Genomic DNA, 72089 nt, shown 5'->3' on the forward strand with positions numbered 1-72089 from the left:
AACTGGCATGATACACATAATAGGTTATACGTTGTAGTCTGTGCAGTTTAGGTGGTAAGAGTCAGACACACTTAGTGATCAGACATTCCTAATAGTTCTCAAGTAAGACAAGAATAACAATAAGACAACAAGGTGAGGCAAAAGTAAGGATAACAAATAAATTAAAACACGTACAACTGGATTGACAAAGATTGGAGATCAAGGTTTTAAACTGCAACAGAGGGGAGAATCTCAAACTGTTGGACTTCATTCCATGAGATAGAGGGGCAAAATGCAGTTCTTTGTTGCTTTGCCACTGGCGCTTGTGGCACCCTCCTGTTATTATCCACAAAACCACGATACTTGGTGAGTGTACTTTTCCTTAACACATTGTGTGCCGGCCGGATATGACGAATTATCGCTTGTATGCCAGCACTTTAATCAATGGGAGGACGAGCACATTTGCGAGCGATTAAAGTAAACTATATCTTAAATTATGGCTATGGGTCGAATACACCCGTCGCTTATCAATGACTTGCTTGCAGTCAACATGTACGAAACGGACTGTTTTTTCATCAGTACATTTCCATTTTATACCGTTTTGAATAGCCATTTTCTGGAATACACAAAACACTTTGTCATTTTCCGGCTGATTTATGAATCTTTTTCAAATAAACGCTAGATTATCGAGAGTATTTGTGTTCTTATGCACGATACAAAAGCGGGCTGAAAAATTATTTATTCGTGCCGCGCTCAGCGCCTAACGCCACACACACACACACGTTGTGAACGCTGTGAAAAAAACCTCTGATTAACCCAAAACTGGTAAACTAGATTCCTTACCTCAGATCAGATGTTCTGCAAAAAGATGAATCCAATTCCTGATCGCCATTCCAAATATCGATCGCGTTTATTGATCCAACATTATACTCCGAAACACATAATCCACGCTGCTTCCAGTCCCCTCAATGAATGCAATAGTATCAGGTTGCATGCCCCAGAAGTAAAATGTGGACCGGAGTTTTTTTTTCTGATGCACAGTCCCATCGACTCCAATCCAATGATGTGCAATACCATCCGGGAGACGATAGGGGGCGGTATTTGCCCTTTTTGAGCTCCGAGCCATTCCCAATGATAACGTCAGGCTGGATGGATACAAAATGTATGGATATCGCTAATAAAAGAAATAACGATTAAATAACGAGAAAACTCGTTATTGGCACACAACGCATGGCGAGTTAGGACGAGATCTCTCGTTGTTGGCACTTAAAGTGTTAAGGAATGGTCGGCTGGACAGAGCAAGTCGCAACCCTACAGACACTGGTGTCCTTTTAAAAGCGACTAGGTTAAATAGGTGATGTGCAGTCACAGCTGTGACGTTACCACGGCAACCCAGCGTGGAACGAGCTGAAGAACAGAAGTGTGATTGGAAGGTGTGATGTCATCAACTGCTGCCCTTCACTAAAGCCACGGGGGACGTACGTTTGGATAGTTGGCACTTCCAGGTTCATAATGTGACACATTCCATCACTGGGAGTAGGCAACTTGCAACGGCTTATTTAGCATAATAAAGGATGTTTTTATTTGAATTTTTATTCTTTTTAATCTTTCATAATTTATGTTTCATTGATGAATTCAGAATATAAATATAGTTGTTAACAATTTACATGGCCTTCTTCCAGTGTTTTTTATTTTTTTTGAACTTTCTTTTATTTTGTGTCATAATGAACATCACATTGCAATAATCATACAGTATAATATACTTGATTCACATATTCAATGACATTTGTTACTCAGGCTCTTCCCTCTTATTCAATTTGTTTTCAAAGTATTCAGCATAATCAAAATAAGCTGTATAATCCGAGTACGCCTCTTAAACAACCCAGTGGGGAGGGATTTTTACATTTTTTTTTTTGATTTTTTGTAGGATAAGAAACGAAAAAATAAATAGAAAAATAAATTTAGCAAAAGAAAAAAAAAAGAAAAAAGAACAACAAAAAAAGAAAAAAAGAGAGAGAGGGCGTCAGACTCATGCTAGTGTATCTCCAGGTACAAGGTTACATGTGACCATCTCTGCATAAACATATCTTTTTTCAGTTGCAATTGTGCAGTCATTTCTTCCATTGTATACATCTGTCTCAGTCTCTTGGTCCATTGTTTGATTGACGGTGGTTGATTTTGTAGCCATGCCATAGTTATCATTTTCCTTGCTATTAACAGTATCACTCTCAAGATGTATAACGTATCTCCATAGTATGTGCCTTTCGGTATACATCCCAAGATATAGTACGATGGATTCAGAGGTAAGTCAAGATCTAGAATGGTTTTAATCTCATTTTTGATATTCACCCAAAATGTCTGTACCCTTGGACAGTCCCAGAAAATATGTGTATGATCTCCGATCAATCCACATCCTCTCCAACATAGTGGTGAGGACCCACCAGCAAATCCGGAGAGAACTTGAGGAGTCCTAAAGTACCTGACCTTGACCTTCCAGTCAAACTCCTTCCACATTGGACTATTTGTGATTTTATGATTGCTTGAATGGCTGTCCTCCCATTCTTCATTTTCTATGATCACATTAGCTTCCAACTCCCATTTTTCTTTAATATAGGTGGTGTCTCCTGGATCGTCTAGTTGTAACATGTTGTAAATATTGGATATCTGCTTTCTTTCCATCAAGTTTTTTTCTATTGTGTTAATAAAGTACCGCTCCACATTTGTTGGTGGTCTCTTAATTGCTTCCCACTCACTGTGAGTCATTACATAGTGTCTTATTTGAAAGTATCTAAACATGTCTTTCGAAGGTAGATCAAAACATTGCTGTAGCTGTGCAAACGATTTAAAACAGTCTCCTTCCATTAATTGATTGATAGTAACCAGGCCCAAATCCGCCCATTTTTTAAAACCCCCATCCTCCATAGCTGGTCGGAATTCTGTATTGTCTGCTATTGGCATGGCCCTAGATATTGATCGTGGACCTCCCCCCTTTTTCCTTACACTTTCCCATACCTTTAATGTATTTGTAATCCATTTGTTACCAATCTTAATTTTTTTCCAGTATGCTTTCCCCAGGAATATTATGGATCTGAGAGGGGTCTTTGGAATTGAGTTTTGCTCAATCTGTACCCATCCTGAATCTAGGTCCTTTTGTATCCAATGCACAAGTATGCGTAATTGAGCTGCCCAGTAGTAGTTTCTTAGGTTTGGTAGACCAAGACCACCCTTGTTCTTTGGCAAACATAGTGTTTTAAGCCTTACTCTAGGTTTTTTCCTCTGCCAGATAAATTTGGATAGGAGTTTATCTAACATTTTAAAGGTAGTGGCAGGTATTGGTATAGGTAGAGACTGGAAAAGAAAAATAAGTCTAGGTAGCACATTCATTCGAATTGATTCTATTCTTCCCACTAGGGAGAGAGGTAAAATGTCCCATCTGGCCATGTCTGATTTGATTTGTACAATCAACTTTTCGTAGTTTGCTTGATATAACTGATTGCTGCTGGGAGTCAAAATGATTCCTAAATACCTGAATCCGTCTCTAGCCCAATGGAAGGGTGCTATACTATTCAGATGTGTTGGCCATGTTCCCACTATCATCATGGCTTCTGATTTGGTCTCATTTATCTTATAACCCGACAGTTCGCCGTAATTTCTTAAATCCATCATTATGTTTGGAATTGATTCTAACGGGTTTTTGATATAAAGTAAAATGTCATCAGCAAATAGCTTCTTCCAGTGTTTTAACCTGTATAACTTTTCAACTGTACCGTTGAAAAGTACAGTGTTGAGTGTTTATTCTTCTCATATTTTAACATTTAGGGTTAATCATATTGTTTACACAGATTATTCTTTCTCATATTTTTATATTCGGATCAAATCTTATTGCCTATATTTATGTCTTTCTACTATTACTGTAACTGAGGGGTACAATTCCCTGACTGTATTGTTAAGTATGGTATTATTAAACCACTACCTCTTGTACTTTAACTTCTGGCCATCCAGTACATGATATAGATATGATGAACACTTTCCCACCTGATGAAACGAAGTCCACACAAATGTACAAATCGAATATTTAATATAGCAAAAGGTATATACAACGTTCACTTGTTTACACTTATGATTTGAAATGCACTTGTATGGCAAATGAGTATTCGTAGGTAAATCAATATTGAATGTCCAATCTCTGGTTACGCAGGGAGTAAGTGTACAACCCGGTTCTTTAGGGAACTATAGCGATGGTACTTAAATGATTATAGCTGGATACACTAAGGGGGGGGGGGGGTCCCGCTGGTTGTAAGACAGTAGGAGGGGGGGGTTAGAGAAGCCGCTGGCGGTATCCCATCTGGCCGACGATTTCTTGGGAGAATTCAAAGTCTTGAACACGGTGCCCACAGAACCTCGGTCCGCAGATGAATACAGCTGGACCCTCTGGTGGACGGTAGCTGCCGGTCCACAACGGAGAGACGTGAGGCGACCTCACTGGTGTAGAGCGCCGTCTCACCTGGACTCCTCTCCGGGGGGTAGTTCCAACACTCGGCAGTGTTGGCCGTTATCCATGGAATAATCAAAGCACCCAAAGCATAATCCAAGCCGTGGAAGGCTCGCCGTCGTCCGGGTAGAGTAATCCAATGTACAGGTCCAGTCGCCCTGGCCCGGAGCTCCTCGGATGCAAGCACCACTAGTGGTCTGCCCAGCCTGGTTAAGACTCCAGATAACGTCAGGAACGATGGGGGTACTGATAACTTTATAACTCTAACCGAACGATGCACCATACATAAATAGACTATTATTAGCTTAATAGAATACGTCCAACTCGACGGTATAGTGCCAAACTATGACAATTCAACTATTAATCCACACGATATCTCAATGCCTATTCTGAGGCCAAGTAGGCCTTACTGCACCACACGTGCGTCGTGGGTGAGGCTTCGCGTCTGTTACTCGGTTGGAGGGTAAAGAACTAATGGACTAAAAGAAAGTTCTACTTTACTTGCGCCATATATATATGCGCTGTGAACAAATAGTACCATTCGTATTTCGCCAGACGTATTCCTACGCGGAACCGGGCTTGCCACGACATGTTGGTCGGCACGATTGAACTTGAACCTAGGGGTATGGCTGCTGGCGCCAGGTTCTCGTCCAATGGTAGAATGAAACTATTATGGGCTGTTTAGTAGACTAAAGGGATATTCAGTGCATATTGTACAAGGAATATACAGGGGATATCAAACGATATACAAATACTATTAAATATATATATATAAATAAATATATATATTCGGTTTAATCTGATCCTTCACAACAATTACCCTGCCCATGCCTGTACCCCCCCCCCCCCCATGCTGCTATGACACCCGAATTTCCCCAAGGATATCAATAAAGGAATATCTTGTCTTATCTTATCTTAAGAACATGACAACACGTGATAATTATCAATTAAATTAAACGTTTATTTTGTACATTATCTAACGTTAACACGAACCTAAACTAACTTTACAACTAACCTAAAGTTAGTTTAGGTTCGTGTTAACGTTAGATAATGTACAAAATAAACGTTTTCCGCTGCTATAAACGTCGCACTTTTATTTTGAAAACCCCCAGAAAGGAAGTCATTATATTTTCTTTAGTGACCATCCGGTTCTGTGTTAGCTCCGGTTAGCTACGTGCAGTAGTTAGTATTATATTATCAATACCAGCCATTGGATTACTGTTTTCTAAATTGGGGAGGCTTTTAATCGTCAAGGTAAGAGGATTTTAAGTCATGGTATCCATAAACTTCAATCGGTTCGGGGGCGGCTAGGTGGTGTAGTGGGCAAGGCACTCGCCACCAATGTGGAGACGCTGGGTTCGCGTGTTCGAATCCAGCTCTCCACATTGTTTTCAGTTTAGCTGGTCGTCTGCAGTAATACACATTGGCCGTATTACGGGGAGGGAAACTGAAGGGTGGGGATCGAGCGTTGTGAACAAGCGACTCCTACAAGTCGGTTGGTGCGCCTGCGCAGTAGAATCAGGAAGTGTCGGGGGCAGCGTGAGCCTCCCACGCATTACTCCTCGACACTGAGAGATCGAGCTGCGCAGGTGAAAAGATGCGACTGCTGTTACCTCAAGTACCGGAGGGGACTTGTGCTATGTATGACTTAGTCCACATTGCAGCCGGCTTGTGGGAGGCAAGAAACAGCGTTCGTGACAGGGGAGGGTTGAATTGGATGATACGAAATTGGGATGGGAGAAAATATAGAAAAATGGGAGAAAAAGTGGATCAAAAAAAAAAAAACTTCAATCGGTTCGGATCCTTTGAATGAATGAGAATGTCCACAAACACAGCTTCACGTAGAAATCACTAACTGCGCGCAGAGACGAGTGCTTAGGCAAAAAATTGTTCTGAGTATATTTGCTTAGAAAACGTAATTGTCTAATTCAATTATTTTGTATTTCTCCATGTGGTAAATACACAGGTCACAACATGTTTATATGAACGTTTTGGAGTTGTATTTGGAGTGTATTTGGTGACTGTAGGACACTGTAAGGGAACGTCAGGCTATTGCACCCCCCCACTTCCAGGGATGAAGCTAAGCTACGCTAACGGAGCGACTGTTCCCAAAGCTAAATGCACGCACAGAGACAAAAAAGGTATGTATCTTCTTGTCTAACTCCAGGGAAGATGTTAAATAAGCTAATTTCCCAAAATGTTGGAGTTTTCCTTTAAGAATATGACTGATCTAGGATCAGTTGTCAGGTCACATGACAATGCAAACTTCACTATAGCTGAAGCCTTTTTTTTTATTTAATTATAATTTTTTTTTTACATTAGTAGTCCCAGATTAGCACTCCTAATTTAATATATAATGCAGGATTTAACTCGGAAGTCTTTATTCGGCATGCAACGACATGCAGTAATGGGCGGCACACACACACAGGAACTGTTTTTTTAGGGTCGCCGATGCGATTGACAATGATGGAAATTCATTCAGATAAAATACTTGTCGTTGACTGATTTGCTAAATATTCCAGAATTCAGGTTCCCGACCTGCTGTCAGCCTGTGTGCAACGTTTCATCCACCTCAGCCTTGTAGTTGGCTAGATTTTCTGCGGACAGAAAGACAGATACGCACGGACGCACGCACACACACACACACGCATGGTGGAGATAACAAAAATAACATAAAACAATTAAATAAAAACAACAATAATCACCATACAACATAGTGTAAGGCACAATACTCTTTATAGTGTAAGGCACAAGACATTATTACAATATCATCAATTTCACTCCACCAATGTGGACAGAGCTCCAGAATCTGACTACACACACACACACACAACCTAATGATTTATTTATTTATATTTTCATTTCTTATACAGATGCGGGAAGAGGGAGGTGTGGGTTGTGGGGGGGGGGGCGTTAGGAGAGAGAGGTGGCAGGGCGACATGTTTTTGAACAGGTTGGCGATGATCACAGAGTCTTGGGGGCCAATGTTTATGACTTATTCATAGTTCCTTCTGGCCCCTTACGGCCCCTGGGAATACCACAGACAGATGCAAGAGGAAAGGAGCAAAGGGTGTGTGTGTGTGGGAGGGGGGGAGGTGAGGGAAAGAGAGACAGAGACAATGCATTATGACAGCAGTAGAGGAAACCATTGTGTCATAGGACAGAGCAATGTGGGAATGGAGGGATGAGCTTTGCATAGAAAGAAAGAAAGAAAGAAAGAAAGAAAGAAAGAAAGAAAGAAAGAAAGAAAGAAAGAAAGAAAGAAAGAAAGAAAGAATGCCAAGAAGTAAGAGTAGAGATACCAGATGTTGGTCAAAATAGTAATAGAATAGAATAGTAGGCTTGCACACATAGAAATACCCTGATAGAATAGTGTCCTTGTAAAAGAGTAAATAAATAAATAAATAAATACCTGATATAATAGTACTCTGATAGAAGTAGAAATACCTGCACTATAACAGTAGAACCGTACGCATTCGAACCGTACACCGTTCGGCACGACCTCCACGGTTCGGTTCAGGGGATGCGCAAAAAAAATGCGGGAGAGGTGACGCGCTGGCTGCTGGTCAGTTTGTGGAAATGGCAAGCGCAATATAAATCAATCTTCATTACGACTTTAAAAACATAGCCATTAACATTACATAGGCCTACACACATCTTGCGGCCTACACACATCTTGCCATAACGTTAGCACGGTTTGTACAACACAACGCATGTTTAACTGGTAGCCTGCCAGCTCTAATACAGCCAATGAAATGTTACCGTAGCTACTAGCTAGCAGAGGAGAAAATGGGAGTCTGAGAGGCGGGGTGTTGAAAGACAATGATAGGCGTTTATTCAACATCCAAGAAGGCTAACATACAACTGTGTTTACTAACTCCAACCGGGACTATTGCCGCTTTTCCACTGCATGTTATCAACTCGATTCAACTCGAGAAGGTCCGAAGGTACCACACGCTAAATTGTCCGTGAGGACCCCCCAACCCATAGACAGTTCCAACTCACCACAGTTTCACAATAATTACTGTGTTGCAGTGGCGGCCCCCTCAGGCCCTGCCCTGGTTATATGAGAGAAGAACAAGAACAATTATTTTTTAGTTTTTTGTTTTATAGCCCTATAAATAATATAAACATGTTTAAAATGAATAATATTTACTCATTTTAAGTATGTTTGTGTTTCCAATGCACAATATAACGTTACTATATAAAATAAAAAATACTTGTTTTCCTGAACAGGAAGTGACTAACTTTTTTTTTTTTTTCGGCCCGGGCTAGACGCGATAGCGCTCTGAGTGCGCGTCACTGTGTGATCGCTGTATCCGTCTCAGCCAATCAGTGCGTAACGCGTTGTGCGTTGAAATATGATGTTTATGATGGAAGCCGGGCGCGATTTGAAGCGGTCTAAGCAGCAGCGTCTATTATTTTTTTCCGTAGCAGCATTTTTTTCCTTAGCCGCATTTCGCGGAGACGCTCTCTGATTGGCCGACGCGGCGATGCCAGTTTTTTCCTTAGCCACAGTTTGCAACATGTTCGAGGCTGTGTGTTGTGAACTTGTGATTCAGTCTGGAGTCTGGACAGTGGGCAGTGAGTGGAATGGATATACATCGACAACAGTCTGGGGGACAGTCAGTGGACATACACTTTATTAAGCCCTCCGGCTGGACCACGTTTCAATTAAACAAAGTGAGTTAATTCTCTCTCTCTCTCTCTCTTAGCCAACTCAGCTAACTTTAGCTGCTGTTAGCCACTCAGCTAATGCTTAACTAACGCTCGCTCTCTCTCTCTCTCCCTCTCTCTCTCTCTCTCTCTCTCTCTCGCTCTCTCTCTCTCTCGCTCTCTCTCTCTCTCTCTCTCTCTAATTTCGCCACGGGTAGAGCATAACCACTCAGACAATGAATGGTAACTTGTTTAAAATGTCAATATATACATATGTGTTTCTTATTGAATCGATCTGAGAGAGAGAGGGAGAGAGAGGGAGAGAGAGAGAGAGGGAGAGAGAGAGAGCGAGAGAGAGAGAGAGCTGTGCGTGTTTGTGTTGGGCTATTGGAAACGTGGTTGCATTTGACTGACTGTGATCATATATTGATCGATGGCAATGGTGATAATATTCGCCAATGCGTGCCTTGTACATGTTTGCAAAATGTTTGGTATAGCGCCCCTAGTGGCGAAGCATCCAGCAGCCGCTACTGCTGTGTTGCACTCAATATTTTAATAATGTTAGTCTAAATAAATGTAGACAGACAATGTACGTATTTTAAAAATAGAATGAACAGATGTTTTGAAACAGTACAGTGTGTTAGTTTGATTTATGCTGCATTTTATATTGATGGCCTTCTAATTTGTTTGTTTATTTATTTATTTTAAATAACAGTGACACTTTTCCTTTTGATAAGAAATCCAGCCATATTCCTTTCATTGTATTTCAAATACTGCACTTTAATTTCAAGCGGAAAACTAATCTTTCCATTAACTCATCCAGCGCCATCACTTAATGAGCCAGGGGGGCGCTAGAACGCCATCGCTTTAATCAATGGGGAGACTGCGAGATTTGCGAGTGCTTAAAATATATCTTATATTATAACTATTGGTCTAATACACCCGTCGATTGTCAGTGAGTTGCTTCCAGTCAACATGCACAAAACAGATTGTTTTTTCATCCGTACATTTCCTTTTTATACCGTTTTGAATATGAGTATAGTTTTGGTGATTCTTAGTAATCCCAGGAAAAGACGCGATAATAGCGTTTTAGTGGAATACACTAAACACGTTGTCATTTTTCGCCTGATTATCGAATCTTCCTGAAATCAACGCTAGATTGTCATTATTATCCTTCCTCGTGCATACATGAAATGGCCCTCGTAGCGCGGCGCTCCCCCCCCCCCACCTCCTGCACCCAACGGTAAACAGCCACACACACACAGACAGCTTCGATCGCGGTAGAAAGAACTATCAGATCAACGCAAGATTTTATATATAGAGTCCTTACCTGGTCTCTGATGTAATGCAAAAGAAATAATCCAATTATCTGATCGCCATTCCAAATACTGCTTGTGGAGGTCCGTCCCTCATTGCCCGGCATTGCATATGAAGGGGGGGGGGGGGGGGGGCAGCATTGCAGATGTAACGTTGTAAACGCTAGTCCTGCCGGAGTATTTAAACCCCGCCCGCACGGCTCAGAACGGCCCAGAAAAGAAACTACACCATTTCCAATAGAGTGCAATACCGGCTGGAAGGCGTAGGCGGCGGCATTTGCCCTTTTGCGAGCTCAGACCCATTCCCAATGATAACATCAGGCTGGATGGATGAAAATGAATGGATATAGCTAATAAAAGAAATAACGATTGGCACTGAACGGTTGGCGAGTTAACCCGACTTTTCTCGTGACTGGCGCTGAATGAGTTAAGCACTGACAATCAGGGAATTTAAACATTGTTGACATTGTTTTTTTGTGTTTATTTTAACCCTTTCTCCGCCGATGACTTTGCTGGTGTTGTAGGACTCCGCTCAACTCTCCAACGCTTCAATACCGCCACCTGGTGGCCGATCGGCGAGTTGCCAAAACCGGAAGTCACCGGAAGTGCTTAGTCCGTCCCCTATTCTGTCCGGCCACTCACTCGCGGGACTTTATCCAGACACCGTGCATATCGATCCGTTGCCATAACTCAATAAACAACATGATTGGACGTGTATTAGTATTATACAAACCGGAACTGGATCACCTAGATCAGGGGTGGCAAACCCGCGGCTCGCGAGCCGCATGCGGCTCTTTGCCCGTCAACGTGCGGCTCTTCCATCCATAAAAAAAAAGTAAAAAAAAATATTTTTTTTTAAAAAAAATTTACATTTTTTTTTTTTTTTTTTTACTTTTTTTTTTTTTTTTATGTCACGCATTCCATAAGGACGTAGAATAAACATTTACAATTTTTTTTTAAATGGTCCATTTGCATGTTCTTGGTATCTGAATCTACATGTAGGGACATATATGGATCAGTGTCAGAAATAGTGTGTCTGTTACTAGGCTTGAGTAAATTGTAATGAACCAAAGGAGAATATCAATTCTATTTAAAAAGAAAATTATCTTTGACTGTAAATAACACCATGCTAAAATTGACCAGACCTGAAAAATCTAAGCAAATGAATAAAGGGAAGATGATTAAACAGAAGGTTTTGTAGATACAGTACTGAATTCTGCCATCTTTTTTATAATGTAAATTTCTCCACCATTCTTCATCATATTGCAACACCGTTTTTTGCAAGACGTTCACAGAAAGGTAGAGAAACTAACTGCGTTCTGTTTTATGGCAATAACGTTCAGGTTTGTGGGAGATAATCCCAAAAAATAAGAGAAATTAAAAAGTAAATCCAGAAGTCAGATGATTGACAGGGGCTGGTGTGAGCTGGGTAGGGTAGTTTTTCGAAATTTGAAAGCCCTGAGTCTCTTCCTTCAAAAGACTACACTCACTTTTGGCTGTGCCACTTCCTCCTGTCAATATGCGCCGGTTTCCGACTCAATGCCCTGAGATTTCTATAATCTTATATTTCACTAATAACAGTTAAAATAATTGGTAAACAAACATAATGCTGAAAATATACACTTTTACTGTATATCTCGGGCTTAAGAGGTTAACCCTGTGAGGCCCAAATTAAAAAGAAATTAGCAACTTCAGAGGCCAGAGGGTGGGACATATAAACACATGTACTATCAAATAGCATTGTGAGGCTGAACAACAGGACCAATTGACTATACATGTGCTTAAAGGGGAACTATCTTATAAATGGCTTTTTTCAGTGTTTACCATTGTTTCTTAGCTATGTGGACTTATATTAATAGGATATATGTCTCTAATTCTCATATTGGCGAATTCTTCCAATTCTCCTCTCACAATATTCACCCTCACTGAACTGAGTCATCTGAAAATGTGCATATCTGTGATGTCAGAGATTTCTCAGCTGCATAATAATGTGGCAGTTGATGTGGCAGTTGGCACCAGGCCACACAGTGGTTGGAGCCCAGCCTCAAAACGGCTTAAGATCTTGAGGTAGAAAAATGCGGTTTTTAGTACTTGATTAGAAATACAAAACAATGCATTTTTTTTGAAAAAAACCTAGGTGTTCCATAGACTCACAGGAATTGTGTAAAAGTGCCCAAATAGTGAAAGAAATAGTAAAATAGTTCCCCTTTAACATTTTTTAAATAAACATTATTTTTTTAAATGGCTAAAAGTGATTTTGTAATTTTGCAACCGTGGGTCTCACAGGGTACTTTTAACCCTGTGAGGCCCAAATAAAAAAGACATTAGCAACTTCAGAGGCCAGAGGGTGAGACCTATAAACACATGAAGGGTGTCGTGACTGAAAAAAAAGGTTGAGAAACGCTGGTATATGGTGTGGCTCTTTGTGGTACCACAGTCATTTTTTTGTGGCTCTTAGTCTCTGACTGGTTGGCCACCCCTGACCTAGATCAACATCCCATAATAGCGATCTTTTTGCTCCACGCTCATCACCCAACGGTAAGAGGAGACTGGGGTGAGTTTCAGCGTTTTACTTTACCATTTTCGATACAAACTGCTCTGATCTATATATCACCCATACTACATAAATGATTTAACGTCGGTCATTGAATTATAAACGACCCCCCCCCCGGTCAACCGCAGATGAAGAGTCATAACGTCTAGGACCGTGTACAGTTGACATTTTTAATCTGGCGTCGATAGGTATCAAACTGCATTTGATGATCTAATATGCATTTATGGCTATAACTCACGTTCTATGAAATACTGCAGAACGATAAAAACATATTTATACTCTAGACCGTATTATTGTATGAATGTGTGAATGAAAAAGTAAAACGTTCCTACATCCTGAACGATAGATAATTGATGTTGAATGGTAATGTCAATTTAGCAATACAATTAAAAAAGTTATAGCCCTGCAAAGAAGGTGAACATTTCCATAGACAAATAGAGCTGGCAGAGAGGCTACAAGGATGGATATAAGCTCCGGCAATGAATGGGTTAAAGAAAGGAAAGTCTAGTGCTGGTTGAGCATATGCATACTTTATGTTGATGGCCTTTGTCTATAATGTGGCCACAGAAATAGAAAGGTTTAATTATTTTGTTTGTTTGCACTAAGTTAATACTTTGACAAATGTAGCCTATATTTTTCAGTCAGTTCGGCCTTTGTGCGTCAAACATTATTTAAGGCAAACGGCTGTAAACCTTTTTTAAATATTTTTTTTAATAAATGAGAAGCATGTTTACATTTTTGGAGTGGAATTTTTTTTATATAAAAACAACGTATATCGAACCGAACCGTGGATTTTGTGAACCGTTCCACCCCTAGTAGTAAAAATACTTGAATACTCATAGTAAACATGATGGTAAACAGTCAAATAAAATAATGCTTTGGAGGACACACGAGCAGACACACACAAGCGGGTGCATGGGGACACACAAGCGGGTGCACGGAGACACAAGCGGGTGCACGGGGACACACAAGCGGGTGCATGGGGAGACACAAGCGGGTGCACAGGGACACACAAGCGGGTGCATGGGGACACAAGCGGATGCACGGGGACACACAAGCGGGTGCATGGGGAGACACAAGCGGGTGCACAGGGACACACAAGCGGGTGCACGGGGACACACAAGCGGGTGCACGGGGACACACAAGCAGGTGCATGGGGACACAAGTGGGTGCACAGGGACACACAAGCGGGTGCACGGGGAGACACAAGCGTGTGCATGGGGACACACAAGCGGGTGCATGGGGAGACACAAGCTGGTGCACAGGGACACACAAGCGGGTGCATGGGGACACACAAGCGGATGATTTATTGTTGAATCATGGACAAACAGGGACTTCCTTTCAGAGTCAATCAAGAGATCGAGAGACAAGACGACAGCGTGAAGTCCTGTGTGTTCATTGATAATAATTTACAGAAGTAAGAGATAGGTTGAAAACCTTATTGAGGATTTATATATAGATATATGAGATATGGATATAGGGGGGGGGGATTTATGACAATTTCCTGTAGTATGTTTAATAAAGTCCTCTCGGGACAGATAAACCATTTCTCTAGCAGGATCACGAGAGGTGAAGTGGTAAGCGTCCAAACGACAGCCTAATTCATTGAAAAACCAAGTAGTTTGTTGATTCTGAAGGTTGATTTAGAATCAAAGGGGGGAGTGAAGGAAATCGGTGTTTTTCAATGTATGTAATGTATATATTTGGGGAGAGGACAGCATCTAACGGTGCTAGGTCAGAGAGGTGGCTGGGCATGGTGGTAGAGGCGGTGAGAGAGAATCATTTAGCAGCAGACTGAGATAGAGCTCAGGGCATGCCGAGGTCGCCATCGGCACATAACAACTGATAAGAAACAGCAGCAGCCAGAATGGTCAGAGGGAGTTTGACATTAATGAAACAGACGTTTTTAATGTGTGTTAAAGGTTGAAAGCAGTTGCCATGACAGCGCGTCACATGACAACCAGAAGAGGGGCGGGGCCTGTCATTAATGATGATGATGATTATTATAATGCGAGTGTTCTTCCGCGTATGAGTAGGATTTAGACACGAAGCTGACGCGAGAGACTTTGAAACGGCTCCCTGCTCCCCTCGCAAGGGGGGGGAGGGGGGGGGACTGACGTGGCACGACAACCATGGAGGCTTTTGGATAACAGCTAGGCCGCGACGGCCGCCGAGCGGGGTGAAAGGAGAGATCATTAGAATAATGAATTTAGTTTTCTTCCAAAGACTTTTCAAGGACAATACCATCTGATAACATCTGATCTGAGGCTTTTGTTTATGTAATAAACAACATTTTTCAAGAAAGGTACTACGCCGTCCAGTGTCGAATACTTATGGTTACGGATTGCATTAAAGGGGAATGACAAAGATGGTACAGCCAGTATGAGGAGACGTCGGAGAGATAAAACACAACGCAGAGTCAACGGATGAAGAGGTGATAACACAAGCCAACAGATGAAGAGGTGATACTGGCTGATTGATCGAAATCTGACAGTTGGTGCCGTTTGCCGGGTATTTGCTAAATACTTTTCAATAACACGACGGCGGTGAAGAGCGTGGGGGAGAGGCCAGCCATGAGAGAAGGAGAACCATGGGGCCGATCGATGGACCACACCAGAAACAGCCGTGGAACCAGATGTGAGTTGCACTGGCACGCACGTTATTGTTTGATCTTTAAGCCAAATAAAGAACAAATATGTACATCCATAAGCATAATTAGCGACAGGGAAGCCAGCTGTAATAATATGAGAAAGACAAACAGAGATAATGAGTGATGTGGCGGGAGAGAGGCAGAGAAAGCCAGAGGAGTGTTTTGAATATGGAGTTTCAAATACGGGGGGGGGGGGGGGGTCAAGCTGTGTGTATTTCAGAGAACGGAAGAGCAGTTGTCTGGGTTTTTGTTTTGAAGAGAAGCCATTTTATCACAAAGGAATGTAAGCGAATGGGAGGGGAGAGAAAACAAACGGGGCCGGTGCAGAATTGTATGAGCGAGATGAGAAGAGAGGCAAAGGGGAGATGTTCATTTAATTAAAGGGACGACATCCTTGCGCTTTTTTTTTCACGCCTTCTGTCTCTGGCCGAGCGTAACTACGACGTGGGTAATCGGGAGTTATTGGCGATCAAATTGGCACTGGAGGGATGGAGACATTGGTTAGAGGGGGCGGCACATCCTTTCATTGTTTGGACTGATCATAAGAACTTGGCTTACATCCAAGGGGCTAAACGCCTTAACGCTCGCCAGGCCAGGTGGGCGTTATTCTTCACTCGATTTCGATTTTCCATCTCCTATCGACCTGGTTCCAAGAACGTCAAACCAGACGCACTGTCTCGCCAGTTTGACCTTCCGGGCCGGGAGGAGAAGCCCCACCCTATTATTCCACAGGCCTTGATTTTGGCACCCGTGTCATGGGGCATAGATAGGGTGGTAAGATCGGCTCAGACGCGGGAGCTCGATCCCTGTGGAGGTCCTCCGGGGCGGATGTATGTGCCCAAGGCTGCACGCTCGCGCCTGCTGCAGTGGGCGCATACATCCTCTCTCACCGGCCACCCTGGGGCCGCCAGAACCCTGGAGTTTATCCGTAGGAGGTTTTGGTGGCCAACAGAGGAGGGGGATACACGCTCCTTTGTAGCGGCCTGCCCGATGTGCGCGCGCAGTAAGACCTCTCGCCGTGCACCGGCAGGTCTTCTCCGGCCGCTTCCTATTCCTAAACGTCCCTGGTCGCACATATCCCTGGATTTCATTTCTGGCCTTCCTCTGTCGGATGGGTTCACTGCCATCTTGGTGGTAGTGGACCGATTCTCCAAGGCGGCTCATTTCATTCCCCTGCCCAAGCTCCCCTCGGCTCGGGAGACGGCTGACCTGGTGGTGCAGCACGTCCTTCGGGTCCACAGGCTTCCAGTGGATATTGTGTTCGACCGGGGCCCTCAGTTCGCCTCCAGGTTTTGGAAGGCGTTCGCCGCCGGCCTCGGCGCCTGTCAGCCTGTCGTCTGGGTTCCATCCGCAGTCGAACGGGCAGACGGAGTGCGTCAACCAGGATCTGGAGGGGGTCCTGAGGTGCTACGTCACCGGTTGCCCGGCGACGTGGAGTAGGAGGTTGGCCTGGGCTGAGTACGCACATAATACCCTTCTCTCCACCTCTACTGGTATGCCTCCCTTTCAGTGTCAATATGGTTTTCAACCTCCTCTTTTCCCCGAACAGGAGCAGGAGGCTGAGGTGCCATCGGCCCAGGCACATGTGGCTCGCTGTCGCAGGACGTGGAACAGGGTGCGGACGGTGCTGCAGAAGGCCTCTGTTAAGGCTCAGCGGCAGGCTAACCGTAAGCGTCGTCCGGCTCCGGTTTTCCTTCCTGGGCAGCGGGTTTGGCTTTCCACCCGTGATCTCCCTCTCGCTTCATAGGCCCCTTTAAAGTGGTTCGTCAGGTGAACCCTGTGGCTTACAGGCTGTGGCTCCCAGCCTCTATGAGGGTTCATCCGACGTTTCATGTGTCCCTGTTGAAGCCATTCCTCTCATCGCCATTGTTCCCGCCACTCCCTGCGGTTCCTCCGCCTCGCATTATTGATGGTCAGCCTGTCTATACGGTGCGGAGGATCCTGAGTTGTAGGCGGAGGGGGTTTCAGTTCTTGGTGGATTGGGAGGGGTACGGGGTAGAAGAGCGTTCTTGGGTGCTTCAAAGGGATATTTTAGACCCCAGCCTGATCGATGATTTCCGGCGGCTGCATCCCGAGGCCCCTAGGTGAACGTCTGGTGCCGTTCGTCGGGGGGAGGTACTGTAACGCTCTGGGTTCCCTCTCCCGGGAATCCAGCTGTCAGTCTGGAATGTTTTCACCTGGTGGTTGGTATTTGCATTTTGGTTGTCACGCCCACATTCCTGTGTTGTCACTGATTGGTACTCTCCACTGTTGCTGTCACTGTGCTGTCAATTTGCTGTCACTGCTGTCCAGTGTTAATTTTGGGAGCTATTTTCATTTTAGTTTTAGTCTTAGTCATGTGTCAAGTGCTCCTTTTTCGTTTATCATATTTAGTCATCTTTATTTATTTTTCGTTTAGTCAGTTTTAGTCAACTAAATGTCTGAAAATTTTAGTCTTAGTCAGTTTTTGTCTCAATTTTGTCTTTTTTGTTTTAGTCTAGATTTTGTCGACGAAAACAGATGAAATTTTTGTCTATTTTTAGTTAACACTTTAATCGCCGAAAACGCTGGAACTCGTCATTGCTTGCCATGCTCATTCTGCCGAAGACGCCTTAACATGTCTTTGATATCAATATTTCAAAAATCTGTGATCGAAATCATATCTCTCCCGCGGGGACCTGAGATATACTGCTGAGCTCCACTGAACTCTCTAACGGTTCAAGAGCGCCATCTGGTGGCCGATCGGCAGATCGCCCAACAGGAAGTGACGCGCCAAACAGGAAGTGCTCACCCATATTTCGTCCGGGCACTCGCGATCGGTAGCAGGACTCCATCTCGACACACTGGATAATCAATCGCTCGCCCTAACTCAATAAACAACGTTATTTGGACGTATATAGTATTATACAACCTGGAAATGGTTCATCTAGATCAACATCCCATAATGGAAAACTGTCTACTCCAAGCTGATCGCCCAACGGCCCGAGGAGACTGGGGTAAGTTTCAGCGTTTATTATTACCGTGTTCAATACTAACTGCTCTAATGATCATATCACCCACACTAGATGAATCATCTAACGTTGGCCACGGAATTATAAACGACCCCCCCCCCATCCGGTCAACATCAGATGATCAGTAGTAACTTCTAGAAGCACGTCCAAACTGTATTTGATCATCAATATAATGCATTTGGGGCTATAAATCAAGTTCTGGAGAAAGCTGCAGAAAACGATAAAAACATACTTATACTTTAGACCGTATTTTAGTATGAATATGTGAATGAAAAAGTATAACGTTGCTACACCCTGAACAATAGATACTTGACGTTGAATGGGCCATAGTAATGTCAATTTAGCAATACAATTTAAAAAGTTATAGCCCTGCAAATAAGGTAAACATCCCCATAGACAAATAGAGCTGGCGGAGGATGGTATATTAAGAATATAAGCCTGGCGACCAAAGTGTTAAAATAAAAAAAGGTTCCAAAATAAATAATAAAAAAAATTTAAAATATGTTTATGCAGTCAGGCCACTGAACTTAGAAGCAGGCCAGGCCAGTGTTTCTAGTTGCAGCAGCGCAATAGTTAGATGACCTAGGTGGGGAACAACCAGGAGATCACTGCAACTCACACAAGTTGGAGAACTATTTCTCTCTCTCTCTCTTGCTCTCACACACACACAAAGGGAGTCGCAAGTGATTGGTGGAGGCGGGACCCTTACAAAAAACTGTTGTTGCTAATCATTGACACATGCTAGCCTGTAATAATCCCCCCCAGAAAAATCTACTTTGCATTTGATATATTGCAAATATATGCCATCACACACACTGGCATTTAAAGGGTTAGAATTATAAAATGAATATGTGGTGTTATCATCAGGGCTGAAGTTGAATAAAAGATTGTATTTTTTTTAATCTGACATTACAAAAACAGAAAATCCATCAAAATCAGTGTTGTTGCTAATCATACATATGCTAGCCTGTTTTTTAACAATAATTTGAGATGCCATCACAAACACTGGCATTTAAAGGGTACAAATAAAGAAAATCCTGCACCAGAATGCAGGAAATTAAGTCTTTGTAACAAAAGATTTCCTGGTGAGGGACCCCCAGACCCCCAGCTTAAAAAGTGGCCTGACTGGGGCTATATTTCGCACTATATTTCCTGGCCTGAATGATTTCCCCAGTTTGGCCTTGGTTAAAAGCCTCCAATGCTTATTAGTGTGTGTGCGTTTGAACGTTTGCATGTTTCAACCATACATTTCCATTTATAAAGAAAAAAAAGTGGAGTAACTCACTTCCAGATAGATGGTAACTCACAGGTGGATAAAGAACTGTTAAATCAGCAGGTGGATACATCAGGATATTGGAGGACAGCTTAACAAACTTGGCTTCCAGCCCCTCAAGTCCAGCACCACTATTCTACCTCAGTTCATTAACACTTTGAATGCCCAGCACGACAAATATCGTTTTATTTTTTTATTAGCGATCTGAATTCATATTTTATCAACCGAGTCTCCCGTTGGTACAGCAGCCCCTGTAGCAGCTCAGATTTGGAAAAAGCGCCCCCTATCATCTCCCAGATGGTAATGCACCCTTTTGGAATGGACTCAATGAAAATGGATGAGAAAAAAAACTCCCGAATCCACATTTTACAAAGACAAAACCATTCAACCTTGTTTCACTCATGCATCAAAAACCCATGTCATTCAACATAAATCTCTCAACCACAACATAACATAACTCATTAGTCTTTTGTACACGTTCACAGACAATGTTAGTTGCCCTTCCTCCCTTTCCTGCTCTCAACTCAAACTAATTCAGTACACACTTTTCTTTTTTATACTATACAGCTCTCACTGTATTTTTATACCTAACATCCAGAGGAAGTCTGGGAACCCCCCCTCAACGATAGAATCCCAAAACATACCCAGTGCCCTGAGAGTCTAACGCTATTCCTTCTAATCAAATAGTCAGCCAATCAATGTCATAACCCCACTTGAAATGCCTTATCCTATTGATTTTCCTCGCTCACACTCCAACTGTTTCCTGAATTAGCCCCAACTGTCTCACCTCCTGCCACCCCCTATGGCCAGCATGCTGCCTTTGATCCTGGTTCACGTCCCTGGTGTAAATAGCCCTATTGTTCTCTTTTCTCCAACTGCTCTCTCTCCTATCTGTTATCTTCTCCTCTAGCCCCCTACTTCCCCCCTTTGGCTGTAACAGCATAAACAACAGGTTACCTAAATTGCTATTTATAAAACAACAGATGGACCCCATCCCCCATGGCACTTTGTGACCTAAGCATACTGAGGCCTGTCCCCCATTGGGCATAACGGCCCTATCTGCTCCCTTCTACGAATACAGGCCCCCCTGTAATTCATCAAAGGGTTAATTACACATTCCTGCACTTCTAGGGAGAAGACTAACCCCCCTCCCCAGAGTTAAAATTAACATACATTTACCACTACCTAAATATATTTCACATACAAGTCATAGCACACATAAACAGGCATACATTATCATTATCAAAAACATCATTGTATTACAATAAACCTGTATTCCAATATAACAAGTCTTCATCATTCAAATTATCATACTATGATTCAAGGACTTGCAGTAAATTTCAATATAAAACATTAGCCTATGCAAATCAACAGTGTATTAAAAATAAACAACTCCTTCCAATGTATCCTACACTAGCATAAACACAACTACATTATTCCTGAACAAAAATATCTTAAAATATGATTGTTCAATCTAAACAGATTTAAAAATGACTATTTAACACAACATTATTCAAGTAATTAATTTACAAACACAATCATTTTATCAAAGGCCATTGTTTTCAGCCTTATTCTTAACACAAATTCCTAGAAGTGGTTAGTTTCAAATGTGCACCAAGACTCAAAGAGTTGCAAGCAGGTCTGCCTGGGAATGACAACTATGTACAAATGTGCTAACTGATTCTACTGCCGTTTTAAGTAAATATAATGCATAATTAACACTTTGATCGCCGGGGTTAAATTCATAATTTACCATCCCTCGCCAGCCCTATTTAACATGGAGAAGTTCCCCTTCTTTGCAGGGCTATAACTTTTTAAATTGTATTGCTAAATTGACATTACCATGGCCCATTCAAAGTCCTATATCTATTGTTCAGGGTGTAGCAACATTATACTTTTTCATTCACATATTCATACTAAAATACGGTCTAAAGTATAAGTATGTTTTTATCGTTTTCTGCAGCTTTCTCCAGAATGTGATTTATAGCCCTAAATGCATTATATTGATAATTGTATACAGTTTGATAGCAATCGGCACGAGATAAAAAATTTCAACTGCACGTACTTCTAGAAGTTACTACGTATGATCTGATGTTGACCGGATGGGCGGGGGGTCGTTTATAATTCCGTGGGCAACGTTATATCATTCATCTAGTGTGGGTGATATGATCATTAGAGCAGTTAGTATAGAAGACATTACAAAATAACGCTGAAACTCACCGTAGCTTCCTCTCGCCGTTGGGAGATGAGCGTGGAACAGAATTTTTTTTTATTATGGGATGTAGAAATACCCGATCCATTTCCAGGTTGTATAATAGTATATACGTCCAAATCATGTTGTTTATCGAGTTATTGGCAACGGATCGATATCCATTGTGTCGAGCTCGAGTCCTGGGAACAAATTGAAATGAGCACCAGCTTCCACTTCCCTGTTTCTTCCCTGGGCGATCCGCCGATCGGCCACCAGATGGCGCTCTTGAACCGTTAGAGAGTTGACAGGGGCTCACCAGTACATGTCTCTGGGGGATCGATCACAGATTTTTGAAATATTGATATCAAAGACGCTGTCCAGCGTAAAGTCCCACTTATTACCACGCTCTAACAGACACTGGTCAGACCCATGCTCAGGTAACTTGCTATTCATAGATCCCACTCACAGTCACCATCGTCCTGCCTTTCTGTGACTAACAACAGCAAATAAACACACACAGATCGCTACTTTTCTCTACAAACACTTGGCTTTCCATTCATTCCTATCAAATTCCCCAATATTGCACTACCCTCCTAACCCAACTAAACCTGTAAGCAACATGTCATTTTAGTGTAGAGCGCTTTCCAACCCAGCCTATAGCTACTATCAACTGCCCCCCTGTTAACCCTTTATCTGCCAGGGATTATTCTGATCTTAATCCACTGTCTGCCAGTACTGTAAGTCTATGGAGATGTTCCCCTTCTTTGCAGGGCTATAACTTTTTTAATTGTATTGCTAAATTGACATTACTATAGCCCATTCAACGTCAAGTATCTATCGTTTAGGATGTAGCAACGTTCTACTTTTTCATTCACATATTCATACTAAAATACGGTCTAAAGTATAAATATGTTTTTATCGTTTCTGCAGCATTCTGCAGAACGCGAGTTATAGCTATAAATACATATATTACATCATCAAATGTAGTTTGATACCGATTGACGTCAGATAAAAAATGTCAATTGTACAAGGTCCTAAACGTAATGCCTCATCATCTGCTGGTGACCGGAGGGGGGGTTTATAAGTCCGTGGCCGAGGTAAAATCATTCATGTAGTATGGGCGATACATAGATCACAGCAGTTTATATGGATCATAATAATCAAACACGCTGAAGAGTTGAGAGGAGATCAACAGCAAGTCTCAAGTCTCCGTGGGTAAAATATGATTGACATGACAGATTTTTGAAATATTGATCTCAAAGACGCCGTACGGCGTCATTGGCAGATTACGCATGGCGGAGAATGATTGGCGAATAAAGGGTTAAGGACCTACACTTGAGTAAAACAACATTGCTTCCCCGACAGACTTAATGTATATATATTGTTCCCATTATTAATGATACATTTACCCATAGCAGTCAAATTGTGTGTTTAACTGGTTACAGGCAATCGAATTTATTTCCCACTGATATACCTATTGTTCTTACCTGCAGTAGGCCTATACTCCTGAATTTCTCCCCCAGCATAGCTGTGCTCCCAAAATTTTGACTATTCTCCCCTAAACTATAACCACACACCTGTACACATTCCCCCCTTGTTACACAAAACTTGTAGTAACACAAACACAAACAGAACCACTTCCAGATTACCGTTACAACATATAGCAAAAATATAAACACTCACCATTGTCCCCTGAGCGAGTGAACGAAAACAGCGTCTCAGCTCAAGAATACCTTTTGTATCAACGCGCACTAGAGCAAACGATGTACACCGCGACAATGTACTACTATTATCACAAAACTCCCCGTTTGGTCCTAATACATTGCAACGCCGTCCACCGCACTCTAAACACCTCTAATCATTACTTCCAAAACTCCACCACACATACACGCTGTCCGCAAATCCATAGAATAGCAACCCACAAGCTAATTATCCTAGCCAGCTTTATCTTTACCCAGCAGCGCACCGCGGTTCCCCCACACCAAGCTCCCACAACATTACGTCAGAGGCGACCTACTTTTGCAAATAACTCTCAATCAACGTTATTATTTAACAATCGCTTCACGCACCAGTATCGTCTACCTAACGCCACCACGCCGCTTCTAACCATAACATTGCACGAGCTCTTATCACGGCGTTACCCCATAAACGCTCATTCCAGCTAAGTAGCTAGCCAACATGATGTGAGGGTTCAACACTCTCCCCGGGATCGGCGCATAATGTGATGTTCCTACATGTGTTCGAGATCCGTGCATTCATCCAGTCCGCTCAGTATTACACCAAATATACCTACAACATTATCCTAATCATTATTATTACTTTATAACATCATTCAGTGCGTTTTTAGCCTAGATAGATAAGATAGCCGGCCGGCTTTATAAGTGCTCTCACTCTTCCGCAACAACGGTCTAATCGTCTCAGATAAGCGGTCCTTTTTGCAGGATACTATACGGCTATAATTTTTTGTAGGCTCCCTGTTGCTCTCAGGCAGCCAAAAATGCCCAATTCCTTTCCTCTGGTTTGAACTCAATGGGCAATCCAGAGTCAAAAGCTGTACTATAACCACACAGCCTAACTTTGGTGTCGCTTACAATACTTAATACACGTTTACCAAATTCCATAACGATTAGACTTCCACCACGCCATCCGTAAGCCCGGCGGCTACTCGATTAAAACCAATACTGCACGCCCTCGGCACCATTCTATCTCGTGTCTACATTGCTCAACAAAAGGTTTGAAACACATCATACTTGCCTTTATATATCCACCATATCTCTTACTCGCCTTGAGCGCGGCCAGAGACAGATAACGGGATATGTTCAAGCAAGCACCTTCTATTAAAGCAACAGCACCAGGCACGAGAGTTAATTCGTTTCTGTCCGCAAACAGAGGTTTGAAATGATCCTGCCCATCTTTGATTCGCTAAGATTCCTGATCAAATGCAGGCCTGGTAGCGAAACAAATAACATCTTTGAACGTCGCCCCACTTAATCACTTAAAAATGTTCTCATTACATCTACGTAGGATTAACGACGTAAATTCAACACCGAGATATCAAATGCAATGTAACCACTCACTTACCCGCACGATCCTTTCCACGATCCACACTGTGGTGACGTCTCCAATATTGGATTAAATTAATCTAAGCACCTTAACCCTATCTGCGCTCTCATTCAGACAGACTTATCCTCTTGAGAGCGCGGTCTAATCATAACAGCACTTCCCCCCGTCACACCGCTCCACCCCCCTGCACGCAAAAACCAGATTCACCCTGGGCCCTCCTGGTGGCTACACGACCAACCTCTCAACACTGTCGTTCTCCCCTTCCAGACAGAAATTCAACACCGAGATATCAAATGCAATGTAACCACTCACTTACCCGCACGATCCTTTCCACGATCCACACTGTGGTGACGTCTCCAATATTGTATTAAATTAATCTAAGCACCTTAACCCTATCTGCGCTCTCATTCAGACAGACTTATCCTCTTGAGAGCGCGGTCTAATCATAACAGCACTTCCCCCCGTCACACCGCTCCACCCCCCTGCACGCAAAAACCAGATTCACCCTGGGCCCTCCTGGTGGCTACACGACCAACCTCTCAACACTGTCGTTCTCCCCTTCCAGACAGCAAAACTCTGCACTGTAACACCTTAACGAACCTAACATCAACCCCGGTCTTTTCCCTGCTTGCTCTCAAATAAGGGAATAATGCAGGACGGGTCCAAAATGGCACCAATCTGTCGTGTATTCTATGTACATTTCTAAGGATTATTCACAGTGCATTGAGGTTGCTAACTGGAGGGAGAAGGAGAATGATAGAAACAGGTCCTCATCTGACTCCAAAATAGCCAGTAGAGAATAAAACGTGTAAGTCAGACAACAAGGGTTCTATCAAATGATTTATTGCCTCGGGGCTCAAAGTGAATAAAAGGTTGTTTACATACAGGGATTATTTCATATTTAAACATGCTGTACAAAAAGATTGTTGAGGTTTACACATCAAAACCAGTCTGTACACAAACCAATAGTCATGTTAACATCAATGAAATAGACTATACCTTTGCCATCACATAGTTACACCTGGTCTCAACTAGGGACCTTACCTTTAAACTAAACATCACCAACAGTGACTCTATGGTTTACTTACGTCATGGCAAACAGCACAGTCTGTGGAGCAGGGAGGCCAGCAACCCCTGTGGTGCGGGGGGTATCTGTCTGGCCTACCTTCTAACAATTCGTTCTGGTTTTTTATACTCTGGCATCAACCAATAATAGCACGTCCATATATTAAGTTGGTCCAATCCGGTTGTCTTGATTCTACCAACAGGCATTTCCTCTGTTGGGGCGGTCTGGTCCTTGCACAATGGGGGTTGGTTTTCTGCAGCCCCAGGGGGTCCTATGGCCCCCTCCTTTTGGGCTGTGGCTTCTTGATGAGTTAACAGTTTTAACACTAGAACCTTTAGATTTAATGTAATGAGTTACATATACATTCAGCATTAACCCAATGTGGAGTTGTCTATATTTTAATAAGTCAGTTTAATTAATATGATCTTGTTTGTGACAATTTCCATGAACCTTGAGCCATTTTCAAAGGCAGGTCAGATCTGTGATAAGACCAACTGTTCTCTGCCTGTAATCAGTGAGGTGTGGCCGGCGGTGACCACATTAACATACAGTCAACTATAGAGTTCCTACTCTGAGCGTGGGAAGATCTAATCTTCTCATATCATATATGTACTTAAGGCATTATTTGTATTTAACCATTATAACAGTTATTTGCATTTTCAGTGATAATCCAACCGTGTGCTTGTCTATAATCTATTTTTGTATGGATTTAAACAGTTCTACTCAAGGATGAGTCACACAGTCCTCAGTCACACAGTTAACCAGTTGTTAGAGTGGGGGGTTGCTTGTCTCCTGTTCTCTCAATACAGTTCAACACAGCGGGGGTTTCCTAGAGGCTCAAACAGTTTTACCATACTGGGGGCTTTTATGACCTGTTCCTGTACCGCTAGTATCACTCCTTATTTAGCACTGAAAACCACTCTGCTGCTAAAAGGTACACCTGGCTTTTTGCATATATTTTCTATTTACAGACATATTGATTATAAAATACAGTCAATGTTACCACATGAAAAAATATAACGTTCCCACATCCGGAACGATAGATAATCGATGTTGAATGGGCCATAGTAATGCAGATATAGCTATAATATTTAAAAGGTTATAGCCCTGCAAAAAAGGTAAACATCTCCATAGGGTTACAGTGCTGGCAGACTGGGTATAATGATGGGAACAATGCCCGTGCCCAATGTGTTAAGGTGTAAATGGCTGAGTCGTAGAACCAAGAATCATGACTCGCACATGCACTGGACTCCTGGACATAACAGTAACTCAAGGCTAAATACACAGACCCCCTTTCAACACAAAGTCAAGTTTAACACATAGCCCAACAAGGAGTGGTAGAATCTAGAGATAATAATAATATCAACAAGAATAATATGAACACAAATTGCTAGGAGGGGAAAACTATTTAGTTAAGCATTCAAAACAAATATGACTATTATAGTTGTGATAAAAGGAACACTTTATAATACATTTCCAGAAGATAAATAGTTCAAATTATGTATTTAACCTTTATTTGACCAGGTAGTCACTTGAGATCAACAATCTCTTTTTCGAGCAAGACCTGAAATGTATGTATGGGTCTGTTATCGGGCTAAAACACAGCATCAGATATAAGTCTATTATCAGGCTAAAACACAGCATCAGATATGGGTCTATTATCAGGCTAAAACACAGCATCAGATATAAGTCTATTATCAGGCTAAAACACAGCATCAGATATGGGTCTGTTATCAGGCTGAAACACAGCATCAGATATGGGTCTATTATCAGGCTAAAACACAGCATCAGATATGGGTCTGTTATCAGGCTAAAACACAGCATCAGATATGGGTCTGTTATCAGGCTGAAACACAGCATCAGATATGGGTCTATTATCAGGCTAAAACACAGCATCAGATATGGGTCTGTTATCAGGCTAAAACACAGCATCAGATATGAGTCTGTTATCAGGCTAAAACACAGCATCAGATATGAGTCTGTTATCAGGGTATCTAGCAGATAATTTGAGGGAATAAAGGCACATCTGGTAGTTCTTTCTGTATAAATAAGACAATATTTACAGACAATAAGTTAGTAACTAGCTGAAAGACTATAGGGGCTTTCCCTATGTGATGTCACACACACACACACACACACACACACAAAATGAAATATTCAGACGGCTCCTCTCCTGCTTATCCCTGATTGTAGTGACGTTTGCGTGAATGCCGGGAGGACGCTGGCCCGTCCCGCCGGTGCAGACAGACGAATACCCTCAGACTCTCTCACTGTCCTGGCGTGGCTGTAGTTTGTCCCACTGTGGCAACTAAACATTGTTATTCGACTGTCGATCGTCTCAGATGTGTGGCACGAGTAGCTTAGCATAATAATGACCCTTTACAATAGCGGCGTGTCTGTAACTCTCCCTCTTAATTCGACCCCCGTCTAGACAACTTAAAAAAAAAAGAGGAACAGAAAGGAGAAAAAAAAGGAGGAAAAACAACAGCGTGGAAAAGCTCTTTTCTACCAAGCGAAATCATAAACGGATAAAGCGTTAAAAAGTGAATAAGGCCGACGAGGTGAATCGTTGTTAACATTCGCCGGGTGGTTTACACGGCAAAGCATAGTCTCACATTGGAGTCTTGAGGTTCCCCACTTTGTCCTCAAAAGACTTGATGGTTGGAGAGTTCCTCATGTCTCCTAGTTTCCTGCTGAGGACTGTGCCCATCGTGGAGAGAGTGGCACTAGTCTTCTGTCTTGCCTGGGACAAAGTCTCCTGAGTCTTCTTATATGCTTCTGACTGGGTAATGTCATCCAGAGTGGCTGAGGCAGACAGATATGCGTTAGACGTCTGTACGTCCTGCCATCCCTTAGTGAAGTTCTGTCGCAGCTCGTTGAACGGGCTGAGGCCTAGCTTCCTCTTCAGCTCCGCGGCGTGCTTCTCTTTGGCCGACAACACCTGGCGAAAAGTACTGATCTCCTCTTCCACCTTGATGAGCTCAGAGCGCAGCTCCTCCGCCTCTTCCTCCGTCAGGCCTGGGGGCAGAGGGTTAACAGTGTTCCCCACCGCTCCCTCCACGGGCACATCTGATAGGCTCTCAGACCGATCGACAACAAGGTCCTTGTTGGGAGAGTTCAGGTTGATATCTTGGCTGGCGGGGTCCATTGCGTCGAATTGGCAGAGTTGAAACTGTCAACGTAAATCTCAATCAACTTTCCAGCCGCCTGTAAACTGTCAAATGATGTCAACTGTCAACCTGAATTAACATTGAGTATTCAATATAGTCTGATATTAACATTCAGTATTCAATATTGTCTGATTCAATATTAACATTCAGTATTCAAGTAGAACAGCTAGCTAGCAGTTGTGGACACTCACCTTTCCACAGCAAAACGGTAGGCAAGGCACCTTGGTTGAGAAATGCAGGCTTCAATCTATGTTGTTTAGTCTTTCTGTTCAGTACTGTTCAGTACTGTTTCAAGATGCACAATGAGATCTTCTGAGAGAATTGTTGAAAGATACACAATGTTCTAGAATGTTCTATTATGACATCATACTGTGACATCACAAATGTTCTGGAATGTCTATTATGACATCATACTGTGACATCACAAATGTTCTAGAATGTTCTAATATGACATCATACTGTGACATCACAACGGAACATGTTTGAGTCCATTTGAATAATATAAATAATGTTTGGTAAGGCTGTCCCCGAAGCCTGTTTTTGGGATTCAAACTTCGTCAGGGTTCTTCGAACGGACGTTCGAACCTTCGTTTTTAATTTAAAAAGTAAAAAAAAAAAAAAAAAAAATACATTTTATAAATTCTTTAAAAAAAAATTCTTTAAACAAAATCCTCAATTTTAATAAAGTGATTCAAACTTCGTCAGGGTTTTTCGAACGGACGTTCGAACCTTCGTTTTTAAGGGGGCGGCTAAGTGGCGCAGTGGGAAAGGCGCTCGCCACTAATTCAGGAGATGCTGGGTTCGAGCCCAGCTCTCGGCATTGCTACCAGCTTGGCTGGTCGTTCATACTAACGCAATTGGCAGTGTTAGGGGTGGGAAGCTGGTGGGTGGGGATCGGACGTTGTGGACAGCGACTCCTACAGGTCGGTTGGTGCGCCAGAATCAGGAAGCGATGGGGGCAGCGTGTCCCTCCCACGCAGACCCTCGCCGCTGAGAGATCGCGCTGTGCAGGTGAAAAGATGCGACGGCTGCCTCCTCGTGTACCGGAGGGGACACGTGATGCAAGGCTTCATCCACATTGCAGCCGGCCTGTGGGAGGCATGGCCTAACAGCGTTCGAGACAGGGGAGGGTAGAATTGGACGATACGAAATTGGGATGGGAGAAAAATAGAAAATAGGAGAAAAAGTAGATAAAAAAAGAACCTTCGTTTTGAATTAAAAAAATTAAATAAAGAAAAAGATTTTTTTTTTATCCACTTTTTCTCCCATTTTTCTATATTTTCTCCCATCCCAATTTCGTATCATCCAATTCAACCCTCCCCTGTCACGAACGCTGTTTCTTGCCTCCCACAAGCCGGCTGCAATGTGGACTAAGTCATACATAGCACAAGTCCCCTCCGGTACTTGAGGTAACAGCAGTCGCATCTTTTCACCTGCGCAGCTCGATCTCTCAGTGGCGAGGAGTAACGCGTGGGAGGCTCACGCTGCCCCCGACACTTCCTGATTCTACTGCGCAGGCGCACCAACCGACCTGTAGGAGTCGCTGTCCACAACGCCCGATCCCCACCCATCAGTTTCCCACCCCCTAATACGGCCAATGTGTATTAGTATGAACGACCAGCTAAACTGAAAGCAATGTGGAGCGCTGGACAGGCAAGCCCAGCGTCTCCGTCATTCGTGGCGAGCGCCTTGCCCACTACGCCACGTAGCCACCTATTTTTTGTATATCCTCAAACTAAATCCTCAATTTGAATAAAGTGATTAATCTGATTAAATGAGTCTTTTTTCTTTTATTATTTTGTTAGTGATGTAATCAAAAATAACACAAGTCTTGGTTTTGGGGCGAGTAATACTTAGGGTTTCCAACCTGCTCTACTTCTAGAAACAAAACTGAACAAAATGTGTATTTTAGCAGCTTTAGGGGCTACAGGCGTGTAGTTCACCAGTTTGATAAGAATCTATTATTTGGGAAACAGAAAATACTCTGTTACACTATAACCACTTGTAGGGCTGGGCGATATGGCCAAAAATTATATCGCGATATCGATAACAATATATCACACGATATCCATAATTATCGATATTGTATTAAAAAGAAATATATATATATATATATATATATTTTTTTTTAAACAACAGATGTATGTTTATTTTGCAGCAATTCTTTGTTGTTGTGCAATTCTTAAGGGGTCCCCACACGGCGAGCGATTTTAGCCAGGCGACCGTTTTTTTTAGCGAGCCGACAGACAGAATTGTATCGCCTTCATTGTTATGAATGAGAGAACCCACACGGGAGGAGATTCTGAAGCGACGGTCGCCAAGCTATTTCTGTCGCCTCGCTCAAAATCGCCTCGATCCTATTTTTCGAGGCGACGGCAGGCAGGACAATGAGGAAATGACTTCTACAGTAGTTCTACTGGTGTATCATTTGTACACCATTAATGTATCATTCAATACATTCATTGATCAATAACCTCCGTATTATTACCATGCTACTTATGTTCATTATTATTAACGGGAACAATTTAAATAAATAACGTTAGTTTGAGAAGCTGTAGTGGCCGCTTGTCAGTAACTAATAAATGAACAATGCGCCACGATGCACCTACTAGATGTTTTTATACTCGGGTAACAAAAGAAGTTGTGGATGTTGACAGAGTTTAATGTCCAGGCTGCAGCTGATGTAGTTTGTAAGGTTTATTGTCCAAAGAAAAAGATGGTTGAGAACAAAACAGTTTGCGTCTTCCGTGAAAAATACACTCTCTCAGCAGCTGCATAACAATACTTGTCCAATCGTTGGTAATGAACGTATCGTAGCGACCAGGCATGCAGTAATGTCAGGAAGAATGAGGAGAGAATCATACACTGGCGCCGCTCTGATGGCTGCCTTTCTGATCGCTCCGACGAGACTGTGCTTTATTTTGTTAATTTTTATAGTATTAGGAGTTTTATTTGCACCAACTGTTGGTGCATTATATGTGTATGACCGTCAGTCAATCATTGACATTGGATTAAGAAAAACTTACCGTTTGGATTGCTCTCTGGATCGGATCGCTGAACAGCAGAAATGGCCCACCGAGATCCTTTGTTATGCCGGCCACGGACAAGACGCCAAGAAGCCGCCGCGAAGACGAGGAAAGAGAGCCGGGGTCCGGAACAGACTGAGGTCCAAACGACACAGAACCACATTGCCCAGCATATTGTTGGCCAATGTGCAATCGATAGGAAACAAATTGGACGACATCAGAGCAAGGATCCAATTCCAGAGGGACATTCGGGATTGTAACGTCCTCTGTTTCACAGAAACTTGGCTGAGTCCAGATGTCCCGAATCATGCAATAGAACCGGCAGACCACTTCTTCGTTCTACGAAAAGACCGGACGGCATTAGAGTCACTAAAGAAGAAAGGAGGCGGCATTGCCTTCATGATAAACAAGGAGTGGTGCGATTTAGGCAACACAAAGGAAATGTCTAACCACTGCTCCCCAGACCTGGAGTTTATCACGATAAAATGTCGACCCTTCTTCCTCCCAAGAGAGTTAACGTCCATCATCCTCATCGGAGTGTACATTCCACCACACGCGAACACTGAGGTCGCACTTTCAAAACTTCACGACGAGGTAAACAAACTCCAGGCAGCTAACGTTGACGCGGCCATTTTGGTCTTGGGGGATTTCAACAGCGCGCGTCTTAAAAAGGTGCTGCCGAATTTCTATCAGCATGTGACCTGTCCCACCAGAGGCGAGAACATATTAGACCATGTATACTCGCAATTTAAGAATGGGTACAAGTCACAGGCTCTTAGTCCATTCGGTAAAAGCGATCACGCCGCAATTTTTCTTTTGCCTAAGTACAAACAGTGTCTCAAGCGAACGCCGGTGGTCTCGCGAGAGGTTAAGCGTTGGACCGTGACGTCAGTAGAGTCACTCCAAGCAGTGCTGGGAAGCACAGAATGGAGTGTACTCCGTGATAACACAGCCAATATTAACGAATACACCGAAACGGTGATTGACTATGTCTGTACTCAGGTAGAAGTAATAATCCCCACCACCAAAATTAATATCTACCCAAACCAAAAGCCCTGGGTAGACAAATCCGTCCGTGAGGCTCTGAAAGTGCGCACATCAGCATACAACACCGGGCTGGTGACAGGCAACATGGAAGAACACAAGATGGCAAGATACAACGTCAGGAGAGCAGTAATAGAGGCAAAACGGCGTTACAGGGATAAAGTTGAACTTCAGTTTGAACAGGCTGACTCTAGAGGCATGTGGCAGGGCCTCAGAACAATGACAGACTACAAAGGAACCCCCCTCAAACTGAACAGTGACATCTCCTTAGCAAATGATCTCAACTCCTTCTATGCGAGGTTTGAGGCTGTGAATAACAACACTAGCCTACAAACCACGGCAATGGGGGGGGGGGGGGTCTGCTGATGGAGACTCAGTGTTCAGGGTAACAGAGCATGAGGTGAGACGGATCTTTAAAAAAGTGGATATCAGGAAGGCAGCAGGACCGGACGGCATCCCCGGCCGCGTCCTAAAAGTCTGTGCCGACCAACTGGCCCCGGTATTCACTGACATCTTCAACCTGTCCTTGGAACAGGCCGTCATCCCCACCTGTCTGAAGAAGTCCACCATCATCCCTGTACCCAAAAAATCTACGCCCGCTTGCCTCAACGACTACCGCCCTGTAGCCCTCACCTCCATAGCCATGAAGTGCTTTGAGAAGCTAGTGAAGGGCTACATCTGTTCCTCCCTCCCCATCAACCTGGACCCTCTGCAATTTGCATATCGCCCCAACAGGTCCACGGAGGACGCCATAGCCCATGTGCTGCACACAGCAGCATCACATCTGGACAAGAGGAAGGGGAACTATGTGAGAATGCTGTTCATCGACTACAGCTCAGCATTCAATACCATAGTCCCCTCCAAACTCATAGCCAAGCTCAGGGACCTGGGCTTGAACTATGACCTGTGCCAGTGGGTCCTGGACTTCCTGACGGGCAGACCCCAGGTGGTAAGAGCCGGCAACTGCACCTCCTCATCCATCACGCTCAACATAGGGGCCCCCCAGGGCTGTGTTCTGAGCCCCCTCCTCTACTCCCTGTACACACATGACTGTGTAGCACAGCGGAACAACAACACCATCATCAAATTTGCTGATGACACAGTAGTGGTGGGCCTGATCTCTGCCAACGACGAAAGGGCCTACCTGGAAGAGGTAGAGAACCTGTCACAGTGGTGTCAGGAAAACTGCCTCTCCCTGAACGTCAGCAAAACAAAAGAGATGATTGTGGACTTCAGGAGGTCGGGGGTCAAGGACTACAGCCCCCTCAGCATCGACGGGGCACCAGTTGAGAGAGTGAACAGTTTCAAGTACCTCGGAGCCCACATATCCGAGGACTTGACATGGACCACACACATTGACAGTGTTGTGAAGAAGGCACGACAACGCCTCTACTTCCTCAGGCGCCTAAGGAAGTTCCAAGTCAGTCAGAAGATCCTTAGGAACTTCTACTCATGTACAATAGAGAGCATCCTGACCGGCAACATCACCTCCTGGTTTGGGAATAGCACTGCACAAGACCGTAGCAGACTACAAAGAGTGACACGTTCAGCCGAACGCACAATTAGAGGGGGGCTTCCCACCCTCCAGAACATTTACAACAAGCGGTGCAAGGGGAAGGCTAAGAGAATTATTAAGGACTCGAGCCACCCGAACAACTGCCTCTTTGAACTGCTGCCGTCAGGCAAGCGATACCGGAGTCTTATGGCGAGCACAGAAAGACTCAGAAGGAGCTTCTATCCCCAGGCCATCAGGCTGCTAAACGAACAATAATCGCTAAACGAACAATAATCACTATGCAACAACCATCAAATGCACACAGCACACACACCCACACGCACACACACACTCACTCAAACAAACAACACACTGCAGCACCCACTCTCCACACTTTAGATCACACAAACACACTTACACTTTATATTTATTGATAAAGGATTTGCACTACAACTCGTACACCTACTGTGAACTGTACCTAAACTGCACCTCGTCCATTTATGCCTTGCACTATATAGTATTGTATATTAGTACACTGCACAGTATTGTATATTGTATGGTAACTACGTCTACGAACATTGTACATATGTCTAAACTGAACACTGTGACCTCTTTTTTTTTTCTTCTAATTTTTACTATGTTTTTATTTCATACTTATCTTGTCATGCACAGTCTCTGGAGCGCAACAGTAAGAAGCATTTTGTACAAAAGTATTCTGTACTTCTGTATGACAACTATTAAAGAAACTTGAACTTGAGAGGTTGTATTCGTATATGGTGGTTTAATTCCAGCTCAATATGGGTTTTACAGGTTAATATTCCCTCGTAACGCGCAACACAGCTACCTGCTAGTGCTAGTGAAGAGCTGCTAATACGCTCACTTCACAACAACATGACGTCCGGTCCCGGCGGTCCGTCCTCCTATATCTCCCTCCGGGGGGAAACAAGTAACCACACCCCCAGCTAGACAGAGCGACGGTCGCCTCTGGTGTGGGGGGACAAGCGATTGTCGTTGAGCAACAGGCGATCGCATCGCCAGGCGACGTCTGTCGCCCGCCGTGTGCAGACCACTTTAGTGTTACAGCCCCTCACACTCCAGTTCTCAGGCTGCAGCTGGTTTGAAAGCGAAGGTAAACAGGCTTCTCTGCTGGCTGTGGCACCAGGGGAGTTGAACAGTTCTGGCTCTGCTAGTTTCTTTTCTATCTTTTGGCTCTTTTTTGGTGGACAAACCACCGCATATGTGCACCGTGACTCGTGACTGGAGACTAGCTCTGCTAGCACACATAGCCTACGTGTACAGACGGTTTCAAACTGTATTTTACATTAGAAAGCAAACAAAATAAATGGACAAGAGAAAAATAAATCTCAATTTGGTCAGTATTGTCATTTGGACTAGCAAAGCCATTACTTTGAGTCTGTCCACTGTCTCTGGGTTTAAATATATATATTTTTAAATCCAATATATTTTTTTAGATATTTTTTCCCCGATATCGATTATTAAAATATATCGCGATAATTATCGTTCTATCGCCCAGCCCTAACTTGAATGTGTAAACACCATGTCTCACCATAGTGTGAACAATATATATATATATATATATATATATATATATATATATATATATATATATATATATATATATATATATATATATATATATATATATATATTGTATATATTAAGGCTGTCAAATATATCGCGTTAATATCGCGTTAACTCCCGATTCTTTTTTTTTGATCCACTTTTTCTCCCATTTTCTATATTTTCTCCCATCCCAATTTCGTATCATCCAATTCAACCCTCCCCTGTCACGAACGCTGTTTCTTGCCTCCCACAAGCCGGCTGCAGTGAGGACTAAGTCATACATAGCACAAGTCCCCTCCGGTACTTGAGGTAACAGCAGTCGCATCTTTTCACCTGCGCAGCTCGACCTCTCAGTGTCGAGGAGTAACGCGTGGGAGGCTCACGCTGCCCCCGACACTTCCTGATTCTACTGCGCAGGCGCACCAACCGACTTGTAGGAGTCGCTTGTTCACAACGTTCGATCCCCACCCTTCAGTTTTTCCCTCCCCGTAATACGGCCAATGTGTATTACTGCGGACGACCAGCCAAACTGAAAAACAATGTGGAGAGCTGGATTCGAACACGCGAATCCTAGCGTCTCCACACTGGTGGCGAGTGCCTTAGACCACTACACCACCTAGCCGCCCGGCGTTAACTCCCGATTCTATTAATGCCACTAATTTTTTTAACTCAAGATTAACTAAAAAAAAAAAAATGTTTACTAGACTTCACTCAGGTGTATTATTGATGCTCTCATTGATACTATGTTTGTTTCTGAAGTGTGTGTGTGTGTGTGTGTGTGAGATATAGAGAGAGAGGGGGGTGAGAGAGATGAGGAAGGGGCAAAAGAGAAAAAGAGCTGGGAGAGTGTGTGTGTGAGGGAGAGAGGGGGGTGTGTGATTAATCAGCCCTTGTGTGTGTGAATGTAACAAGTTCCTAACGTTCTCTTTCCCCTATTATTTCATGCACACTTTATTCATTGTTTTAAATTATTATTTTTTTTTAAGTTATTTTGTGCATCACTCTGTTTTGAATTTGATGCAAATTTGCAATGCATGAGGGTCATCCCTTTGTGTTAAATGGCTGCACAAAGCAAGCATTTGTTGACTCGCATGTTGATAAGAGTATTAAAACTTGGAACTTGAAAAAGATCTGTTTAAGGTAAAAAAAAAAAATAATAAAAAAAATGCGATTAATTTGCGATTAATCGCGAGTTAACTATGGACAATCATGCGATTAATCGAGTTAAATATTTTAATCGTTTGACAGCACTAATATATATATATATATACCATCTTATATATCTTTACATATTGTTTTCAAAGGCATTTTTTGGTCTCATGAGTGTTTTACAAAGGTGTGAGAGAGAGAGAGAGAGAGAGAGAGAGAGAGAGAGAGAGAGAGAGAGAGAGAGAGAGAGGGAGAGAGAGAGACACACGATTTAGACAGACAAATGATCAACCATATATCCTTTGCTATTTTAAGCTTGTTCTGGAAGAAATTACTGTGAGTGTCAACCTTTAGTAAAGTCCTGTCTTTAGTTATCCTAAATAAATCTTATCCAATTGATATCTTAATTATAACTTATTAACCTTAGTTGTATAGTGCATAATGAAACGTTTGTCATCTGTATTGTTCTAGAGAAAGTCAAAGTTAATTTATCATGGATGATTCCATCATTCCAAGCTGTTGAGAGAGAGAGAGAGAGAGAGAGAGAGAGAGAGAGAGAGAGAGAGAGAGAGACACACACAGACAGAGAGAGAGAGACACACACACAGACAGAGAGAGAGAGAGAGAGACCTGGAAAGGTGTAGTGGTTAACACTGTCGCCTCACAGCAAGAAGGTCCAGGGTTCGATTCCCGCTTGGGGACCAGGTTTCCATGATGCCAGTTACCAAGGTGGGGTATCTCCCAGGCCCTTCTGTGTGGAGTTTGCATGTTCTCCCCGTGCTCGCAAGGGTTTCCCCCCCGATAAGATAAACCCAATGGAAAAACATGCACAACAATAGATCGCTAACGCTGTGGCGTCCTTGACGAAGACGGACAGGAGCACTTGGATTGGTCCCCTGGCGCGGCTCACGTTGACGCCTGTCTGCTCCCGGCTGCCCTTGGAGGGGAGGGACGACGGGATGGGTTAATCGCAGATACGAATCGCATGCATGCATCGCATGCATGCATCGCATGCGTGCCGATTGATGACCTCTGAGCAGGTCCTAAATTATTATTATTATTATTAAACGGCAAGCAACTAATGTCATGAGTGCAAAATTAAAGGACAATAAATCTAATCTAACTGAAATTGTGTAGCACAGACCTTTCTATGGATCAAAACCTCAATATTATTATGGTGTAGTTAATACTTCATGTATCCTTAATCCCTAGGCTAAGATGTTAGTAAAAAAAAGAAAAAACGTATGCCAATGACAGGAAGTAACGGTATGTGTATGTGTGTGTGTGTGTGTGCACTGTTTCATAACGGCCGCTGTGTGGGTCGGTTTCGGGGCCGGTGCGTGGGCCGGTGTGTGGGCTGGTGCATCTGAATGTCCCAGGCTGAATTTGTGTCCCAGTCCGCCCCTATATCCATCTATGGGAAAAAGACATTTCCAGTGAGTGAAGGTTTGTTCAAATCATGAGGGAACAAAATACTATTTTGAGGCCACAAAATATTATTTTGAGGCCTCAAGGGAACAAAATACTTGAGGTAACTCTTTTGAGGCCACAAAATATTTTTCTATTTTGAAGCCACAAAATATTTTTCTATTTTGAAGCCAGAAAATATAATTTTGAGGCCCAAAATAGATTAATTTGAGGTAACTAAATACATTTTGAGGTAACAAAATACTATTTTGAGGCCACGACATATTTTTTGATTTTGCGTGGCAGCAATAAGCCTTTGTAGCAAGCAGATTAGCTGGGCTAGCTAGCTAACATTAGCTTAACTGACATTAGCTTGATAGCTTGTTCTTTGACACTATTATTACACCCAGGCATGCGTTGCTGATTGGCTGACTGGCTGCACAGTGTTTTAATGACGCCACGTGCGCGCGCGCTCCCGCGCATGTGCATTCATTTTCCCTTGCGTTTGCACAGACTAAAGACAATGCCTAATTGCCTCTACGAATGGAATGTAACACATTTCATTCACAAGTTGTGTGAATGTATCCGAGAACATATTTGAACACACTTGACGACCTGAGCTATTGTTATGCAAGCTAGCCAGGTGGGTACTTAGCAAGTTGGCGCATCAGTCGAGTGCAGCGCATTCCTCAGGTTTGGTGTGAACGATGGTCTGACTCAGGCAGAGCACCGTTCACACCAAACCTGTGAATGTGATTGCCATGAATTGTTATGCTTATGCAAGGTAGCCAGGTACACGCGACGAGTGCAGCGCGTTCTTGCGTGCATGTGCGTGCACGCGCTTCTGCTCACAAAAGCAGAAAAGACGCTAGGAAAGAGGTGTCCTTTGTGTTTTAAAAACATTTAGCTTAAGAATTATTGACCGGCGACGTTCTGGTGAACAGCCACATGAAAGAGCTCCCGGTCGGTGAATATCAAGAAAAAGGTGACAATTCAAGGATATAAGAGAGGAGGGTTGAACACGAGAAAAGGCGAGAGAAAAGCGACCCCAGAAGGAGTACAAATGGTGGTGCTGGAGATGATTCAGACTAGCATGTTGTGACTTTTTGATAATAACATAATTTGAATAGCTTGATATATCATTTTTTATTATAGTAAAAGGTGTGTAAACTAATTGGCATAAATATGTTCTATAATAGCCTTAATGGATATTTACGTTAAATTGTTTATCATATTGTTTAGAATAATATTACATTATAGGTAGGGATGTCCGATATTATCGGCCTACCGATATTATCGGCCGATATCGGCATTAAAATGTGATATAGAAAAATATCGGTATCGGTTTAAAAATAATAATAATAATCATTTTTTTTTTTTTTTTACATTTCTATAACCTTTATTTACCCAGGCAAGCAAGTAAGAACAAATTCAGATTTTATTTATTGTCAAAAGTATGCATAATGTTGTGTTAATTCCACAACAAGAGATATGTAATGTTAATTACCTGAAATTATTACGTTTTTGGGGGGGAAACCCTGCAGTGCATATATCGGTATCGGTTAAGAGTTGAACAATATCGGTATAGGTAAAAAAGCCAATATCGAGCATCCCTAATATTTTTTTAAAAGGGCACTTTTTTTATGAGGCTCAAAAAGGCAGGTGCTCAAGCACCCCTTGGGCTCTATGTGGGCACGTGCCTGGTCCTGGTCGTTGTAAACTGCGGTTCCTACTGGTCGGTCGGGGCGCCTGTTCAGCAGGGAAGGGATCGGGGGGAAATAACGTGAACCTCCGCACGCGTTACATTCCCCCAGTGAGAGTCCTCGCTGTCAGGTGAAAAGAAGCGGCTGGCTGACTCTACATGTATCGGAGGAGGCATGTGGTAGTTCTACACCCTCCCTAGGCCGACAGTGGGACAATGTGCGCAACGACCAGGAAGGGAATTGGCATAACGACAAAAATTGGGATGGGAGCAAAATACAGAAAAAGTGAGAACAAAAACATAATTCAAAAAAAAATAAAAAATCCTACCATCGCCGTCCTGCTTTGTCCGGTCCACAGGTGACTCTTATGATCACTGATGCCAGTTGCCCCTCCCTGCACTATTAGCCCCATTCAATCTGTCTCTCCCTCCCACCCATCCACCCTCTTCCTCCTCGTAAGCACGCTAGCCTGTAATCACATCCACCAACCCTCCATCCCCTCCTTGCTCCTCTTCCTCTTTGTCTTCTTCCTCCGCCCACCATCCCCCACCACCATAACCCCTCCACCTCTCTCTTTTGCGGGGCGGCTCTCGAGCCAGCGGAGCAGAGAAATTGCCTGTTATCAAGGGTCGATTTTTCATGTGCTTGTAAATTGCCTTGTATTGACACTCTGTCAGAGCGAGGTCGTCATGCCGGCCCAGGCCACTCGCCACCCTGCGGTCGCTCTGCTGAGCTGTGGGGGTGGGTGGGGATAGCTTCCACAGGGATCATAGGGTTTAGAGGGTACGAGCGTGTGTGTGTGTGTGTGTGTGTGTGTGTGTGTGCTAAAGCGAGAGCACCTGAGTGATGTTGAGTGTATTTTGGGCGTGTGTGTGAGTGTGTGTATTTGTGCGTGTGCATGTTGTGTGCAGGTGTGCGAGAGCGTGTGTGTGTGTACGAGTCTATGTAGAGTATTTGTGTGTGTGGTAGCGTTCATATTGTGTATGAGCAAGATCATGTGAGTGATGCCGAGTGTACATGTACGTTGTCTGTGCATGGATCACTATCCATTTATTTGTGTGTGTGTGTGTGTGTGTGTTGAGCTAGCGTGCATTGTGTATAGTGCATGAGAGCATCTGAGTTGGTAGTGTGTGCGAGCATGCATGTATTTGTGTGTATGTGTGTGTGTGTGCGAGATCATGCGAGTAATATTGAGCGTATGTTGTGGGTGTGTGTGTGTGTGTAGGTGTGTGTGTGTGCTACCAAGCATAGCAGGGTCATGGAATTCTCCTAGAATGAGATGAGAATTCTCTATAGGGCCAATGAATAGACCCTGAGGTCAGTAGAGGACTGCAAATCACAGAGGTAACCAGGGGCTATCTTTACCTCTTGGTTCGGATCTCAACTGATCTCACTATCTGTTAGCAACACCTGTACAGTAGGTACAGGATTTATGCTGACAGGCTACAGCCTAATCACAACCTTCAGGACAATATAAATACCTGTATATTCATACAGGATTTACACCAGATGATTGCAACAATATCAACACAGCCTACAGTACTCAATGGCATAAGCACACACACACACAGTCCCACTTCCACCAACAGTTCTATGATTAAGATTCTTCCATCAATCACACACACACACACACACACACACAGTGATCAATTAATTCAGCATATAAATAGCAAATGGTAAATTGTGCATTTATATAACGGAACGTAGACCAATCTCGGTCACTCTTTATCTGGGAACGCCCCAAAACCAAATTCGTTCACGGCCCATTTTGCGCGACATCCAGGCTTTTTTTACTGTCAGCGTTTGGGAATTTCATGTCGACAGGTAGGTGAAGTGAAATTATACTTATTTTAGAATATATATATCAAATTTCATGAGTATTCATCTATATTTAGTCATCTAAAGACTATTAGATATGAACGTATGTACCAGTAAAAAGTGGGAATCTCTAGAATGTGTTTTGGGCGACGGTCTTTACAAGTGTGCGGGTAGCCTCTCTAATCAACTTGAAGTTATACACAACACTTTCTGTTGTCAGTAGATGGCAGCATTGGTTTAAAAGATGAAAATGTTATGAATACAAAATGACTACAAATCCCAATACCTTTATCACCTAGTTGTTCACAGGTCAGCACCGGATTAGGAAAAACGTGATCTGAGGAGCGTTAAACTATTAATGCGACCTGCATATAGTGACCGAGAATGGTCACCTAATTATCTTAACAAAAGTGCATCATTAGCATTATGTTTGTTGTCTAAACGGGAACATAATGGTACAATTTAAGATTTGAATGTTATCCGCATATAAAAGGACAAATAAAACATCGTTAATTTGTAAGAAACCTCAATGAAAACGGCGCAGGGTAAGTTATATTCGCTATTGTTATGAAAATGTGATAGAATCCTATAAAAATGTGGACGCATTTGGTCACCGTGACGTTAGCGCTTTACAATTTTGTTCCTCACATTCACCCATTCCCTCACACATTCACACCGATGGCGGAGGCGACCATGCAAGGTGCCAACCAGCTCATTGGGAGCAGTTAGGGGTTAAGTGTCTTGCTCAAGGACACTTCGACACACTGCTGGGAGGAGTGGAATCGGGAACCTTACGATCACCAGATGGCCGCTCTACCTCCTGAGCCACTGTCGCTAATAATATATCAACCTGTATTTCCTATAATATAGGACTTCCACCATATATCACACACATCCTGGCATAGAGACGCAGTGATACAATAGCCTGATGTTTTCCAAAAAACGACCAATGTAAACACAACACAGACAAGAATTAACAAAAGATATATATATATTAAAAAAAAAAAATGCCGTTACGCATATAGACTGCCCTTCCAACTGAAAAATGTCAGGATAGAATCAAAATATTAGGTAAAGAGAGAGATGCCCCATATTCCATTGCAGTTTGCACGGCCTCCTCGCGTGAATATTAAAGGCAACCAACTTGTGTTCAGCTTTTCGTTCAGCGTTTCTCTGATTGGCCACACGGCCAATCAATCAATCCACTAGCACACGCCCTTGCGGCAAGAGAGACGCGGCAGGAGCGCTGGTCGAACCAGCGGTGTTCTGTTGTGTGACTGTACTACAGCGGTGTTCTGTTGTGTGACTGTACTAAACTCTTCCACCACATGACCGACATTTGACATACAGTACACCTCCTATCTATGTTGGGATTATGTTTGGTCATGACAAAACAATAAAAATCGCTACTGTTAGTAATGCTGCCACCACCCACTTCAATGACAGAGCTCTCATATTTGCGAATGCATAAACTATATCTTAAATTATGGCGATGTGTCTAATATGGCTGTCGCGAAGTCATTGATAAGCGACAGCCATATTAGACACATAGCCATAATTTAAGATATAGTTTATGCATTCGCAAAATATGAGAGCGCGCCGCTGTCATTGAAGGGCTTCCTACAACAGAGCACCGCCGCTGCTGCTGCTGAAGCTGTATCAAGCCGGCGGCGGCGCACGGAAGCCGGGGATAAACCACCGCGTCGCCCCGCTGGCGCTTCAGGCTCAGCAGCCTCCACGGGCGAAATAACAATAACATAACGTTACAGTTCCACACTGATGTACAGTGAGTGTCTAATATGGCTGTCGCGAAGTCATGCCTCTCCCTCTGAAAGCCCATCCACGCTGTGTATCATAGAGACATAGAGCACTGGGTTTTATCACTGGAGATATATTTCTCACTCACCATTGTATTTTGCGCCATCTGACAATATCATAATGATGTGTTTTCTATATTATATCCACAATCATTCATCTAAAAAATTGTATGGGCTTTGATTAAACATGTAACCTACACCTACTGTAACTTACTGTACCTCTGCTTCCTACAGCACAGCAGGTATCATAGAGACATAGACTGCACTGGGTTTTATCACTGGAGATATATTTCTCACTCACCATTGTATTTTGCGCCATCTGACAATATCATAATGATGTGTTTTCTATATTATATCCACAATCATTCATCTAAAAAATTGTATGGGCTTTGATTAAACATGTAACCTACACCTACTGTAACTTACTGTACCTCTGCTTCCTACAGCACAGCAGGTAATGGCGTTAATCAATGGAACGCGAAACATAATAACGTTACGCTTTCTAGTTCAGCGCATTTCATAACTGTATGGGCTTTGTTTATACACGAGCAGGGACCGAAGCTAAAGCCCGCCGCCCGCCAGGGGCGGTCAGTTTTTACCTTTGGCGCTTGACACTTAGAGGGCTGCCCGCCGTGTGTCGTGTAATCAATCAAGTTCATAACGATACTCTTATTTTGAAAATCTGTGCAGGTCTCATTTCCGCCCCAAGCGCATCTCCAGTCATAATATCGATGGCTCTGGCAGTTAGCAACAATTAGGTTCGTATGATACTCTTATTTTGAAAAGAACCGTGGCAACGAGTCATATCCGCCCAGCCCTGCAGCGGGATACTATTGGCTAAGGGCTTCTGCTCGCAGTGCTCATGTCAACACAGGCAGTCTGCTCTAGAAGAGCGGACTTCCATGAGCTACCGCTACTGTTTAAACAATGACCCAGTCAACTATTCACTTTTAGTTTAATACATGACGAGGCATTGTCTAACGGTATCTAGCTGGCTAGCTACTGATAGCTGCTGATATCAACAAATGCTCCAGCAATAGTCTACTCGAGTGCATAATACCTCCGTTCCCTCGTTAGCTCGCGTTAGCTAGCTCACGATAGATCGATCTGTCCCAGTAAACTAAATTGTCTTAACGTTATCTACCGGGCTAGCAGTAGCTACAGATAGCTCCTGATATCAATGTCTTATAACATTGATTGAATGCGTATTCTAGCTGAGGGCATGTTGAATGTGATTTGACAAAATAATCGTAACGTAACGTTATAAATAGGGTCCAGCTGCATCGCCGGAGAATCCTTGCATGCTGAATGTAGGGTCTAGCTGAATATAGGGTCTAGCTGCAGGGCCGGAGAATCCTTGCTGGAGCTGGAGGCTACTCAAGTATACACACAGACAGTGGAGCTGTTTGCAGATAGCAAGCATTTTGACTTATTGCGTGGTGGCGATGTCTCGCAGATAATACAACTACAAGTATGATTATATAATATATATTTTATTTAAAAAAAAATTGTATATAAAATATATATATATTTTTTTAATCAAAAAAATTTTGGCAGGTAAGAAATATGCTTGGCGGGTAGACTCGCCACTGGCCGGTGAGTCAAAAAGTTAATTTCGCTCCCTGTACACGAGTGAATCTGGTAGTTGGTTGTTAAAAACGCGAAACATAATAACGTTACGCTTTCTAGTTCAGCGCATTTCATAACTGTATGGGCTTTGTTTATACACGAGTGAAACAGCAGCCCAACACAAGTGCGTTGGAACAGCAGCCCATGGTACACAAGTTGGTTGCCCGCGCTGCCGCTCGCTTGCGCTCCTTGGATTTCATTTGGGACGTGGGACGACTGCGCTTGCCTGCGCGTGGGGGCGCGGCCAATCAGAGAAAAGCCGAACACAAGTTGGTTGCCTTTAATATTCACGCGGCCTCCTCAGCGTGCCTCTTCGCGGACCTATATTTTATGCATAGCGTGGGTGGTGATGATGATAGAAACCGCTGTGGCGCATACAGTTGAATGCTGGTATTACACTCATTGAGGGACACGAAGAAGTCAAGTCCGATGGGATTTGGGAATCTCAAATACAAATCGGGATTGGAATAAAAAATGCATTTATATTAAACAATACAGAATATACAGCACTTCTTGTACCTCCCCTCCCCCTCCCCATGCTGCTATGATGGATTTCCCCCAAGGGTATCAATAAAGGAATATCTTATTTTATAACAAAATTTAGCAGGGGTGCCTCAGAAAAGCGGGGCCAGTTGCAGACAATTCCAGACTACAGAAAATGCAGCAACCATGTTACTGCAGTGGAGGTAACCATGTTACCGCAGTGGAGGTAACCATGTTGCACAGGTATGTACGTTTAAAACAGAGAAAGCCACAAATGTTCAAAGGTGGGACACATAGCTCGGGCCTGTAGGACCAAAGATACCCCCTCCCCTCCTGCACCCAACGGTAAACAGCCACACACAGATAGCTTCAATCGCGGGGGAGAAAGAAATATCAGATCAACGCAAGATTGGATATATAGAGTCCTTACATGGTCTCTGATGTAATGCAAAAAAAAGTATCCAATTATCTGATCGCCATTCCAGTTATCCACAGCGATCCTGTCTCCGACGTTATTGGGCATTGCACATGAACGGGCGGGCGGGGTCAGTTGTCCAAGCCATCCCTACAAGCGCGTGTTTTGCCGGAGTGTTTAGGACCTGCCCCCACGCCGCAGCTCGGTAGAGAAAAGAAACTACACAGTTTCGAATGGAGTGCAATAGTGGCCAAAGGCGTTAGAGGGCGGTATAAGACCGTCTGCCAGCTCAGACACATTCAGAACAGTATGCACAAGGTGCCCCGCTGAATTATGAACAATAGCAAATAAAAGAAATACAGCGAGAAAAACGTAGATCTATGTTTCCGGCACTCAACCATCGGGCGACAGAAACGTAGTTCTACGTGAACGGCACCCAAAGGGTTAATGGGCCATGTGACTGTGAATGCCAAATATGGGGAACGGAGTGCAGAATTACCCCTTGTGATCGTAAAAAGGAGACAGACCGGTCCTCCTAGGTCGCAACTGGTTGGAGAAATTCAAGCTAGATCGGGCAAGCATATTGTCGGTTTCCCCAGCAGGGGGCAGTGTCGATGCAGATGTGGAAGCTGTGTTGCAGAGACACAAAACGCACAAAGTGACACAAAGGAGCCTGGCACTAGTCGGATACGAACTAGCCTAGCTGTTGGCCAAAAACACCTCTCCTGGAGTTTTAAGCTAAGTTAATGGTCCGTTTTCACTTCCATTAATTTGTGCTAAGCTAGGCTAACTTGCTGCCAGATAGCTTTCTACTGAACTGAACACACAGAGAGAGGAAATTGGTATCTATCGTTGTGTTTGACTCTGGAGAAGACAGTAAGCGCATATCCCATAATATTGGTGTGTTCCTTTAACATGATGGACCTTGAATGGAACATGCAACTTAACACATTGGGCGCCGTGCATTGTACCCATCATTGGGTCCAGTCTGCCACCACTGTGAGCCTATGGAGATTTTACCTTCTTTGCAGGGCTATAACTTTTTTAATATTATAGCTATATTGTCATTACTATGGCCCATTCAATCTATCGTTCCGGATGTGGGAACGTTATATTTTTTCATTCATACATTGTTGTGTTAATACCGTCGAGAATATGTTTTTAAGCTTTTCTGCTGTAATTCCAAAAATGCAAGTTATAGGCCCTGAAGCTATGATAGATTATCGATTGGCGTTTCTTTCCTATACACGCTATATTAAAAAAGATCGGTATACATTATGCTTCATCATGCGTGAAGGAAAGGGGGGGGGGGTCGTTTATAATTCCTTGATCGTCAGTAACGGCTTTATTTAGTATGGGTTGATACATTGATCAGATGGATTGCAAACAAAGAAATGGACAATCAAGCTGAAAATAACGTTAGATTCCTCTTACCGTTCGCCGATGAGACTGGAGGAAAAATATTACAATTATTTGACGTCGATCTGCTAGATCCATTTCCCGTTTGTATGACGCAATAAACACCGAAATCATATAGATTATTGCGTTTAGAAAGCGATCCCATGCACTCAAGTGTTTGTCTGGACCCACGTAACAAGATAGGCGTTGCAATATCAGACAGGGTGCAGCTGCAGTCCCGCAGGGAGGCTGGATGAATTATGAATGCCATGGCGAATTTTTTTTATATTGATCCCAACAACGAATTACGTTGTTGGCGTTCAACGCATGGCGGGCAATAACGAATTATGACGTTGTTGGCGTCCAATGTGTTAATTGCCTGACAATCATGAATTTGCTTTGTGTCAATGTTTGGAATGTTCAGGATGGGACAGGTGTGAAGCTACATTGAACTGTGTCATGCCAGACTTAAAATGGCCGCCATACAGCAGAATGTCTTATAACGCTGTCATAGGAATCAGAGTCAGTTTGCTGAGCGAGACTCGGAAAACCTTTGCGATGCGTTACAACAAAGATGAAGGCAGAGAGAAAGAGCCGTTTAGATGAACGCTCCAGCAGCGGGTGGGATGAACATTCCAAATATCTTGAAGTCTCGTGCAAGGAAACTATAAAAGGAAGGGTCAACACATAAGAATACCAGCGTTCTATGCTCTGCTTGGTGCCAGACTTCTATTGAAGCATATACTATACTATAATATAATATATTATATACAAATTCTAAATATACCAGAGGAAATATACATCAACCAATATATCAAATATTAGCTAGTTATCAATGCTACAAATTGCAGTTGATTCTGACATCCAAGACCTGTTCAAATTATCCCATTCAACTCAATGTTGACATAACTGAAGGTTTCCACACTTGGCACCGATGTGCGTTCACGCGCTACACAGTGACCCTTCCTTCTTTTATAGTTTCCTTGGTCCACACATAAAACAACACCCATTTCCCTACAACAACTAAATCAGAATTATATGGCAGCCATCTTAGATGTCCTAAAAGGAGCACTTAGGCCCTTTCTAGCCATTCATCCTGTGAGGTATACGCACACAGAGGTTGAAGGACGGAACAGGGGAGGGGGGGCTACAAAGGAGGGAGAGATTGTTGAGGGTCGATGAAAAGAGAGGTCGAAAGCTATGGAAGGGCAGAGGTGTTGTTGATGAAAAGTCGCACATTACTGTGTGTCTGTGTGTGTGTGTGGTGGACAGGGCCACAGGTGAGGACACCGATAATGACCTCATTCCTCTTCTTACCCTCTCCCTCACTGCTCTATTCATCAACCCCTCTATCCATCTTGCAATCCCCCTCTCCTTCCATCTTCTCGTTCTTTCTCTCCCTCTATCTTCTCAGGCTCGCTCACCCCTTTTCTTAGAAAAAGCCAGAGGTCATATACCTGCACCCAAACAAACCGACAGGAGCACACACAATGACGGTGTGTGTGTGTGTGTGCGTGCACACGTGCAAGTGTGTCTGTCTTATTCACACACACAGACACACACACACACACACACAATGCATTGAGATGGATGCCGTGAAGCGAAATTGAAAAGAAAGTTGCTTTCAACACCACTTCATCATAATTCTGTCTGTTTGAAGATCAAAAAGTGCCTCTATGCCATTCAACGAGAGAGGAGGCCTTGTATAATTAACCAGAGGCAGACTAAATGAGAGAGAGCCTTTTCTTTCCGAAGTTGACACAGAAGTTTCATCAAAGTCTTTGGAAAAGTAGAATCTGCAATGCCGCCAAACAGCGACCTCTAGGCAAACGAGCACAGACCTTTCTCCAGACCTCCTTTGGCAGAGCCTGAGGTGTGGCCAGCAATAGCAACCCTTCCCCCTATCCCCACTCAACTCTAACCCAAAACAAAAACATGTAAACAAAGTGCAATACCAAGCAGGGCTCTTTTGCCTATGAACAAAATTGTGGTAATATTAATTTGAGGGTTTGCATTGATTTACTGTTCCCACTGTCCATAAAACTGAAGTGGATGTAAACCTACTGTACATTTTAGAACAGGTGTTTTTTATGTGACCACATTTGTATTACATTTTCCAAGTGGAAGAGACAAAGCATGGTCTTTTTGGCAGTATACTGTACATACAGCGGATTTACGTAACGCAATATGCATTTGTATAGATAGAATATATGTAGTGTATTATGTTTAGTTTATAGTTTATATTTATAGTTAGTATAGATATAATATACGTACGTTGTGTACTATGTTTACAAATCTACTATGGTTGAGGAGCCGGGAAAAACGAGCATCTCATATTTTTCTGAATGTATGTAGGGGAGAGTGGGGTGAGTAGTGCCAAGGGGCATGTAGTTCCACCCCTGTTATCTAGAAAACCATAGAAGAAGTTGGTCATGTGACAACATATTTTTGAAGAGGCATCCATTTCACTCAACCTGCAGAGAAGGGAGACACCTGGGCCCTCATTCATCAATAGTGTGCGTAGAACATTTCTATTTCCACACGTAAGCACGGAATGTAGAACTAGTGTATGCACAGGGAAGTCGGGATTCATCACACGGTGCGTACGCAGGCTCTATGCTCCTCCGTGTTGATGAATACCACTTTGTTCTACCGTCAATGCTCGTGCATGATTATCCATATATGGTCATGAAAATGAGGAAACACCCCCCATGGGATGTGAAATAATGGACTGACCCGAGCGGAACCCTGAGAAACTCCACGAAGATTGTTCACTGCTGTCGAACCAAGAAGACACTATCGCGTATTATGGGATAAATAATAAAAGGCGGACTTGTAAACGGTGATGTCAGATATCAACGGCTCCCTAAGACCATTGCTGAAATTCTGCCTGGACAGCTCAGAATACTAATAAAGACCGTTCGTTGACCACTGTTTGGCGTTGGTTGTGTGTCATTATAACCGTGCTGTAATATGAATGCCTTTATTAGTTGTGTTCGATTGGCTATATGATTTTTAGAGGCATCTATTTTGTTGTCGGCTAATAAAGACCGCGCTGGAATATGACTGCCTTTTCCCGTGTTGTTTGATTGATACCCAGGGATTAAAGTTCTCCTCAATTCTATTCCAAATCGCGATGGATCTCCCGTCAATTTTCTACCTGCTGCATATGATTTCTAGAGGCATACTACAATCTATTTTGATGTCAGTATTGGGTAGCCTATATAAACAATAATAGAGAGCATATACAAGAACAATGAATCTCACTGCATGTATGATGTAGGCATGCCTTTCAATACATGAACTTGAATTCCATCATGTTTGTGTGCGGGACTCACAAGGCTGTTGTCACAATGGGTGGTACCGGTACAGTAATAATTACAGTCCACACAATATCACGATCCATGCCATAGCCTATGTTCTATTAGGACATGATCTGTGACGACAAATGTTCTAGAATGTTTGATTAAGATATCATACTCTGACAGCATGCCTATGAGCAACAAAAACGCGAACTTGAATCCCATCATATACATTGTCTGTCCACTATCTGCATGGTGTCATTGCAATGCGTTTTCTATTCTTTCTTATACAGTAAAAAGGGGGAAGAACACTATATTCATATGACTTATTCTGCTTACAGCTTCGAAATTCCACTTGTTTCGTTTAACGTAAAGCCTTTTAAATATAATCAAAACGTTCCCGTGTTTCGGCGGTCTGTGCGCAAAATAATAACGAGTTGAGCTTTATGATTTATGATGAATTGAAAATGGGGGACCCTGATGTAAACAAGACGAAAGTTGGTCTGCATCCCCAATTAACAATTGTATGTACTGAGCTGTACTGTACTGTACCCATTCTGCAATCTGTTAATAAACTTTTCAATCAATCAATCAATCAAGCTACGCGGAGCGCAGTCAGTCAGTAGCCTACACCCCGTATATTCCGATAACGCTATATAAACCATGCTGCATTCATTCTGAGAGAAAGATCTATTATTCCAAATGCTATTTATAGGGTTTTGACCATAATTACACTACTGTTGCTATTTTACAATGAACTATAATGAACTACGGTTCATACAGAACATGCCAGTGTTATTATGCACAGAAGCTCATTTCCTTGTTGTAATAATATATTCTACCACTGGGCGTCAGGTAAGTGTGGTCTGACCTGTGCGTAGATGTAAGCACGGAGTCAAGTTCAAATCGAAATTGATGAATCCCACTCTTTGCTTAGAAATGATCGTACGCACAGGGTAAGCCCTGGGCCCTCATTCATCAACGTGTTCTACGCACAGATTTGTGCTTACCCTGTGCGTACGATCATTTCTAAGCAAAGAGTGGGATTCATCAATTTCAACTTGAACTTGACTTCGTGCTTATATTTACGCACAGCTCGGACCATGCGTACCTGGCGTAGTGGGCAAGACAGACAGGGTTTCAACTCCTCTTGAGAAGTTGGAAAGAGCAGTGAAAGAGGTGCAACAGGGGAAGACTATACGTCAGGTTGGAAAGGAGGTGAAGATCTGCAGGATGCTTTTACCGCTTTTGAGATTAAAATTATCTGTTTTACGTAAAATTATCAATGGCACAATTTACCCCAGTGTATTCTCTCTAATGTCACAACTTACCCCGCACCGGGGGCAAGTTGTGCCACAAAACCACCTTTTTTTCTAAAGCTATATTTCTGAAACAGTTTATTTAAGATCCAAAGTGATTGTCCCCAGGGATGCACAACATCCTAAACTATATGTACATATTTTAGTTGGGGGCATTACTGTAATCCCCTTGCTTTAAAGGCACTTTAAGTAAAAAGTGGCACTGCTCACCCCACTCTCCCCTACATTTAAAAAAGCTGTGACAAGGCGCTCGCCACGAATGACGGAGACGCTGGTTGCCTGTTCGAGCCCAGCGCTCCACATTGCTTTCAGTTTAGCTGGTCGTTTATACTAATACACATTGGCCGTATTAGGGGGTGGGAAACTGATGGGTGGGGATCGGGCGTTGTGGACAGCGACTCCTACAGGTCGGTTGGTGCGCCTGCGCAGTAGAATCAGGAAGTGTCGGGTGCAGCATGAGCCTCCCACGCGTTACTCCTCGCCACTGAGAGATCGAGCTGCGCAGGTGAAAAGATGCGATTGCTGTTACCTCAAGTACCGGAGGGGACTTGTGCTATGTATGACTTAGTCCACATTGCAGCCGGCTTGTGGGAGGCAAGAAACAGCGTTCGTGACAGGGGAGGGTTGAATTGGATGATACGAAATTGGGATGGGAGAAAATATAGAAAATGGGAGAAAAAGTGGATCAAAAGAAAAAGAAAAAAGCTGTGACAATAAAATAATCTGAATACGGATACAGACATTATGATTATACTTACATCTCACATGCATAATACATATGCACATACATTGAACAACAACATTAAACACCATAAAACATTTATAATTAAACAACTTAATATGTTCTTCCACCTACCCTATAACCCTGTGGCTGCCTGCAACTTTTTCACAACACCTATTCATAACACCCAGGTTCTCACTACTTAATATGCCCCTCTAACAATAAATAAAGTACACGCAACAGGACACCATGTCAAACTTAAGCTTGTTTAATTTGAAGCAATACATTTTAATAGGAAAATGTAGATTCTATTGGCAAGTGTCGTCATAGGCGCTCGACCGGTGAACATGTCACTGGCCATGTACTCACTGACACCAGATTAATGAGTTGACCTTTTGGGCAGCAATCAAAACGGGTTTGTATAGATTCTATTTTAGCTCCTTGTGCCCGAGGACTGGATGTGAAAAAATAAATGTTTTGGGCCACGGGCCAAATAATGTGACTGTCAGTCATTTAGATGTAAATACGTTTCTTAGGTCTTACATCAAGGTTATTTAGGCATGTTAGGCAAGTTATTGAAGTTGATGCTTAATTAAAGCTCACTTTACTGGTTGTGTAAAAAGAAGATGACGGCGGGAGAACAGAAGAAGCTGAGATGGTTTCTTTGGTGGTATTTATTCAAAAATAGCTGAATACAAGTCTTGATTTTATTAACAAATTGCAAAATGGGTACAATACAGTACAGCTCAATACACACAATTGTTAACACATTCGGGGCCATTGGGATGCGTCTAATAAATCTCTAGAGCAGGGGTTCCCAAACTTTTCAGGCCGGGACCCAGAAAATAAGGCGTCAGAGAGCCGCGGCCCAATGCACATCGTCAGGCTTTTCTTCTTTTTTTTTTGTCAGGCGACCGATTTTTTAAGCCAAATATCACTTCAATCCTATTAAGTTAGTTCAAGTTAGTTATTCATTTATATGTGCTATTTATGAGAGGGCTAACTTGTTGCAAAATAATAATGATAATAATAATAGCCTCATTAAAATACTATTGTTGCTTCAGTTGTTTTCAGCGTTTTATGTGCATAATCTGTTATTTAGTTTGAAATGTTCGTTGAAATAAGTAGATTTTGGGGGAGCTCCAGTAGCTCTGCGTCGGTGAAAACCGTGCTGCGTCACGGATCTGGTGGACTCGAGTTCGATTCCCGGACCCGCCGTCATTTGCCAGAATGTCTTCCCCTGATCTATATCCCGTTTCACCCTGTATCTGTCGGTCATGCTTGACCAGAAAAAGCGATAAACGGTAAAAAATAAAGTAAAAAAAAAGAAATAAGTAGATTTTTCGTTTTTGTTTATTTATTAAGTTAACACTTTGATTGCCATGGGTTAAATTCATGATATACCATAGATTGCCAGCTCTATTTGTCTATGGAGAAGTACCCCTTCTTTGCATGGCTATAACTTTTTAAATTCTATTGCTACATTGCCATTATTAGGGCCCATTCAAAGTCCTATATGTATTGTTCATTGTGTAGCAACGTTAAACCTTTTCATTCACATATTCATAGTAAAGTATGGTCTAAAGTATGTTTTCATCTCTTTCTGCAGCTTTCTCCAGAACGTGATCTATAGCCCCAAATGCATTATATTGATGATGAAATACAGTTTGATGGCAATCGGGGCGATATAAAAAAATTCAATTGGACGTACTTCTAGAATGATCTACGTATGATCTGATGATGACCGGATGGGCGGCGGATCGTTTATAATTCCGTGGGCAGCGTTATATCATTCATCTAGTGTGGGTCATATGTTCATCATAACAGTTTATATGGAACACGTTCAAAAATAACGCTGAATCTTACCGGATCTTCCTCGCGCCGTTGGACGATCAGCGTGGTGTAGACCGTTTTCGATTATGGGATGTTTATCCTGATGAACCATTTCCAGCTTGTATAATACTATATACGTCCAAATAACGTTGTTTATTGAGTTAGGGCGAGCGATTGATCATCCAGTGTGTTGAGATGGAGTCCGGCTACCGGACGCGAGTGCCCGGAGCTCATATGGATGAGCACTTCCTGTTTGGGGCGCCCCTCCCTCTTGGGAGACCAGATGGCGCTCTCGAACCATTAGACAGTTGGTGGGAGCCCACCAGCACATCTCAGGGCTCCGGAAAGAAAATATGATTTCGATCACAGATTTTTGAAATATTGATATCAAAGACGAGTTACGGCGTCCTCGGCACCTTTAGCATGGCTCTGAATGACGTGAAAAAGCGTTTTCCGGCAATCAAAGTGTTAATATAAAACCATATAGTCACATTTTAGAATACAATAGAATAGACTTTTAGAATACAACTAGAAACACTGTCCTGGCCTGCTTCTAAGTTCAGTGGCCTGACAAAAAAAAAATTATTGATTTTTATTTTTTTATAAATCATCTCGCGGCCCTCCCGTGGCTGCTCGCGGCCCACCTTTGGGTCGCGACCCCGACTTTGGGAACCACTGCTCTAGAGCAGGGGTTCCCAAACTTTTCAGGCCGGGACCCAGAAAATAAGGCGTCAGAGAGCCGTGGCCCAATGCACATCGTCAGGCTTTTTTTTTTTTTTTTTTCATGTGACCGATTTTTTAAGCCAAATATCACTTCAATCCTATTAAGTTAGTTCAAGTTAGTTATTCATTTATATGTGCTATTTATAAGAGGGCTAACTTGTTGCAAAATAATAATAATAATAGCCTCATTAAAATACTATTGTTGCTTCGGTTGTTTTCAGCGTTTTATGTGCATAATTTAGTTAAAAATAAAAAAATTAAAGTTATTTAGTTTGAAATGTTTGTTGAAATTTTTCGTTTTTGTTTATTTATTAAGTTAATATAAAACCATAGTCACATTTTAGAATACAATAGAATAGAATTTTAGAATACAACTAGAAACACTGTCCTGGCCTGCTTCTAAGTTCAGTGGCCTGAGAAAAGATTTTTTATTTTTTTTGGAAATCATCTCGCGGCCTTCCCGTGGCTGCTCGCGGCCCACCTTTGGGTCGCGACACTGACTTTGGGAACCACTGCTCTAGAGGGCAAATGTAAACAGACGTGGGGCTGTTTGTAGAGCTAAATCTATACTTTATAGTATTGCTATCTGTCCATTCTCATTGTCAATTGCGACCATAAACCGTCCCTTCAAAATGGATTAAAGAAATAATTTTTTCATCAATACGTTCTCATTTTATAGCGCCGTGAATATAAGCGTTATACGGCATTTGGTCTAGTATATTTCCTGGAAGGCGAGATAAAGGGCTAATAGTTACTAACGTTATATCCAATGGCATTTCCGTTATACAGATGCTACAGTTAAAACTCAAACTGCATATGATCGGCACGATCCTCAAGCATGTATGCATGAAAGGGGGGGGGGGGGCGGGGGACGCTGTTTCTTATTATTGATTACCAATAACCATGTTCGTCTAAGTAGCCACATAGGCCGATCGTATCGTATCATAACAAGGCTCGATCGGGCTGTAATTTACGTGGAAAAGATCTTACCATGAGCCGGTTGGATCCCCCCGAGCATTTCCCCGTTATCGATCACCATCTGGTAGATCGATATGTCCATTGGCTGATGATAAATCCCCTTATTGCATAGTGAAATCCGCAATCCAAAACGTAATCCAAGCTACATGCTGCACACCCAGAATCCAGCTAACTGAAAACTCCATTGAAAGTAAAAAAAAAAAGAATGCTCCGTTCAGCCACAGGGCACACTGCATTATCGCGATAGCGCCCCTAAGAGGATCTGGCCGGTATTGCACTTTCTCAAATTCAAAGAGTAGGGTACATCTGCAGTGCCGTTCGGCGACCTTGAATAGGTTATTAAAATGGAATAAAGCCAAAACAACCTTCCCACGGACATGTCCGTGCTTCTGTCCACAACGGGTGGAATCGAAACACGTATGTATCCGTGCTCGGGCGCCATTGTGTTAAGGGGATGCAGACCAGAGAAAGACTTTCGTCTTGTTTACATCAGGGTCCCCCATTTTCAATTCATCATAAAGTCAAGGTTCCGCTCTCCAAGGCTACGATCTGTCCTCCTGTTCAGCTCATTTATACATGTTCCTGACCCCCCCTCACATCCAAAATGGGTTGCTCCAATGACAAATTTCTAACCAATAGATTTCAAATGAAGAGTCTAGCCACGCCCACAGAATCTCAACTATCAGGGGTGTGTGCCTTTGTGCGTGTGGGTATGTGAGTGTGTGTGTATCTTTCTATGTGTGTAAGTGTGTTATATAATGTCTGTTATCAATATGTGATGTGTGTAATGTCTGTATGTTATGATGCGAGTGTGTGTGGGTGTGTGAAGGTTAAAAATATCATTATTTCAAAATCACTCCTCAAATGTCATTTCATTAGATGAAAATAGACCATATCCTATTCTCTGGAAACGTCTGAAGAGCCCAAAAACAATCTTGATTTGGCCCTCCGTCCTACTGTATGTCAATGTGTCTGTGACTAATCATAGAATAGAAATCCTTTATTAATCCTGAGGGAAATTCATAATCATGCATGCTTGAGTAAATTACTTGGAGATGAGAGGACAAGGAGAGGCAAAGCGAGAGAGAGGGAGGAGTGTGTGTGTGTGATAGTTCCTATGTTTCAGCATCACAGATGAGACATCGAACGATGATTATTAACGGTAAATACTTTTTAAAACAAAAAAAGTTAACTTTAGTTAGTGCCTCTTAGGAGATGTGGTCAGAATCTTTCAATATTACAGTATATTCTAAAAGTTTTAAAAGATGTCATGGTCCAATCACCTGACAGCAGGTCCTTTGATTGGTCTAACATGCAGCCTGGAGAGGATCAAGGGAAAAAATTTAAGGTCTACACGTTGACGACGACATTTAGTCCTCACGGGAAAGCAGTGGCACCAGGATTGTATTGACTAAGCAACAAACTTCAGAAGGCTTGTCCCCGTCAGCACTGCAGTAGTTCTTATTTCATCATCTGGACACTCTTGGACAGATTCCACCTGTGCATCGTCCACCGTAGGAGCCTTCAGGAGACGTTTTAATCTCTTCTACTACTGGGACAGCACAGAGACAAGGAGGAGACATAGTGGAGGAAATTTGGCTTCCAGGGATTCTTGGGACGCACCCAATGTGTCCATCCCTGTCGAAGCGTCCCTGGCACCTCTGAGCCCCACTGCGCTGCATTTAGTTGATAGTTGATCTCCATTTCAAACCCCTGTCCTCTTTTCTTGATCCTCCAATCACAATTGAGGGCGGGGTTTGATATAGGTAATTTAGTACATCAGCCTTCCTTTCATGCCCCAACTCGAGTGGGCGCTGCTGCATCAGTGATGCCGACGCAAGTGAACCCTCTCGGCCGGAGGGGATGTCGCTTTGCAGCCTCAAATCGGAGGGTGTATAGCGGATACTGTAGAGCAGGGGTGGCCAACCCGCGGCTCGCGAGCCGCATGCGGCTCTTTGCCCGTCAATGTGCGGCTCTTCCATCCATAAAAAAAAATTAAAAAAAAATTAAAAAAAAATATTTTTTTTTATTTTTTTTTAACTTTATTTTTTTTTTTTACCTTTTTTTTTTTTTTTTTTATGTCACTCATTCCATAAGGACGTAGAATAAACATTTACAATTTTTTTTTAAATGGTCCATTTGCATGTTCTTGGTATCTGAATCTAGGGACATATATGGATCAGTGTCAGAAATAGTGTGTCTGTTACTAGGCTTGAGTAAATTGTAATGAACCAAAGGAGAATATCAATTCTATTTAAAAAATATATATATCTTTGACTGTAAATAACACCATGCTAAAATTGACCAGACCTGAAAAATCTAAGCAAATGAATAAAGGGAAGATGATTAAACAGAAGGTTTTGTAGATACAGTACTGAATTCTGCCATCTTTTTTATAATGTAAATTTCTCCACCATTCTTCATCATATTGCAACACCGTTTTTTGCAAGACGTTCACAGAAAGGTAGAGAAACTAACTGCGTTCTGTTTTATGGCAATAACGTTCAGGTTTGTGGGAGATAATCCCAAAAAATAAGAGAAATTAAAAAGTAAATCCAGATGTCAGATGATTGACAGGGGCTGGTGTGAGCTGGGTAGGGTAGTTTTTCGAAATTTGAAAGCCCTGAGTCTCTTCCTTCAAAAGACTACACTCACTTTTGGCTGTGCCACTTCCTCCTGTCAATATGCGCCGGTTTCCGACTCAATGCCCTGAGATTTCTATAATCTTATATTTCACTAATAACAGTTAAAATAATTGGTAAACAAACATAATGCTGAAAATATACACTTTTACTGTATATCTCGGGCTTTAGAGGTTAACCCTGTGAGGCCCAAATTAAAAAGAAATTAGCAACTTCAGAGGCCAGAGGGTGGGACATATAAACACATTTACTATCAAATAGCATTGTGAGGCTGAACAACAGGACCAATTGACTATACATGTGCTTAAAGGGGAACTATCTTATAAATGGCTTTTTTCAGTGTTTACCATTGTTTCTTAGCTATGTGGACTTATATTAATAGGATATATGTCTCTAATTCTCATATTGGCGAATTCTTCCAATTCTCCTCTCACAATATTCACCCTCACTGAACTGAGTCATCTGAAAATGTGCATATCTGTGATGTCAGAGATTTCTCAGCTGCATAATAATGTGGCAGTTGATGTGGCAGTTGGCACCAGGCCACACAGTGGTTGGAGCCCAGCCTCAAAACGGCTTGAGGTAGAAAAATGCGGTTTTTAGTACTTGATTAGAAATACAAAACAATGCATTTAAAAAAAAAAAAACCTAGGTGTTCCATAGACTCACAGGAATTGTGTAAAAGTGCCCAAATAGTGAAAGAAATAGTAAAATAGTTCCCCTTTAACATTTTTTAAATAAACATTATTTTTTTAAATGGCTAAAAGTGATTTTGTAATTTTGCAACCGTGGGTCTCACAGGGTACTTTTAACCCTGTGAGGCCCAAATAAAAAAGACATTAGCAACTTCAGAGGCCAGAGGGTGAGACCTATAAACACATGAAGGGTGCCGTGACTGAAAAAAAAGGTTGAGAAACGCTGGTATATGGTGTGGCTCTTTGTGGTACCACAGTCATTTTTTTGTGGCTCTTAGTCTCTGACTGGTTGGCCACCCCTGCTGTAGAGGGAGTGAAAATATACCCTCATATACCCTCCGCTTGGTTGATTCCGAACTGAACGGCCCTCGGGTAGCCGCCGTGTTTACATCTAGGTATTTTGGGTACTCCCCCCTCGAAGCAGAGGGGGGGCATGTCTGACCTAAATGCAGCCCCTGGTGAATCCCATGCCTTTGTGTCTCAGGGATACGTGAAGTAGATTCCTAATTACACCGTGTGTCTGATATGTCGTGTCTGATATGTCGATTCAAACCACCTACCCTTTCGTCCTTCTCCAGGTCAAGGACGTGACGTGGCTGAGGCTCCATCGCTTCAGGTTCAACTGTGGCCTGTTCCTGTTGTTGTGTTCACTCCCAACGGGGGTCCACAGAGTGGGCCGTGATGAATCGACTGTGCTGAAATGGACAATGTAGGCCAGTGCTGTGTGTGTGGGGGTTTATAGAGTTACACATTGGTCTCTTTGGGATGGTTTAAGCGTATATGATGCAGTAAGATACTTTTACTTGAGTACTCTCCTTCACCTGTAGTATCCTCTTCAAATTTGGATTTACTACAATACTCCAGTGGTACACAATTCAGTGGTGCACGTGTGTGCATGCATGGTTATCTACTAGAAATTATGTAATTCTATAAATGTCTTTTCTTTTGTCTATTTTCTGTGAAGTTTAAGCAAACGACTAATGGTGATAATTAGACCTCCACCCACTGCCCATGGTGCTGAAATGTGTGCCAAAGTACATCATTTAGGATGAAAGGTGTTTTTACAGCTCTCTCCAAGTTGGGTATTACATGCAAACATTAGGCACTGTGATTGTGAGAGCTGTAGATGGATTTGTAATGTTGTATTAGAAGACAGATTAGATTCAAATGTATTGTCATTAGGGCTGACCTTCAAAGCTTTTTTTGGCAATCGAAGCTTCGGGCCGAGCTTCGATTTTAATTCGAAGCTTAAAAAAAATAAAAAAAATAATATTAATTATAATTTTTTATTTTCATTTTTTTCTTATGTTGTGGGACTTGTACAGCACTTTGGTAAACTTTGTTGTTTTTAAATGTGCTCTATAAATAAAGTGGATTGGATTAATTAATTAAGTAGCCCCTTTCGTGACTGTGACGCAGCCAACAAGGTTTCACTCGGCTGCGCTGCCTGGGTGAAGTGGGGCTGACATTACATAATTATGTTGCAACCTTCGTCTATCAAGCAAACAATTATATTATATTTAATTTATAATTATATCAGACAATGCATCTACAAAAGCAGATTACAATTAAATTAGCCAACTTGGTAACACATTAGTCATAGCAGCATAGGCATAGCCTTATTAATGTTTTGTGTGGCGTCGCCGTCGTGTACAACTCCTAGGGTTAGGGTTATTCCCTTGGAGATGCATTTTGGAGGCAAAACAATTATAATAAATTTTTTTTTTTATGTTCGAAGCTCATGCCATCGAACGAAGCTTTGAAGTATTTAAGACAGCCCTAATTGTCATTATACAGTACAAGTACAGTACAATGAAAAGAAGCTTGGCATCCAACCAGAGTGCAAATGTAGCAGTAAAGTGCATCAGCAATATACAATGTACAGGTGATTAAACTGGGTGCAAAATATACCAATTAGTACTACTGAGTGTAGTGCTAATCAGATGCATGTACAGAGTAGTATAATATGTACAGTGATACAGGTATAAAACAGTATGGTAGTAGTCACTGTCCAGCAGCATAACTAGTAAGAGTTGGATATGTACTGTACAGATATAGTATCTACAGATATATTAAATATTAAGGGCAAAAGGCAACAGTGTGTAATTTTGGGATAACAGATTGTCGGATCAATGGGAAATATTTTGGACTATTGAGCTGTCGAAATAATGGGCCGTCGGATTTATGGGAAGTCCCAGATTTATGTTTGTTAATTATGATTAATGTGAACAAAGAGATGTGTACTCAATGCATGCACTATAGCGTCCCAGCTTGTATCTACAGTAAACAGCTTTACATCACTGTTGTGTGATAAGCTTTGGAGGCTAGCGGTGGCGAATCTTCCTGGAAGCCAGGCTTCCCTAGAAAAATATGAACAGTAAAAAAAAAATTAAATTTAAAATTAAAAAAAATATATATATTTTTTTTTAATTTAGTTTACAATAATAATACAAAATCATTATTTTTCATCTCTGTGTTATAATTTTTTTTTTTCTCCCTCTTCTCCTTCTCACTCTCTAACACTGTCAGACTCACTGAGGCAGGCTGGCAGTCACTCTGCTCACTGCAGCTTCAGTCAGGCAGAATAGAGAACAGAGAGCAGAGGGGGAGGGGATGAATGAATACAAATACGAATGTTTACAAATAAATAAACAAACAAATAATTTTTCGAACATTTTCACAAATAAACAAACGAAAAGGATAGGTTTGAAGCTGAAGGCTTATAGAGCAACCTACCCCTAATTCAAAAAACAAATTCAAAAAAGTTAAAGTTAAAAAAAAAAAAAAAAACGATCCAGAAAAGAACAAAAAAAGTTAAAGTTTGCAAAATAAAACAAACAAACAAACAAACAAACAAACAAAAAAAATCAACAATCAACAAAAAACATTCCTGAAAAGAACATAAGCCAACATAGGAAAATCAAAAATTCATCTGCAATACCAGTTTCATGGTAGAAAAAATGTATAAATAAAAAATAGAGATTGTAGGTAACATTTTACTATAAGATTCTAGAACCCTGTTTTTAAACATCTTTTTAAACTTAAAAATACTCCTGCTGTTTTTTATTTCATCCGGTATATTGTTCCAGAGTTTCACTCTCGTATTAGCTTCCGCTCAGCGTCAACTGCACATATCTCACTCCAGTGACGTGCACTGAATAAAAACTTCACAAATGCATCTTTACATACCAACATCCGTCTGGCCACACCCCCATCTGCTACCTACATAAGCAGGGGTGGGGCCACACACTCATCTCCTTCTCAAATTTCACCCCAAGAGAGTGCCTGTATACCAATCACTTGACGTGGGAAAGAAAGTATTTAGCTGAAGAAAGGAAAACAGAAGAACAAGGAGATACGTTGATGTTATATCTTTATTTTCTCGATAATGTCTTCGTCACTGGGGTGTCTGGAAGATGATGATCATTCTGACCTCCACCGGCTTTTTCGTATTAGGGGCTCGCGTCGCTTATCTACTCCCCACCTGCAGTCCTCCTTGCTGCGGCTGGATAGGTATTGAACCTCCGGTTATACGCGTAGGAGGCACCGGCTGTTGTGAGAAACTGGTTGTTTTCTGGGCTGGGTGAGTAATGTTTTGCTATGCGAGCACCAGTTGTCTGCTAATGCTATGGGGGTTGGCTGACAATTTTACGAAGGCCGGCCCCAGATTGGGGTCCTCTGCTCGGCCTCTTAGGCGACGGACGGAGGGTCCTGGTCTGACGCCCATGATGGTCAAACTAGTGGGCCGCAACCGAGATCTGGTTTAAACCCGGGGTTCTCTGGACGAGCGGATGCTTCTCTGTCCCGTGAAGGCCCCATCTTTCAAATGAATGTGAGAGTACACCCTAAACACGAGTAAATGTGGGTCTGGATCTTCTTTATCGGTAGTTCCATGCTCAAGTCGGCTGCAGCCCGTATGGGAATTGTCCCGACTCCGCTGTTATGTCTGTTAAATCACAGTTGAAAACTGTTGACATTTCTTTTTCTCTTCTCTCTTAGGATGAGGAGGGATTCAGGCGGCGGCCTGTCTGAAGTGTGGCTTGTTATGTCGTTGTGTACAGTTCAGGTGATAGCTGCTTAGCTTGCGTGCTAGTGTGTGGCCTACTGTTAGCCAGTCAGCTGTTAGCTGCGGCGCTAGCCCGTTGTGTCACTAGGCTAGGGAACGTTAGCTTGTAGCTTGTCAGTCGGGAGCGGCTGATAGCAACGTTGCTGTGAGTATAACATGCCTTAAACACTCTGACTACGACGTCATCTTTGACAGAGGATGTTAGTCGACCCTACACCGGGTGCCATGCCAGCGAGGACTTCGTCAACATGGAGAACGGCGGCTGGGTGGCGCAGCGGACATTACCCTCGTCACCAACGCAGGAGACGCCGGGTTCGACTTCGGCTGTCCCGTTAACCAGTGTTGCAGTCCTCTCGGCCTGCGCTCAGGGTGGAGGTAGGAGTCCTTCCGGACTTTAACACTTCTTCTTTCCTTCCCTTCTAAATGTTTTGTAATAACGATGTTTTCCAAAACGTGTGTTGCTGCAATACATTGAGGATACAACGCGTGTTGTGTGTGAATTGCCTTGTTGCTGGTATAGCGTCTCTCTACCTAGGAAATCGGCGTTGTCTTTTACGCGTGTAAAAATTTACTGGTTTAGTTGTGATGAGAACATGTGTGTTCATGTTAGTAACGTGGTTGAACTCACAACTAAGTGGGTTAATTAACCTATGAAGCTATGCTTAGTGACATGTGATTGAGGAATAAATTCTACTCTCAACATATTAACAGGGGTACCTGTTCAACCTGGTCGTATCAAGGGTAAGGTAGGAGGGGTGACCCCCCCGGTTTGGTCACTGTCATGTGTGCTTAGCAAGGCCTGTGGCCAATACATAATCGAGGACTTAGAGTAAGAGTGTACTTTTGCCATTTTTTGTTGTGATGAAGGGTTGTGTGTGTCGTTGAGATCTACAACTGGGTTAGGTTTTGGCCCACAGAAGCACATGTGTAAGTCTGGTACCGGGGCTCTTAAAGGGGCCCTCTCTGTTCTGTGTTTTTTCCTTAGTAAAAATCAGATAGCAGGTTCGCACATGAGCTATGTGAAGCTGTTAAATGCTTCATGTAGCATGCTATGACTGGTGTCATGGCTCTACTTTGTCATTACATCGTATCAGGGGTGAGGGTTCGTAAAGGGGTGAACTGGTAAACCCTTCCTCCCCCTTTTTCCGTTTGGGCAGGGGTTAAAACCCCCTGTCCTTCGGGCTTCCTGTCACGTTGCTGGTTCGGCACGTTACAGGGTAGGGGGGGGAGGGAGTTTCCTGGTCCCACACCCTGAAAGATTGGGCGTGTGCACCGCGGAAATTCCCCCGCCATAGAGTACGTCACTGGGCGAGTTTCTATTGGTAAGACTTCCGTGAGTTGGTCAGGTTCCATGTTATGGTTCTGTTTCAGGGAGTTTTCAGAGCCTCCTCCTCACAGAGCTCTTCTTCAGGGAGAAGAGCCTTCTGTGAGTTCGGACCCTCCCTCCCAGTGAGGGAGCCTCCTCAGAGTTTCAGAGCCTCCTCCTCAGATTGTCAAGGTGAGTAGAACTTCGAAAAGGAGTTCTGCTCTGTTGTATGTGTATTCGATTAAATTCAATTCGATTATTGAGCTTGGTAGGTGATGCAACGCAGTAGAGACGTAGTTCTTCTGCGCTGCTCCCTACTGGTAGTGTGTGTATTGGGTCAGAGCCTCCTCCTCTGGTGTTCGGAGTCTTCTCCTCGGAGAGTCCTAACCCAATTGTTACTAGAGATGCACCGATATGAAAATTGGCCACCGATACCGATTGTTCAACTAACACAATCGGCCGATACCGATATTTGTGGCAAAAAATAAGTATTTGTAATTTATTTTAATATATATTTTTTTTTAATATTTTTTTTAATGACACAACTGTATATTTGTATGTGTATGTTTGTATTTGTAGGCCTCTTTACTTACTTAAAAAAAAGGAAACATCAAGAAATATGTTTATGGTATTAATTCCACCATGCCATGTAGCACTATCCCTCTCCCAGTATCGTCTGGCGGCCTGCAGATGGATACTATTCTCTCAACCAGCGCTCTCAACCAATGCAATAGAACCATTTTGATTGACAGTCGATTCGGCCAATTACGTCACACCGCTAGCACCCACCTCCTGCTGTTCTTACCACCAATCGGCAAGCGTTTATTCATTTTGTACTTCCGGGCATGCCGCCATTGATCTGCTTGCGAGAACCACAACAAGCTAATACGTTAGATGCCCGCCGACCAGCGCTCCACAAGATGACCAAACGAGACACAATGATTTTACTGCAACAAATGTTATAATAAAACAAAGCCTTTCTATACATTTGTCTGGTTGAAAACTTTATTAACAGATTGCAGAATGGGTAGTTGGGTACGGAATGAGCAACGGAATGGAACTGAGCTATGAACGGAGTAATGCCTTGCTTACTTGCTATCTTCGGGTAAATAATATGTTGATACATGGATGGTGCTAACTAACTAGCTACTGTCCCGGGAGCTCACGTTGATACATGGATGGTGCGGGGTAACTAGCTACCGTCCCGGGAGCTCACGTTGATACATGGATGGTGCGGGGTAACTAGCTACCGTCCCGGGAGCTCACGTTGATACATGGATGGTGCTAACTAACTAGCTACTGTCCCGGGAGCTCACGTTGATACATGGATGGTGCGGGGTAACTAGCTACCGTCCCGGGAGCTCACGTTGATACATGGATGGTGCTGGGTAACTAGCTACCGTCCCGGGAGCTCACGTTGATACATGGATGGTGCGGGGTAACTAGCTACCGTCCCGGGAGCTCACGTTGATACATGGATGGTGCTAACTAACTAGCTACTGTCCCGGGAGCTCACGTTGATACATGGATGGTGCGGGGTAACTAGCTACCGTCCCGGGAGCTCACGTTGATACATGGATGGTGCGGGGTAACTAGCTACCGTCCCGGGAGCTCACGTTGATACATGGATGGTGCTAACTAACTAGCTACCGTCCCGGGAGCTCACGTTGATACATGGATGGTGCGGGGTAACTAGCTATCGTCCCGAAAGCTCACGTTGATACATGGATGGTGCGGGGTAACTAGCTACCGTCCCGGGAGCTCACGTTGATACATGGATGGTGCGGGGTAACTAGCTACCGTCCCGGGAGCTCACGTTGATACATGGATGGTGCTAACTAACTAGCTACTGTCCCGGGAGCTCACGTTGTTACATGGATGGTGCGGGGTAACTAGCTACCGTCCCGGGAGCTCACGTTGATACATGGATGGTGCGGGGTAACTAGCTACCGTCCCGGGAGCTCACGTTGATACATGGATGGTGCTAACTAACTAGCTACCGTCCCGGGAGCTCACGTTGATACATGGATGGTGCGGGGTAACTAGCTATCGTCCCGAAAGCTCACATTGATACCTACTAACTGGCTACCGTTCTGTGATTTGTTTACTTCGAGGTTGAAGAAAGTGCACTTTTAGGTTGAAAGAACGGGGGCCGGGGGCGGCGTTGTGCAGGTCGCGACGCGTTTTTGCCTTTTGACGTGACACAAATTGATGGATATTTATCTGCATATTCGAGCTTATCGGCCGATTGCAGTCAACAAGGCACTTATCGGCCGATACCGATACCCGACCGATACATCGGTGCACCCCTAATTGTTACATAGCTAAATGCTGCAATATGTCTTTTCAATCTATACAGCTCACGTGGGAAGTCTCTCTGGGGGATCACCGTCCTCTCCTTTTTGGAGTAGGTGGACGGGGTATTGTTTATGGTTTCCCTGACTCCTCGCCTTACAGGTCTGTTGAGTCATGGGTTTCCCCCTGTCATAGGGGTACGTCGCTCACCGTCCCCTCTTATGAAGTGTGGTTGACGGGGTGGTGTTTTCCCTCAGCCGCGTCGCATGGGACCCATGTCCGTATTATTTTTTCTGAAAAAATTTTAAATTAAAAAAGCGGCTTCTTGTCATTCCCCTAGGCGGCTTGGAGGAACAGTATCTGGTGTCTTGTTAGACTATCCATTGATGTGTTTTGGGTCTCTACGTGTACATAGTGCTGGCCCTGGGTGTTTTTGATAGGACTCACGCATGAAGCTTGTGCGCCTTGGTTGCTCATCATTAAAACAGCGTTTTTATGGGGCAACTGGGATGGAGTTTGTCTCTTCCGAGCGCCAGTTTACTAGGTTGTCTCGACGAATTCTCGTTCATATCTGGGGGATGTTAACGGAATAAATCAAAGCATAGGTAGAGTGGTCTCACACCCTTGGGGTGGGCCACTGAGCGCGGTACGAACGGGACCGTCTGGGTGGCGCCCTCTATAATGTTTTAGATCGACACGCGTACCTACCCCCCCTCCTCGAGTTGGGGATGTCGGCGTGATTAGGACACAGGACTGGTTCTGGTCACGCTGGTCCAGGTCAGTTAACCCGTTGTCTGCCGGGGACGCAGATCTGCTGTTCTGGTACCCTGAGGGACTCAGGGGGAAAAATGCCGGGTCGGCCCGGGTGTCACAGGGTTTGATATTATGGAGATGTTCGTTCTCCATTCTTTTCGCCCCTCTCTTCTCCCGCTTACGCATGGCTGAGAGGGGGCTGTTGAGGTGGTTTTTATAGTACTCCTCTGGCATCCCTGTGTACGTCCCGGTCCGAAGTCGTTTTCGTCGACCCGTAGGCCTGGGATAACCCCTTTTTGAAAACTGAAACACTTGTACTGCGGTATAGCCAGTGTATTGATTGATTGATTGAAAACTTTATTAACAGATTGCAGAATGGGTACAATACAGTACAGCTCAATACACACAATTGTTAAGGGGATGCAGACCAGAGAAAGACTTTCGTCTTGTTTCCATCAGGGTCCCCCATTTTCAATTCATCAGGACATATATGACATACATGACATACAGATAGTCAGTACTGCTACATCTATACATTTATGACATACCAGATTTGCAAATACAGTACTGTTTGTGATACAGAAGGAGTCAAGAAAAGGGAGTATATACATTTGACGTAGAAACTGTACATTGGAGGAGGTTGGGTGCGGGGGGTTGGGTACGTTGGGATATTGACAACCATACTGGGTAATTTACATTGGAGGTGGTTGGGGGGGGGGGCACACTGTATAAACAAGCAAAACTGTACATTGAGGGGGGGGGGGGGAGACACTGTACAAACAAACAAAATTGTACATTGGACTATTGACAAAACCATACTAGGTAAATTACTGTACATTGGAGGGGGTTGGGTTAGGATATTTACAGGGGCCAGTGTTTTTGAGTTTTTTCCTGAGGGATTATAGGAACAACCACCGCATGTTGAACCAAGAGGGTGGTTGATTCCCTGGTGTGTTGGAGCGGAGAGTCAACTCCCGGGTTACCCGGTTGAGTGTGTCCCTGCACGTTCATGACGTCTGCCAATCGTGTCAGCCTTATCTGCCTCGGCCCCTCTAGGGCGTCTGGGATTTTTTGGTGGAGGCTTTGACATGGTGCTCAAACAATGCCAGCATACGCCCCTTCCGCCGGGGTGCTGTTTTCAGTTGACCCCTTTGGCGCCTGTCTCGTCCGCAGTGCTCCAGGCTCGGGTCAAGTGCCTGCTGCCTGGATTGAGGGATCGGCCTCTTCTGGAGGTCGTCTCCCCGGTGCGCTGCCTGCTCCCGCTGTAGTGTAGCCTCTTGAGTGCTTCGAGTTACAGCCATGCTGACTGCCTGAGTATGCCAGGGTCAGTGTGCCAGGCGGCATGCTAGTGAGGCGTAGATTGGCGTAGATTGTATTACCGTATATGCGGTTCTAAAATACTTAAAATCGTGCACGAGCGCGGAGCGTAGAACAAGTGTAATTTATCAACACGGAGTACTTGCAGGTGTGCGTAGGACCTGTGTACGCACGGTTGATAAATCCCGATTTTTCTGTGCGTACACACATTCTAAATTCCGTGCGTAGGAACGGAAATAGAACACTTTCTACGCATTGTTGATAAATGAGGGCCCAGGTCTTCGAGGTGCTCCGTTAGACTCCACTGGATGCCAGTCTTTTTATTGGTTGTGGTTTGTCTCATGATCCAGTCGATGCATAGGAGGAAGAGGAAGGGGGAAAGTAGGCAGGCCTGTTTCACGCCGGTGAGCACTTTGTAGTGTTCTCGTGCACATGCGTTATGTAACACTTGGCATTTCATGTCCTGATACATGTTCTTGATTATGCTGATGTATTTTTTAGGGATTCCATAGTGTGCCATGAGTTTCCAAAGCAGCTCGCGGTCTACACTATCGAATGCCTTTTCAAAATCTATGAAATTGACAGGTGCGTGCCATGATAATGTATAGCCACTATTATATATTTTTCTCATTATCTAACCTCTTGTGAATTAAATTAAAGCTGCAATAATTATTCTCTGACCACTAGAGAGCAGTAAGGAACCACTGTTTACACAGCACTCTCTTCCTCCCTAAATGAAAGCCTTGTCTTGTAAATACATCACATGCAAACATAACATTGCCTTGATGGCACAATCTTGTTGTAACAAAGAAAAAAATATACAAGCATAATATTGATATAATGAAGAGATCCCCTTTTTTTCTGGGTTACATGTCTTGCAACTTTCAAAGAAACGTTCAGGTCTCATGGAGTATATTCTACCCCCTTTTAACACCAATGATCAGTGTGAATGGTGTTTAGGAAGGTAAATTGAGATCATATCATACACCTACAAACTTAGTTAAAGGAACATGCATACATTATGGGAAATGCGCTTACCGTCTTCTCCAGAGTCAGACAAGAAGATAGATACCTATTTCCTCTTTGTGCAATAAAAAACGCTAGCTTAGCACACATGAATGGAAGCGGATACGGACCACTAGCCTAGCTTAAAACTCCGGGAGAGGAGCTTTTGGTCAACACCTGCTAGCTGGTCCATATCTGCTTCCATTCATTTGTGTTAAGCTAGGCAAAAAAAAGCAAGAAGTCCACATTTAGACTGGCATGGTCCTTGAAAGGCAGATGTACTGCAGTCAGTATAGTTCACAGGCTGTGGCAGATTATGCCAAAACACTCACAATTACTTGTCATTTCACCGGCTATTATGTTCAATGGTTCAAAATACCTGAGAGGTGTATATGGAATGTCACCCCGTATGATGATGTCATCTCATTCCCATCCACATCTCTCCCTCCTCTAACCTTTTATTATTTAATTTATTATTATTATTTCTTACTCCAGATTGTTCATTCCATAGTAATTCTCTCTATTTCTCTCCTCCCTTCATCTTTTCACCTGTCACTTTCTCTTCACATCAATTACCGTCTCCTCCTTTCTACCTCTCCTCTGGCAGCACTTGTCCTTTCTCTATCTCTCTCAAGTCCTTCTATTTTCTTCCCTGTGTATCCTTCACTCTTTCATCTCCTCTCTTTATTTCCCACAATTTTCTCCCCTCTACTCTTTTAACGCGCTCTCCTTCTTTTCATTTTCGTTTTACCCAATTCTTCTCCTC

General features: G+C 43.1%; 1 protein-coding gene across 1 annotated transcript; it reads right to left on the minus strand.

The window, feature by feature from the left end:
• Positions 1–28612: 28612 nt before the first annotated feature.
• Positions 28613–29378, minus strand: LOC311230826 (tumor protein D54-like; the record flags this gene model as incomplete). Its single annotated transcript, XM_084317211.1, has 1 exon — positions 28613–29378. The coding sequence occupies one exon, from the start codon at positions 29376–29378 to the stop codon at positions 28842–28844; it is 537 nt and encodes a 178-aa protein (XP_084173337.1). The 3' UTR covers positions 28613–28841.
• Positions 29379–72089: the final 42711 nt, after the last annotated feature.

This window comes from Notolepis coatsorum, assembly GCF_963971535.1.
Source record: "Notolepis coatsorum genome assembly, chromosome: 6".
Classification (NCBI taxonomy): Eukaryota; Metazoa; Chordata; class Actinopteri; order Aulopiformes; family Paralepididae; genus Notolepis; species Notolepis coatsorum.